Below are 72,089 nucleotides of genomic sequence, written 5' to 3'. Positions count from 1 at the left end.
TGGTTTCTCGACATGGGGAGACAGGCCGCCTACTTGCGGAACGTTTCAAAGAACACCTCTGGGACACCCGCAGCAACCAACCCAACCATCCCGTGGCTCAACACTTCAACTCCCCCTCACTTTCCACCAAGGACATGCAGGTCCTTAGACTCCTCCAGCGCCAGACCATAGCAACACGACAGCTGGAGGAAGAGCGACTCATCTTCCACCTATGAACCCTCCAACCATAAGGGATGAACTCAGATTTCTCCAGTTTCCTCATTTCCCCTCCCCCCACCTTGTCTCAGTCCCAATCCTCGAACTCAGCACCACCTTCCTAACCTGCAATCTTCTTTCTGACCTCTCCGTCCCCATCCCCACTCCGGCCTATCACCCTCACCTTAACCTCCTTCCGCCTACCACATTTCCAATGCCCCTCCCCCAAGTCCCTCCTCCCTACCTTTTATCTTAGCCTGCTTTGCATACTCTCCTCATTCCTGAAGAAGGGCTCATGCCCGAAACATCGATTCTCCTGCTCTTTGGATGCTGCCTGACTTGCTGCGCCTTTCCAGCAACACATTTTCAGTTCTCGACATGCTGGTCAAGGAAACCATGCCTTGTACATTCCAGGAAATCCTCCATTGCAATGCTATCAGTTTGGTTAGTCCAATGAAGTGGATGCTAGGTCAGCATTCTCATTAAATATAGCCTAACGAGTGACACCCAGTTTGCGATCTTACCCAACCAAACTCCTTCCCATCTGTATCTCAACATTTAATTACTTGAGCACTATTACCAAATTCGACCCTATACATTGGTAAGCTGCTTCTGGGGGTGTGGAATATCATTTCCTGACTAAAAGGGATTTCCTTCAGTTCCTTCTTCATGCTTGACCCTCTGTCCCTCAGCATTTCATAGAACATAGAACATAGAAAAATATCCATTTAAATAAGGTTTGAAGCCCAGTTTCTAACAATCATTGTGTGCCCTGATTTTTGGCATTGCTGGAAGCAGTCTATAAGGTATGTGTTTGAATCTGAACCATACTTAAGCTCGAACACAAAGTCAATATATTTTTGTAATTTTACACAGAGCTGGTTTAACTTCAATTTGAAAAGTATGATAACATTGCCAATATCATAGATCGAGGAAATTGGTGTATCTGTGTTGCTGGTACTTTGTAACATTGATACTGATGACAAAGTGAGCACTGCTCTTCAAACTGTTTGAGCATTTCCTGAGCTGAGCCTATGAGCCATTGCTGGAGTTCATCATGGGGTCATCTGGCAATTGCATCAAAAGGAACACAGGAAATAGTTGAACAAGTAAATATTTAACAATGTAATCTGGCAGATATGAAGTGTATTGCCTGTTAATTTGTTAGACACTGTACAAGCAGCATCTGTGACATGTGAATATACAAATAGAAGACATGAAAGTTAAACTAGATTCCCTACAGTGTGGAAACAGGCCCTTCAGCCCAAATTGACCCCTCCGAAGAGTAACCCACCTAGACCCATTTCCCTCTGACTAATGCACCTAGCACTATGGGCTATTAAACATGGCCAATTCACCTGGCCTGCACATCTTTGGACTGTGGCAGGAAACCGGAGCAAACCCGCACAGACATGGAGAGAATGTGCAAATTCCACACAGATAGTCACCCAAGGCTGGAATTGAACCTGGGACACTGGTGCTGTAAGGCAGCAGTGCTAACCACCAAGCCACCATGCCACCCTAAAGTAAATAAGGCACCTTCTGCTTAATTGTATTCTCTGAGTACAAGGTAACGCAGTCTATGGATATAATGGTTCAGAAAATCATTGCTGGAGGCTGCCAATAAATCTTAAGATTTTTTAAAAATATTTGCCTGAGTGGGGAGATGAAAGTGCAGGAATTCTCCTCCTCGATCTGCCCAGTGTTGAAGACCATTGATAGCCCAATGTTCTGTTGGTGCCATCCAATTTCAAGACCAGTATCTTTAAGTTACATTTAAAAAAAATACTTTTTAGGTTAAATTCAATCTTCAACAACTTGTAACTAACCCTGCTGAATATGTACAGTACATATTAGAGTACAGTACATACATTCTGCTCCTTGGATGCTGCCTGACCTGCTGTGCTTTTCCAGCACCACACTCTCAATGAAGTACATATTAGAAGTAATATTGTCAGAAATAGTTAACCAACTCAGCATCCTATTCCTGATTTCTCATCACAACCTCTGATACTTTAGCCAGAAAAACTAATTACCAAAAAAAGACTGTACTGTTTGAACTTTCAGTGTCATTTCTTATTTTCTACTTAAAACTAAGGTCTGCAATATGTAACTTGTAACCTTACTTATGTTTTATGCTACACTATAATTGCTGCAATGTTTAACTTTTGACTTTGTTCTTTCTTTCTACCTTGCTCTTAAGATTCCGTACCTTGGTATGTATACCCAAGATGGTGAGTTGTCTGGCGACATTATACACTTTTCACTGTACTCCTGTACAGTGGGAAGTATGGGATGAAGGGTGATTTAGTGGTTTGGATCAGAAATTGGCTGGCTGAAAGAAGACAAAGGGTGGTGGTCGATGAGAAATGTTCATCCTGGAGTTCAGTTACTCATGGTGTACTGCAAGAATCTGTTTTAGGGCCACTGCTGTTTTGACATTTTTATAAATGACCTAGATGAGGGCGTAGATGGATGGGTTATAAGTTTGTGGATGACACTAAAGTCGGTGGAGTTGTGCACAGTGCTAAAAGATGTTGCAGGCTATAGACGGACATAGATACGTTGCAGAGCTGGGCTAAGAGGTTGCAAATGGAGTTTAATGTGGAAAAGTGTGAAGTCATTCACCTTGGAAGGAGTAACAGGAATATGGAGTACTGGGCTAATGGTAAGATCCTTGGCTGTGTGGAAGAGCAGAGATTTCGGTGTCCAAGTGCATAGTTGCCACCGGAGTTGTTAAGAAGACATACGATGTGTCAGCTTTTATTAGTAGATTCATTGAGTTTCAGAGCCATTTGGTCATGGTGCAGCTTCACAAAGCTCTGATGCGGGTGCACTTGGTGTATTGCATACATTTCTGGTTGTCGTATTATAGGAAGGATGTGGAAGCATTGGAAAGGGTATGGAGGACGTTTATCAGGATGTTGTCTGTTATGAAGGGGAAGTCTTATGAGGAAAGGCTGAGAGACTTTAGGTTGTTTTCATTAGAGAGGAGAAGGTTGAGAGATGACTTAATAGAGACATCTAAGATGATGAGAGGATTAGATAGGATGGACAGTGAGAGCCTTTTTCCTTGGATGGTGATGGCTAGAACAAAGGGCCATAGCTTTAAATTGAGGAGTGATAGATATAGGACAGATATCAGCGTATTTCTATATTCAGAGAGTAGTATGGGCGTGGAATGCATTGCCTGCAACTGTAGCAGGCTCGCAAACTTTAAGGGCCTTTAAATGGTCATTGGATAGACATATGGATAATAATGGAATAGTGTAAGTTAGATCGACTTCAGATTGGTTTCACAGGTCAGTGCAACATTCAGGGCCGAAGGGCCTGCACTGCACTGTAATGTTCTGTGTTCTTTGTACTTGAGTACCAGTGACAATAAAATCAAAATCAAAACAGATTCTAACTCCTGCTTGAAAATAATCAATATTTTGACTTCAACCTCAGTTTGTGGCAGAGAATTCCATAGGCTTACTGCAGTCTTTGTCAAGAAATTTCTCCTTGTCTGTCTCAAATGCCTACTCTATATCCTTAGACTGTGACCATTATTTCTGGTCTCCCAGGCATCGGAAAGATCCTGCTTGCATTTAACCTGTCTAACCCTGTTAAAATTTCATTAGCTTCTAAGATCATCCTCATCAACTTATTTTTCTAAACTCTAGTTAAAACTGTCCTAACCAATCCAATCTTCATACAACAGTTCTCCCATCTCAGGCATCAGTCGGATAATTTTTATTGCACTCCTTTCAAAGCCATGACACCCCATTTCAGTTAAGGAGAGCAAAATTTCATACTTCTTCAGTTGTAGTCTTATCAAAGCCAATGCAGCAAGACATCCCTACTCCGTACTTGAATCTCCTCACTATGAAGGGCAACTTTTTTCTATATCTGATTCACCATCACTGTATCTGCACGCTTACTTTCAGTAACTGGTTTCTAAGGACACCCAAGTGTTGCTGTACCTTCCCCTTTCCCAATTTATCACCATTCAGATAATTTGACTTCCTGTTTTTTGCTACTGAAGTGGATGATGTCATATTTCTCCACATTATACTTCTTCAGCCATGCATTCCCCCATTCATTCAAATTATTCAAATCACACTGAGACACCCCTGCATCCTCCGCTCAGCTCACTCTCCCATGCAGGTTTTGTGTAATTTGTAAACTTGGAGATATTACCTTTAGTTCTCTCAACTAAATCATTAAGCATTGATTGCCCTGGGTATCCAACTATTCACTGTAATGCTGCCTGAGCTGCTGTGCTTTTCCAGCACCACTCTAATCCAACTATTCATTGCCTACCAGTTGGAGAAAAAACAAAGTTTACTTCTATGCTGTTTTCTATCTAACAATCAGCTGTCTATACGTTTCAGTGCACGACCCCTCCAATCCCATGCATTTTACATTTACATACTAATTTCTGATGTGAGATGATTGAAAGTCTTCTGCAAGTTAAAGTAAACTACATCACTGGCTTTTCCTTATCAACTCTGCTAGTTACATCTTCAGAATTCCAGATGGTTTGTCGAGCACGATTTCCCCTTCTCAATTCAAACATATTACATCCTTTGTTTCCATCTGTGTCAGATAGTTCCCTAACTTGGATAAATTTCCAGTGAATCGTTACCAATTTAAAAATGCATCAAATAACTCCACATTTGTTCAGATAATCAATGATCATTTTGTATTGTAACTCATCTATGATGTCATGTTGACTGAGGAGGCATTTTATTTTACTGTACTAATGCACTTCTCTGGGATGGATGCTGCTGTTCTGTCAATGTTAACCATTTTAAATTTGTTACTAAACAGATTTCTTTGGTAGCAAGTAATAGGTTTCTAAGTGATGGCATGCAAATGAATGATGATTGGTGGTGTTGGATATTATTTATTGCGTACATCTGACACTACTTGGGCAGTGTTTTAACAGGCAAAGAGGAGCAGGCTTGGGTGTGCGTGAGTCATTAAATGTCTGAAAAATGGCAATATGCCGCAAATCCAAAATCATCATGCCCACTTCTAAGTAGAATTGGGATGAGTGAAACAAACCTTCATAGACATGTCCATTCAGCTATGTAAATACAAAAACAATCAATTAATTGTGACTTTCAAACAAGACTCTGGCTTTAATAGATGATACTTTTTTTTTTCTTGTTCATTCACAGGATGAGAGCTGGGTCACTAGCTGGGTCAGTATTTATTGCCCATCTTGAATAGCGCAGAAAACAGTTAAGAGTCAACCACATTGCTATGGATCTGGAGTCACATGTTGGCTAGGCCAGGTAAGTGTGGATGCTTCTTTCTCTAAAGGACATTAGTCAATGGGTTTTTCTGACAATTGACAATGAATTTGTGGTCATCATTAAAACTTTAATTCCAGATTGTCATTGAATTCAAATTATCTACTGTGGTGGGATTTCAACCCAGGATCCCAGAACATTATCTGGGTTGCTGGGTTAACATCCCAACGTTAACACCATTCGGCCATTACTTAACTCACTTTCTTGCCTCAGGGAAATTCACTTTGACTATGAACATCATCATTCTGGTAAGTGGAGGGAACATCTATAGGAAGTGGGAAGACTTCTGAATCTAGGATCCCCATGCTATTTTGGGTAAGATACAGCGTCTCAATAATTCCATAAAAATCTGAGTGAGAATGGAATTGTCATGGGTGATAAGGAAATGGCAAGGATAGTAAATAAGTGTTTTGAAGCTGAATTCATAGTAAAAGTCTAAAGTGTATACCACAAAGAGTGTGATCAGGAGGTTACTATGAGTGAAAAGCAGTTTAATTTATATAAGCAGAGGAAAAAGTATTACACAAGGTTAGTGGATTAACAGTTGATAATCAGGATCTGATTACCTCCATCCTAAAATTAGATTAGATTAGATTCCCTACAGTGTGGAAACAGGCCCTTCGACCCATCCATTCTATACCGATCCTCTGAAGAGTAACCCACCCAGACCCATTTCCCTCTGACTGATGCACCTAACACTATGGGCAATTTACCATGGCCAATTCACCTGACCTGCGCATCTTTGGACTGTCGGAGGAAATCCATGCAGACACAGGGAGAATGTGCAAACTCCACACAGTCACCCGAGGTTGCTGGATTCTAAAACCTTTAGCAATCTCTTGTAATATACTTATTCTCAAGCATGACAGTGCACTTCTGGAGTAGACCAAGACTTGAGCCACATCCTCCTGGCTCAAAGATAGGGACACTTCCTCCACTCTACAAGAGGCATCTGCAATTCTTGAATGCAATGGTAAGGAGTGAATTGCCCGTGACTTTCAAAAATTTATAGTTCAAGAGTTATCCAATAGATTGGAAATTAATAACTCAAAGAATTGTTTTCAGGGAAGAAGGGAGAAAAAACAGAATTCTTAACTGGCCAGAAATCAGTCATTGGGAAAATTTTGGAATCAATTGTTAAGAAAGTCATAACAAAACACTTAACAAGTGATAGTTTGATCATATAAAGTCATTATGGATTTTTAAAAGGAAAATCATGTTTGACAAATTTATTCGTGTCTTAGAGGATTTAATGAGAAGTATTGATTTTATTTAGAAGCTGTCAGATGTAATACGCTTAGTGTTTCAAAAAGCATAACATAAAGTGCCATACAAAAGAGCTCATAGAGTTGGCATAATATAATTAACATGGATAGAAGATAGATTGGAATCCAAGGGCAAGGTTTACTAGAGCATTTCAAATTGTCAGGCTGTCAATGATGAAAAGGCCATGTCTATTGATCCAAATATGTCAGTGATACAAAGCCAGGTCAGAACCTAAGCTATGAAAAGAACATCAAGAAGTGTAAAGACATTTAGATTGATTATGCAAGTGGACAACAGGCAGTAGCTAGCAATTGAAAAAGCAAATTACTACTTGCATTTTGTCACAAGAAGATCCAAGCACAGGAACAAAGAGATCCTGCTACAATTGTCTAGGGGTTTGTTGAGATTATGCCTGTATCAATATGCTCAGTATTGGTTTTAATATTTAAGGAGGGATATACTCACCTTGGAGATGATACAACAACTGTTCAATAATTTGTATCCTGGGATAAGAGGACATTCCTATAATGGAACGTGATTTCAACTGTGCCTGTACTCTTTGTAGTTTTGAAAAATGGAAGGTGATCACAATAAAGCTACAAGGTTCTGACAGGGCTTGGCATTGAAAAGTTATTTCTGCTGACTATGGTATCCAGAAAACCTGGGAAATCTAGTAGAGTTTCAGAATTAGAAGTGAATTATTTAGGACTGATATGAGGAGACGTTTCTTTACTCAGGGTGGAAATCTTTGGAATTCTCTACCCTAGAGGGGTGCACATGGAACAACATTTTGTCTATTTAGGGCAGAGACAGATATTTCTGGTCTTCTAGAAAATGAAGAAATGTGTGAAGGGTGTAGGAAGTTGGTATTCAGTCAAAAGGCTGACTGTGATCGTATTGAATGGCAGAGCAGCAACAATGGGTCACGTCTTTCCTCTTGCTTGTATTTCTTGTGACTTCCTGACTCATGTGAAGGGTTCTATCACTCTTGCAGAGAATAGGTTGAGCAATTATCACATGATGATGAGAACAATCATTGCCTAAGTCATTGGGCTGAAAATGGAGTGGTCTGTTGTACATTCCACAACATGTTGTCTTAAGCATATGCCTGGGGTATTGACAGAAGGTAGTCTATTTCCATAATAGTATGAGAGAAACAAGGCTTCAGGGAAGATGTGTAAGGTTAAAAAGTTGTACAGAAGTGACCAAATCATATTTGATTATCACACTAATCCTGTAATCACTGTTATAGAAATTTTGTCAGAATAGAAAAAAGTGGAGAGATCTGAAGCCAATGTAAATGGGTGTCTTGTTGCCTGTAAAAACTTTTTACTCTGCAATAATGACAGCTTGGCCTCATTTCACTGTTACAGAGAAAGGTTTTCCGCTGTTTGCCAGCTGTAATGGGGCTTTTCTTACGTTGTGAAGCCTCACTGAGACTTGCACTGTGTTCTCCTTATCACCTGGAAAAGAAATTCTGTGAGAACAAAATTACATGCTTTGAATTGTCCAACACCTACCTGCTTTGTGTCTCAGTTAGCAATTTTTCTGGCTCTCTGCTCCTGGAATATGTGAGAATTCTCTCGTGGCTGTCGTAGTTTAGTACTTTTCTCAGCCCTGCCTCATCAGTATCTTTGTGCAAAGTTGATGCCCGATTGGAGCTGCAAATTGCTTTTAAATTACTGTCTTTTCAGCCTGAATTACTGAATCTTTTATCGCTTACCCATTCATGCAAGAATTTTGACTTTAACCCATGCAAACCTCAATGTCTGGACTGCTCACTGGCTCAACTCAGATTCTGTTTCCATAAACTACTGCTTCACACTGCAGCCAATATATTTATCTTGGGATTGCACATTCCTCATGTTCCTGTTCATTTCCAAATTTGAAATGCTTTCTGTGACATTTTTTTCTGAAGTGATATTCGCTGTTGAACGTCACAACAAGGTTTATGGACATGGTCGACATCCGCAGTATCTATTTACCCTTGAAGTCCTCTCAGTCAGCAGTAAGTTTTGTTTCTTCTTCTTTTCTTCAAGGCCTGAAATCTAACTTCTCTTGGTTAGGACCAGTCAAAAATAATGCTTATCATTGCTTTCCATTGCATTGTGACAGAAGTCCATTGTTGTCACCGCTGTTTCCCATGTATTGTGTGGGTTTGCTCAAGCTCAATGTGGTACAGCATGGATGGGAATGACCACCATTCAGGTCTAATTATAAAATGCTTTGTGAATAAACAAAAGAAGTTTATTATATTAATGCATCTATTTTTCATTACAATAATATTATCTACTTCTGTACCAAGATTGTTAGGAACACTCAATTCTTAGGCCTCTCCTACGAGTTCATTCTCGACCCTGACCGTATCTTCATTATATCATCAAAGTGGGTGCTGTTTACTCACTCAATTAGATATTAATCCTTTTTGATTTTTCAGTCTATATACAACAAAAACAAGTTCCCAAATGAAACAGCACCAGATAAGTATCGATGGACCAATGAGCTTTGAGTTTCTAAAATGTAACTGAGCATCCAGCAAAGGTCAAACTCTGACAAAAAAAACCATGAAAACCCAAATATGAAACTTCTCATGAAACAGTACATTCAAGCACTATAATACATTGCGATTAATTTTCGATTTGGATCGCGATTAGTGGGACATAAAGGAGTCAGGATGGGATAACAAAAAAGCTTTTAAAAGAAAAGAACCCTTTCAGAGTTTGGTTGAAGACCACACAGTAAGTAGGTTTTACACTTATGAGAGCTTTTAAAACTGTAGGCAGTAAATAATTCACACCACAGGATTTGAACCAATCCTTAATACTTAAATGTTAAACTGATAGCATGAGGGAAGTGAGATCAGACAAGACTCCAATGAAACGTAAGTATTTTGGTTCAATACACTGGGTTGAATGGTTTATTTCTGTCCTATACATTCTGTGCAGTTGATGAATTTGGCCTCAGCAGAGCAATCTTGTGCCTTCAACTGATTGTTGGTCACGGCATGTCAGATAAATACTGCTGGACTCCTGTGACAAGTGTCTGTGCAGCTGAGAAACTGGGTGCACTTCAATGGACCACCCATGAACAGGCACAATGGACTTGACATAAAATAGTCTTTTCTGGCCGGGGATATGGTTGGTTTTGTTGGTAGGACTGAACTGGATAAAGACTTTAACATACATTCTTAAAAGATCACAGTGTAGATATGTATCATGCATATCAGGATGAATCTCAATCATGTCTAAATGTCATGATCTTTTGTGCTATTGACCTAAATTTTGGTTCTGCCACATTAGTCTGTAATCTAGATTTAATTCATGCAGAAACCTCAGGCCATAAAGGCAAAAATAACAACTGAAACTTTTTTGCACGCTATTTTTCAGTCTGTTGTAGAAAGCTTTGACAGAAATTGATTGCTGTGGTAAATCAATAGTTCTATTCAGATAGATAATAAACTGCTGAGTAATTCCAGCATTTTGTGCACTTATTGTATCATGTGTTTACTAGATTGTTAAAAGTTGAACTAATTCAATCCAGACCTTTTCTTGCTGAGCAATTTCTATTTCCCTATGACACCAGGCATACTGCTGGTTATACCAGTGTGATGACGGGTTGGTTGGTTTTGGTCATTGTTTGCACACTTTTCACAGCTAACCTGCTGTTAAATCATTAATTTCCCAAGGAAATTTCCCAAACAGAGCTGGACTCTTATTCTGCTTGTTCTTTTTCATTATTTCTCACTTTTCCTTTCTGTTTCATTTTTTGCTGTCTTTTGCCCTGTTTACTGCTAATTCCGTATCTACATTTTGTTTGACGTCAATTCACCTTATTTCCGTTTTCACTTTTTCCTCTTCGGCTTTCTTGATGCTTTTGGTTCATTGGGCAAAATAGTATGCTTGAGTTCTCAGACGTGATAATGACATCAAATTAATGTCCAGCAGTTTGGCAATGCAAATATAATCGCCTGAATTTCACACTCAGGGGATAAGGGACTTTGCTCGCTGCTCACAGTTCTGACAGCTGCCAATAGAATTTTCATTTATTTTTGAGCAGAGATTAGCAGCTAACATGTGTCTGATCCAACACTGTGTCATTTACTAAAATCTTTGGCACCTGTGAGTAGAATCAATCAGAGGATCCTCACTGAGACCTGTAGACTATAAATTAGACTTAACCCATTCTCAGAAAGCAAAGAAATAAAGATATGATCAATGACAGAGATGAAGGAGACCCCAAAAAATTATTTAAAGCATTATAAAATCTCCACCTCTTACTAAATTCTGAATGAATGATGGATTACACTTGTAAGAATAAATGTTCAATGTTAGAGGCATTGCTTGGCAATAATTATCACTTATCAAATGTCTTTAGATTCCATTCATATTGTATCATTTGAACTATGGTCTCATGCTTTCTTTATTATTCTTCAGCAGAAGATGACAAGGTTGTGCTATTAGAAGGCTGGGTGTCCCAATTTTCATTCAACATGTGAAAGGTATATTATTTAGGATCACTATGACATAGCTATTTTTGTTAGTGCTTCCAAATAAACCTGTTAGACTGTAATCTGGTGTTGTGTGATTTTTAACTTTGTACACCCCAGTCCAACATCGACAGTTCCAAATCATGATTTATTAAAAAACATATGAAGCTATCTAAATAAACAAATATTAATTGTTATAAAAACTAGAAAATGCTGGAGAAATCAGCAGGTGGAGAAAAAGCAAAGTTGACATTTCTAGTCTAATGACCCTCCTTCAAAATGCAAGTACTAATGTTTCCTGTTTTTCTTTTAAAGATGAACTCTTTTTGGAAAGCTTGTATACTAGTAAAAATTCTCAAGTCATGTTTTCTGGTGAGCAGGATTATGTCCACTCCAGTCCAGCACTGACACCTCCACATTATTGGTCAAGACGTTGCCCTGACAAATGAATCAGAGAAAGGATGTCACCTGTTGTGGTGAGTTAAAAGGTGTTCCATAAATGATGTTTTACGACCTCTCTGCTGCTTTGAGCCATTGAGTTATAGAGTTGCAGCAAACTACCTAGCAATCAGGAGAACAGCGACCACTAGACCACACACCACTGCCACGACAAACTCTCCAAGACGTATTAAATCATTGACACAAATACTACCATCACATGTGGGAACACCCAGCACCATGTAAATGATACATACTCATGTGACTCGGCCAACATTGTCTATCTTATACGCTGCAGGAAAGGGTGCCCCAAGACATGGTATAGTAGTGAGACCATGCAGATGCTACGGCAACGGATGAATGGACACCACGCAACAATCATCATACAGGAATGTTCCCTCTCAGTTGGGGAACACTTCAGCGGTCAAGAACGTCCAGCCTCTGATCTGCAGATAAGTGTCCCCCAATGCAACCTTTGAGATACACAACAACACAGAATCATTGAGCAGGAACTGATAGCCAAGTTCCATACGCATGAAAATGACCTCAACCATGATCTTGGATTTGTGCTGTGCTACAGGTAATCCCACCACACTGTTCTGTGTTTATAAAATCTTCCTGACTGTTTGATTTTGACATTATTACCTTGGTAACTTGTTATTATTTCGCTACCTTAAGTAGTTTGTATAGTTTTGGATTATTTGTTACTTTGATTAGATCCTTGTCAAGCGACTCTGATATGTACTCATGTTATTCCAGCCATTTGGTTTGTCTGTAGCCCCACCTTATTTTTGAATTATTATAATTATCTCTCTGCCTTCATTAATTGGTTCATATATCATGCCTTCACTTGTTAGTCAACTGTTGACACTTTTATCACACCGCTTGACACCTACAGTCTTGTTATTCAGCCTGTCAACACTTCACTCACTCTATTTGCACTTATCTGTTGACACTCTTTATTACCTGGAAATATCTTACCATTATGTCTTCAGCTATATATTCTGTGCTTGCCACTTCTGTCCACTTGGAAAAGCAGCATTCTGCCATCTTGTGATTACAAATAAACCCGTGGATAATAACCTGGTGTTGTGTGACTTCTAACTTTGACCAATAGAGTCAAGCAGCCTGGTTAAAACTTTAAATCAATTTTAAAAGTTGACTGTCAATCACTATTGATTGGTGCATTCTCCAAGGCGGCTCTTCTACCAATCAGAATCTGTTTGGTAGCCAATCAGGACTCATATATAGTACAAATAGTACTTACTCTTTACTTTGATATTTTTGCAAATAGCCCTGATGAATGGAAGACAAAACCTGTTTGTTTCAGAAATACTGACCTTCTGTGCTACCAAATGACTGTGAATGTCACATAGTGAGACATTCCATGGGATTGTTGCTGCTTGTTAACAATGAAGCATGTACCAATGATAAAGGTACAATTAACATCAGATGGAATGCAACAGCGTCATGGGTCTTTGAATCCTCTTCCTGAAAAGCGGGAGGTGCATTGTCTTTGAAGTTTTTAAAGCAAAGGGAGATAGACTGCTTTAAAGCAAGGAGTGAAACGTTAACAGGGTCTGTAGGAATATGGATTTGAAGTGACAATCCGATCAGCTTCAACCTTATTGAATAGCAGATCAGACTCAAGGGGCTGAATGGCCAACTCCTGCTCCTGATCCATAGGTTCACATGTAGCAGATGTTGTTGAACAAAATCAAGCTCAATTATTTTTTTTTCAGGGATTCACTCCTAGCTGTCAAGTTCTAAATCAATATTCTATAATTTTTAATTTCTACCTATTTCTCTTGATATCAAACAATGTCATAAAATTTCTCACATTATCGCTTTTTCCGAACTAATATATTAAGTATATTTACACATATTGTTTATGCACTGTTTCTGATATTGTTGCCTAAACTATGTCTGCTCAGGTATAATGAACCCTTATTATTAACATATTTACATGTTTGGCATTGAGAGGAGTCAAAGAAGTGTTTGGACATTACACATCGCTGAGTACACTATCATCTTATCCAGTGACTGTAATGCCTCACACATACGACAAGGACATGAGGATATTTTGTGGATTAGAAAACATTAACATTTTCCTATTTTTACAGTCACTGTCAAATCAGACTTCCAAGAGTATTTGCTGAGTGCTTATTTCAGAGATGGGAAGTTGTTATGACTCTCGTCCAACGTATTGCTTTGGATCTGGAGTCACATGTAGGCCATGAGTTTTTCTTAATTCTCTCATGGCACATGAGCTTCACTGGCTGGGCAGCTTTATTGCCTCTCACTAGATGCCCTTGAGAAGCTGTTGATGAGCTACTTTTTGGAACCACTGCAGTCCACATGCTGTAGGTTGACCTACAATGTACTGAGGAAGGGAATTCCAGGATTTTGAACAAGCAACAGTGAAGGAGCAATGATATATTTCCAAGTCAGGATGATGTGTGGCTTTGACAGGAACTTGCAGGTGGTGTTCCCATGTATCTACTGTCATTGTCCTTCTAGATGGAACTGGTTGTGAGTTTGGAAGATGTTGTCTAGAATCTTTAATGAATTTCTGTAGTGCAGCTTGTTGACAGTACACACCACTGCTATTGAGTGTCAGTGGTGGAGGGAATGTTTGTTAAGGGGCTTGGTGCCAATCATGCTGGCTGCTTTGTCCTAGATGATGTGAAGCTTCTTGAGTGTTGTTGATGTTTTGCTCATCCAGACAAAGAGCGAGTATTCTATCACATTCCTGACTTGTGCCTTGTAAATAATGGGCAAGTTCTGGGGAGTCAGGAGGTGAGTTACTCACCACAGTATTTCTAGCCTCTGAATTGCTGTTGTAGCCACCGTGTTTATGTGGTGAGTCCAGTTGGGTTTCTGTTCAAGGGTTACCCCAGTGATGTTGATAGTGGGGATTTCAGTGATGGTAACACCATTGAATGTCATGGGGTGGTGATTCGATTGTTTCTTTTTGGAGATGGTCATTGTCTGCATTTTTGTGGCACAAATGCTCCTTGCCACTTGTCAACCCAAAACCAATTAGTGTTCAGTTAAAAGGTGATGGTGACGTCTGATAAGCTGAGGTGTTTATTAAGTGAGCATTTTCATCCAACTTTGCATCATTTTGTTTATGTATTCATGGATATTTGGAAAGTCACAAATTCCAGTTCACTATCATCCACACAACTGCTAACTGTGATCTCTTGTTTATTTTCCCCCACAGATATACTTGACCTGTGAGGGAAGGTGATCAGTATACTATTATATTGCTGTCTTTCTCTTTGCCACTAACAGTCTGACCCAAGCATATAAATCCTTTCTGAGCAGGGAAGTATTAATGGACCATGGAATCAATGAAATTGCAACTTTGACAAAATATCTTCTCTTCACGATTTAAACATTGTTGCATTATAATGACTGGATATCTGTTTTAGTTTTCATTTTTGACATTTTTTTAAAAGGTTGCTCTAACTTTAGGGCATTTGATTCTTAATTGCCAGATTAAAGTTTGAATGTCAGCTTTATCCTCAGGAGTAGCCTCTCCAGTTTCAGCCAGACTCATTCAATGGGTAAAAATATCCAAGTGATGAGTGTGGGGGAATATTGGCTGAGATCTGTTCTGTACACTTCTCTGTAGCTTAAGGAAATGGCGTTAATGCTGGTCTGTCAACCATTAGCAATACTTCTCCATCAAATTTGCAGTTTCAAAAATCAGTGTTATTAACTTGTGGAAAAAAATTGAAGGGTTGAATGAAACAGGTCCTTTCTGAAACATGATTTATATTAGAAGCAAGTTTTTGAACTTAACCCAGTCAAATAGCTACTCTGATGACTGAGTAAAAAGGCACATCTCGTGGAGTTTGTGAGAAGTCGATGATGTTGTTGGATGCCAATCATCACAGCCCCAGGACATTACTGCAGGAGTTCCTTAAGGCAATGCCTTAGGCCTAAACACGTGCTTCATCAATTGTGTTTCCTGTATGATTAGGTCAAAAATGGAGATGTTTACTGAATGCTACGCAGTTTCATATAAATTCCTTCAACACCAAAGCAGTCAATGCTCCAATGCTGAGCAAACTGGATAACATTCAGGCTTGAGCTGATAATTAACAAATGATATTCATGTTCCCAATGTCAGGCAATAACCTTTTTATTCAGGAGAGAAGCTAACTGTCTCCCCTATCGTTTCATAGTATTACCATTGCTGACCCCTGCACCGTCAATATTATGATCATTATCATTGTTTAGAAACATAAACTGGTCAACCATGTACACACTGTGGCTCATACATTAGAACAGAAACTGGGACCTCCGTAAGTAAGTAACTTACCTCTTGACACAAAGCCTGTTCACCATCTGCAACATCGAAGTCAAGATTGTACTGGAATACACTCCACTAGCCTGGATGAATACAGCTCCAACAACATTCAAAAGCTTGTCATCATCATCTGATAGTATCATCCCATCACATTAAACATTTTCTCCCACTATCACTGAGAATCGGTTTAGTTCAGTTGGCTGGTTTGCTGGTTTACAGAGCAGTGTGATGCCAACAGTGTGGGTTCTATTCCCATCACCGGTTTGAGGTTATCATGAAGGACTCCCTTCTCAACCTCTTCCCTTGCCTGAGAACTATTGGCCCTCTGGTTAAATCATCACCAGTCAATTTCCAGTAATAAGAGAGCAGCCTGTATGGTTTGGTAAGACTGGTGACACACACACTGTCTAGCACCAGTACACGGTTGCAACAATGTATGCTAAATGCAGGATGGATTGCAGCAACTCACCAAGCCTCCTATGGCAGTGTATTCCAAGTTAAGGTTTCTATCACCTGGAAGGATTCAGGTGGCAGAAACATGAAACTCCATCACCTGCATGAACACTTCCAAGTCATGCACCCACCCAAACTTGAAACTGTATGGATATTCCTTCACTGTTGCTGGGTGAAATCCTGGCATCCATTCCAAATAGTACTGAAAGTTCATACCCCATAAGGACTGCAGTGTTTAAAGGCTTCCAATTTTTTTCCAAGAGCAACTGGGATTAGGCAATTAAGACTAGCATGACTGACTCTGCTCATGTCCCTAAAGGGTACATAAAAAAGATACCACTGAGGCCTCTGGAGGAAACATTACAATTCTTCAGATTAAGGTTGGTGGACGACCCAGCTCAAACTGAAGAAGGTGACACAATCTCTGAGTCTTATTCTTTCTATGGACAGAACTTTACACTTGTTCAGGTGTTCATAAACTTTTCAATAATATCACTATTGGGCCTTTGAAGTATTTGGAGAGGAACTCACTTTTTACATTTGTGTCAATTTTTGCTGTATATGGTATGTGGTTAAGAGAATCAAATCCCCTGCCTGTAAATTACCGAACCCAATAGTTTCTGTTCATTATTAAAGTTTTTCCACAGGTAGTCTGGACCATGTAGTTAATAAGCTTTTATGTCAGCCTGTTCTGTGAGAAATTTTCAAAATGGGGATTTTAATCCTCAGTTGAAATATTTAAAGTTACAATGTTATGTATGAGACTCTCACTGAATATGAAAGAACTTGTAGAATTTAGTTATGTGGAAGTACATGAGAGCTAGGCTACCACACCTTTCAAATCAAGACTGGGATTACATATCCGGTAACTGACCTAACATGAGAATCAGAGGAAAATTCATTATGCTTATCTTTGAAGTAAGGTTATGTTTCCATGGAAACCATGGAATAAAATACACATACTATTCTGAAAAAAATGGAAACCACTACAGGATCTAAATGAGCCTGATTTTGACCAGTAAATTAGTTCTTACTCTGGGGATAATTGTTAAATTGATATCATACATCAAAGAATTATATTTAGCAGACAATATGTAATAAACAAATCAAAGCAGCATGAGACAATATAGGTTCAGTGAAATGACAAGTTTTATGGTAAATGAATAAATGTACCTGAATCAACATTTTTTAAGTTATGAAAGATTATATCACTAGGAAAATTGAATGATAAAATAGCATATTTTAAATTCAGAAGGTATTTTGCATTTTACATATTATCTACTACGTACACAGCCTATACAGTTCAATTGGTCTACACCTGTGCTTAAGTAAGGGCCAATCCTAAACTGAATTCAAGAAATGGAATAAGTGAAATTATTCTGCTACTAAAAGTAGACAATCTGAGGACACACTCTTTAAAGTGAAGAATTTTGTAACTATAATGTTATAATAATTGATTTGCCTGTCATCTACTTAAGATATAATTACCTGTCAACACACTCTCCTCACCCTGCAAACATTAGTTTCCCTTAAAGCAATGTACTTGACCTAAGACCTTTTGTATGTCTGTTTTGATTGCTTCATATATCTTATGTAGACCTGAAGGATCGTGAAGATACCTTGATATCTTTTTCATTGGGTTAGTGAAAAGATACATTTTTCTAACACGACATTTCACGGAAACCACATAGAATCGGATACTTGTTGGTCTTAATTGCTTCGAATCACTTCAGAGAAAACACCTGACTGTTTATAAGACTGGGTTTAATGGTTATTCTGTTTGAACAGTGCTTTCCATGCTTGGTAGTAGTTTTGCATTAATTGTTGAGGGAAAGTCTCTTTAGAGAATGAATTGCTCAGCTTATGTTTTATAAGGGTGGTTTTGGTGAATTCAATGGGAAATCTGATTGTTCTGGCAGAGTGATTGGAAGATTTCTCAATACTGAACAAGCTGTACCTGCCAAAATCCCAGAGATAACCACCTATGGTTGGTGACACCCATCAACATATTGTAGAATGTCCAACTGACAGCTATCTGAACATTTCATATTCCAGTCTTTTTGCCTTCAGACTTAAGAAATTTGTTTTCTTTCTCTCGAGGTGAATCTCTGCACAGAGAAATCTGTTTTATTTCGTGTGTGTGTGTGTGTTGGGTTAAATAGAGGGGTAAACATTTATATTTTTGACTTACAGATTAATAGTGTTAACCTGTTTTGCATCTTCATTGTTTTATTCAATAATTCAATCATTACGTGTTTATTAAAAAAAAGTCTAATTTAAATTTTTTTTAACTTTAATTCTTTCATAGAGAAAGGATACAATTGGCCGGATGTAGAATCAGGTAAAATAGTTAACTTTATGTAAAGCTTAAAAGTAAGATACATTTTATGGAAGCTTTTATCTTGCACTTATTAGGACATTTTGCAAAAATATCAATTGAAGCAGAAAACCAATATTTGTACTGTGTAACCATAGAGATTCATTGTGAACTGTGATTGATAGAGGCTTTGCTATTAAGGCTGATTAACAATTAACTGACAGACTCTCTTTAAAGGTTGACTCTGATCCTAAGAAATGAACCTTCACACGACTGTCATCTATTATGTTAACAATTACAGTGTGCATACATGTACTTTTCTGTCTGTAAAGAAAAAGACCCTATGTATTAATCAATGCAGTGTCCACTACATGCAAGTGTTCCAAATTTACCAAAGCTAAATTGGTTGTCAGTGTAATTCTTTTCACACAGTATTATTTAGTAAATGCTGTCAGATTACAGAATCATATCTAATGTTGGAGACTGCATGGCATGTTTGCAAGTGTTGACTGATAGAGCAGGCTCAATACCTTGCTTATTTCTGTTACTTTTATAAATTCTTATGTATCTTTTTAACTTTCATAATTTTTTTTCACTCTTAGTTCTTTATTTCCCATCCCTTCTAGTTCTGGTGTGTTTGTAACTTATAACTTTCCTTTCCTGTCTTGCCTTCTACTCTTTGAATTACCATGTTAAAAATCACACAACATCAGGTTATAGTCCAACAGGTTTAATTGGAAGCACTAGCTTTCAGAGTGCTGCTCCTTCATCAGGTGGTTGTAAGACACAGAATTTATAGCAAAAGTTTACAGTGTGCTCTAACTGAAATTATACATTTAAAAACACCTTAATTGTTTGTTGAGTCTTTCATCTGAAAGAATGACCATGATAGGTTCACTTCTTTTATAGGTAAATCACAAAACTTCTTTTAAAAAAGTTACATTCTCAGGTTAACTGTAACAATTGATGTCAGCCAGATAATATGTTGAAGGTGTTTGCCCCCTGTGTTCTCTATCTGTGCCATAATGTTTAGACTGATTCTAATCTAAAAAGTGAGTTGACAGAGTCTTACATGGATTCATGCAGTTTTTGAGTAAAGTACAATGTAACTCTGCAAGTACAAATTCACCCCACAAACTTTGTACACTCCAGTCCAACACTGGCTTCTCCAAATCATTGAATTACCACATCTTCCTAAATTCAATTCTTTGTGCCTACTACAGTATTTGTTTTAAAACTCATTCCCAAGTTAAGTGGTCCATAAGAAAACCAGCTCTGGCATGGTTTAGCTGTAGAACATCATCAGGTTTTTAATTCATATACACAATGACTCCTCATAGTAGAACGTACACCCTTCCACAAAAAGGAATGAACATAGAAAAGGTATTGCCAGATAAAAAGAAATTTGTTTTGGTACATATTATATAGAATCTCCATCAATGCCTGACATGTAACTTCTCAAATGGAGCATGTCATCAAGCTAAAAATAGGGCAAAAAATTAGACTGCTGTGTATCACAATTGTAACTAATTTATATGTAATTGATATTGTCATCCAATAATAACTGTCTGCTCCCAAGTAATTTTGAAAAGACGCAGGCTGAGAATGATAGCACTTGCATCTCAAGATAGCGGTGAAAAACCAATGAGATACCAAAAATCATCATTTTCCAAATGAAGCACCACCTTGCTATATTTTGCTAAGTGATTCAACTGCAGTATTAAAATGTTCTCATTTATTGACTCCAGAGGAAGTATTCAGCAAAGTGGAAGTCCTTACCTTAAAACTTCAAAAAAATTACTCCTGTTTAGAATACCATTCAATGCGACTGTCATTTAAGTTATTACTGTAATAGCTAAGTAATGTATTGTTACCGGCATGGTGGTAATCAAAGTTTCATCACCAAGATAAGCTAACAATGATTATTTTAAAGATGTCCTTTTTAAAATAATGCTGCAGATTGTGGTTTCCATTTGTCAAGCTTTTGGCCCGATGCCAAAGGCTGAAAAACAAGGTTGCGCAATTCCCTTTTGACATCATGTTCCCAGAACACTTCAGTGAATAAGTAATGTTTTATTTTCAGTGTACATCTAAAAAGCATCATGATCAACTAATACTTTGTGAGCTCAATGTTGTTGTAAAATGTAATGGAAAATCTGAAATATGGCATTTCTCCGACAACCAAGGATCTCTTCACCTTGGGAGTATTGGCGAACCTCAACAGGGGCTGGAAACTAATGGAAGTGGATCAAATACTCTTTTGAGTTGTGAGCAGAAATGCACAGAGTGATTTACGGTTCAGCTCATCAGCTCCTGCTAGTCTCCCACTCTGAATGAATTTGAAAATTACTCTCGATAATTGGCTGATCCCAATCCCACAAATTGCCAATAATCATTAAATTAGCAGCAGTTCAAGAAAAATGACATCTCCATGGATTAGGGTGATAGTTTACATTTTCCCCACATTCTTGGGGAAGTGGAACGCTATTCTCGCAACAATAAAGCCACTATTTTGTTAGGGGTATGTTCACTTACTTCAGACTAAAGAAAACATTGAAATTTATTTTTTCTCCAATTCTATTGTTTATTTTATCTTCAACATTAAACATCTGTAGTTCTTGAGTTTGATATGGGCAGCTATAGACCTGAAATGTAATGATGTAACAAAAGAAACACTCCTGGGTGAATTATTTTGTCTGCATTTTCCTAAAGTTGACTGCTTCTGGACACGGGTGATATTCACCCTGGGAAGCATCACACAAAATGAACAACAGGAAATCAGGAGATATCTTTTCTTATCTGGTGGAAAATAAAACAGAGTAAAGATTCAATTTATGTTATGGCACAAGATGACTTTCACCTGCAAACTCTTTTGGATGACTTTAAAGCTTCATCTTATTTTCTGAATTTTTTTTATCGCGAGGCTGCATAGTGTAATGTCATCAGTAAACTGTGTTAGATTATAAATACCATCCTTCATGAATAGTTCATGAATAGTAAGCAGTCTTTCACATTATTGGAATTACTTGGCAGATGCACTTGTAACAACTTTACAATTCCACTCATTTTAACTGCATTATCAAGTTGCTATGAAAATAAAGATAAAATGATATTTTATCAAGTGATTATAACACTAAGTCTCCGCATCACTTTAGATTTGCTAATTATGGGTATTCAGCAGTGCACAGAAGGCCAACACAGTTGGTTGGTATCCTGTTGCACATAATGGAAAGAGCAACATCCTCCCTCAGATTTCACAAATGCTCAATTCGTTTTGCAGATTAGCCTGATATGCTCGTTTCAATGAATTGAGCAGGGTAGGAAAATGTTCTAAGGCAGGCTTATGTAAATTATGCCTCACTTACGTAAGCCCAGTCAATAACAGCTTTATTTCTGAGATTTTCCACAGAGAAAATCTATGGGTATCTTTTATTCAATACACTATTGCATTGACAATATAGGAACTAGGAGAGTGCACAGGAAATAATGATTTTTGCTGCCCTTTGTGTGTTCTCTGATTTTCTAGTGCCTTAAACCTAATTATTTCTGAGATTAAATAGAATGCTCATAACCAAAACTGTGTAACAGTTGATGAGGTATTTTTGAATGTGGGGAAGTGTAGTACCTAATTTTCAAAGATGTCCATACATAGTCTGTTTTCGTGATAATAATTTGTGAATACGTGTTGACCCTATCACCTAAATGCTTTACTTTGAATAATTCCACAGATCATTTCCATCCAACAGCAAGGGGAGATTCGAGCTGGATTTCGTAGGGAACAATATTCCCCATCCATCCATCCTGATTATGAAATACCCAGCCAAAATGAGCTGCCCTGCAGCCTTTCCACTCACCTGATAGTTAACTGGCTCATGATAAGACTCTCACTCCATTCTTCGGCCAAAGTCCTTTCTTCGAGAACTGCAGGTTAATTCAATTGGCTGGAAACTCTGTAATCACAACAGAACCAGGCTTGAGTGATAGTTACTGTGAGAGTATATGCAGCCCAAGGTAAAAAAGACTATGAAAGCTGAAGTTCAGGTAAGTTTATGGTATTAGCAGCACCTCAGTGAGGGGTGGTCTGAGTTAAAGGGGGAGGGATGTGATATTTGGGAGACTGTCTGCAATGAACACATGGAACCCCCAAAGCAGATCCACCCCTGCTCTTGCCCAAAAGAAGCCAACAGGCTACCATATCAGGGCTTTCCCCTACCGTAGTGTTATGGCCAGACCAAACCATCTCAATATACATGAAGAAGATAGCATAAAGCTGAAAATGTATTGCTGGAAAAGTGCAGCAAGTCAGGCAGCATCCAAGGAGCAGGAGAATTGACGTTTCGGGCATGAGCCCTTCTTCAGGAAAGAATTTCAGGACTCCGGACTACGTTCAGACCAACTCTCCTAGAAGATAACATAGACCCTAACTGCTTCTTATTTTAAAGGTAGGTGTAAGACATTGTGTTTAAGATGCAATTTGATTGGTCAAACTACTGGAAGTTAAAGAAATAACACTACTTTTATACTAAAGTTAAAATACAGACAAAATAAAAAGCAAAAAAAGGCTTAACTGTAACTCTATTGTAACAAAATTACAAATGTATTAACTACTACTAATTAGCTGTTTCCATTGACACACCCTTGGCAAAGGCAAATTCAGTAAAATAGACGGTCTCACATGCAATTCTAGCAGCAGGAAGAGAACCCCAGCTGTTAGCTGCAACAGAGAGAGGAATAAGAACTTCAACATCCAGTTTCAAGACCTCAGCAACTGCCTAAAGCTAAAACCAAACATCTGGGTTCTGTGGGAGCTTGACCCAACCCATTCAGGCTGTTTCTATTGTTCCAACTTTAAAAAGAAACAAGACCTCACAAGCTATTAAGTCTATTTGCTTTGAGCAGACTTCTCTCTGCCTCTGTCTCAACTTCTCTTCATTAAAAAGAAAGGACAAAGTACATCTCTTAAAGCCATGGTATTGTCATAAAAATAATGGTGGAAGCAATATGATGTACTTCAGCCAATAATTGCGTAAGGAGTGTGTGGCGGTGATAAAATCCAGTTCAACGTCTCCACTGAGGAATAACAATTCTGGCGAACTGCCTCAGTCCTGCATTGAAGTGTCAGATTACAATTTTTTGCAATTTAAATTTAACAGAGTTTAAATTTATGACCTTCTGACACTGGGGAAAATGTGGAAAATCGAGCCAGTTTTCTAAACACACATTTCTGATTTAACGAAGAAAAATATTCCCCTTCTGTTAAGATGCAAGGGCAATATTGTGTCAGCAATATTGTCAATAATAGATGTGGCCATTAATTAATCTTGTATTAGCCAATATTTAGTCCTCTTCAACAAATCTGAACGTGACAAGTTGATGCAAGATTTATAGGTGGCTGACATGAATTAATGGATCTCAATTCCCAGGTTTATTTGGCTCTGTTTATTAGATAACAAAGGGTATAGTTAAAATGTTGTGCATAAATTCAGTTCCAAGTGCTCAAAAATGAGCCAAAAAAGGGTAATGAATACTCATAGAATTCCTGCTAAATTTCACAGATGGCAGATGATGACCACACTTGGAAGGTCTGAGAATACTTAGGTCTGTGTTGTATCCTGTATTACATGACAACACTGCATGGCATTACAGTTGGCTTATGAAAAAGCAACAATGACGGACAGATGGTGGAAGCTGGCAAACACTACAGTGCAGAGAGAAAAAAAACAGGTTTATGCAGCTGCCAAGGGCTCACATATTGCCATCATCCATAATTACTTTCGAAAGGGTGATTGGACACAACTGTCACAATGCTTGCACACAATATTTTGCGATGCATAAAGGGGATGCGTGCATGAACTCATTTTTCTGTAGCTTCAAGGGTGTAAAGCTTATCAGTGAGCATATGTCACCTTGAAAAAGAAAACCACACGGAGACTGACCACGGCGAAAACTGTTTCATAATAACTTGTTTCAAAAGTGATGAACAAATGTGCTACAGAATTGAGAAAAGCAAATTTTTCTTAACTGAACGACAGGCTAGCCTTTTTGTCATTTGTTATTTATTTCACACAAGTACGTCAATTAAATAACCTGTGACTTCAGAAATATATCTTGGCCAAAATACTTTCACAAAATATTTAGGTATAAGGATTTCAAAATTAAATCACTAATTTTTATGTGGTGTGATATTTAGTTGTCTCCAATTTCTTGGGCATAAGGTACCATCAGCTCCTTCATCTAGACTCAAAATATTACCTTGCTTTCTCTCCATGGACACCGCCTGACCCGCTGTGATCTCCAGCAATTTTTCTCTTCAGTACAGGTTCTAGCATCTGCAGTAATTGCTCCTGGGAACGATAGCAATGTTATTCTCACTGTTTTATTGTTTTTACTTTTAACTGTCCTCTCAAAAGCATGGTCAACCATTCAGTCCAAGGACAGCTGGGAACAGGCAAAAACTGTTATCTTGCCAGTGATAACTGCACTCCATGAAAGAATAACTTTTTAAATATTGCAATTATAACACTTTTAAACAGTACTGCATTGGCTTTGAATACTTTGAGAAAGTTGAATTCAACAAATACATTCAGTAAATTGAGTAGCTTGCCTCATTTTCTAATAGTTTCTAATAGTCAGAAAGTAGACTGTCATATTCTCAGTTGCCAATGTATGGTATTCTGCTTTGAATAGTTCATTGTAACCAATCGTTTTGTCTTTATACAGAGTCCAGGGCTTGTCTAATCGTCAAGTATCAAGGATAAAGCAGTCGTGAGTCTAAACAAAGAAGTTACTTTACTTAACAAGATATGTTTGTGATAGGTACAGTTTGCATACTGGCTGGGCGTAATTACTAAAGAGTCCCTGAAGCTGTACAGAATAGATCTGCTCCCTTCAGTTACCACTGCAGAATTTAAATGTCTGCTTAGTCTCTGCAACATCATCAGATTGGGTGCAGTTCTACGTAATATGAATATTAACCCCTTCTGAATCATTATCCTACATAACATGAATAGATACTTAGTTTAGTATTATTCTATCTCATAGTTAGCAATTGTGATATTATGTAATGTTTAATATACAGAAATATCAGACTTTCAAACTGTAACAATTTCCACAATTTTCAGCATCAACAATTGTTAACTTCAGATTGAGAAATAATATTGCAGCTGATGTCAGGAATAAAAATGTCACAATAATTCAGTGGAGGTGTTCTGTTTTGGGGTCATTGGAAATTGTTAGGACATAATAGAAGATTTTCTCTGAATTTTGCCTGTTCTGTGCCTCACCTCACAATGCTTTATGCTAAAAGAGAGCTAAAACAAACATAAACAGAAATTGCTGGAGAAACTCAGCAGGTCTAACAGCACCTGTGAAGAGAAAACAGAGTTGGTGTTTTGAGTCCAGTGACCCTTCTTCAGAAGTCTGAGCTCTTCGAGCAGTTTCCATTTTGGCTTTATCTAGAAACTCTGCACAGAATCTTACTTTCTTTGACTGTATCTGAATTGAAAGCTTTTCTTGGGATGATTTGTCGCTGCAAGGCTGAGAGAGTTCTCTTGCTGTATCTTAGCAACCTCATCATACTGAATTGCATACTGCAACCCTCATGTCTGATTTCCATCTCAACTGACCATCTGCTGTTTTGGGAACAGAGTATTTTTCTGCTGAAAGACCACCATTCACTGCACCCATGCCATCTCTAAACATCTATTGTGACCCCAGACCAGCACCCTCAGCCAGAAGGTGCCCTACATTGTTGCTGACATTAGCCCTGAACATGGCAGGGGAGATTAGCAGCCCATCTTGTGGGTTGGATCTGGACGTCTAGCTGCATAAGGTATTGCTAATGTGGAATTTCCTCATGCTATAAGACCAGCCAGTCAAGGCCACAACTCTAGATCACACCAGCCTGATCAATGACTGCCACACAGGTTAAAACAATCTCAGCCATCTGGAGGAATGTATAACACTGTGGTAAGAAGGTCCAATGGCCTTCACTCTGCCAGGAAAGTACAACCATCTTCTCTCTGATATCTCACACTTACTCTATCTCTGGTATTGTACCCACCTTCCTTCAGAGCTTATGTTTTCAGTGTCATATGCAAGATTTTCCCTCATTTACTGTCATCTATCTCAATGCCCAATATCACTGACGGTCCATGCCAGCTGCACTGTTTACTCACTCACAGGACAACTCCCCACTTGCAACAATAGTAATAGTTGCACCACCTACTTTTATCTCCCATAACTCCATCTCTCTTGTTCCAGGAGGGGAAAAAATGCACAATACGGCAAAATATCATGGGACCAGTAATCCCGAGCATGAGGTTAATATGCTGGGTCATGGGTCCGAATCCCATTTATCAGGTGTTAATATCCCAGGAATGTGCTCTGAAATATCAGTGCCCATTTCCAAAATGGAGGTCACTTGGAGGAAGTGGAGAGTTGAATCTGCTAAGTCTTCCCTCTGGTTTTCCTGAAGAGATTTTCTGACATTGAGCTTACTTGACAAGATTGGTAAAATGTAATGAGACAATTTAGGCTTTTAACAAGCGATAGTCACCCTCAACTGGCAATTCACCGCTGCCCAGTTAAATTCTTGCCATGCAGCTTGTGATAAGATGGTATGAGTTGCTCCTGAGATCAAATGGGATTTTCCACACTTGTCACCAATTTCTACCAGACATCAACCACAGCCCATATCACACAGGCCCCTATAAAATTTCACACATTATTTTGGAAGTTTCAAGATGACCACAATCATTCCAGTTATACATCCCAAATCTTTAACTCTGTGGTTTCTGTGAATGCCATTTTAGCACCAAACAATGCTGAATTAAAAGCAATTTTCTCCATGGATATATTTCTATTGGGAAGTGATAGAGATTGTATTAATTTACTTCATTGAGGAGTTTTTAATGCAGTTATGTGTGTTGTGCTCTAGGCTAACACTGCAGATAAAAGGAAAGCATTCAAACTCAATACACTCAGCATTCTTTCCAAATTCTGCACTTGACAATTCTCACAATTAGTGAGTTTTGAGAAGATTTGTAGCTCAGGTTGAGGTTCGGGAGGTAGGTTTGCTCGCTGAGCTGAAAGGTTCATTTTCATGAAAATGAAGCTTCCAGCTCAGCGAGCAAACCTACATCCAGAATTCTTGCAATCCTTTCAATTGTCTGACTATCTGCTCATTTGCAATCATCATAGAATAAAAAAATACAGTACAGAAGGAGGCCAATTGACCCATTATGTTTGTACCAGCACTTAAAGGATCTACCCAGCTAGTCCCACTCTCCAGCCCTGTCTCTGAAGCCCTGTAAATTCATCACTTTCAAACTTCAATTAAATCCACTGTCACCACTCTCCCAGGCAATGCATTCCAATTCCTTACATCTTTGTGAATAGTTTCTTCTCACCTCACTCCTAGTTTTCTTTCTGACAAGCTTGAAATTGTGATCCCTAGTTAATGACAGACCAACTGGAGGAAACAGATTGTCCTTTTTTACCCTGTCAAAATTATTCATAATTTTGAACACCACAATAAGGTCACCTCTTAGTCTTCCCTACTCCAAGGAGAATAAGCCCAATCTCTCTAACCTTTCCTCGAAACTACATCATACATCTCCTTTGAATTCTTTCCAGAGCTTTAACTTCCTTTCTTATATAAGGTACTCAAAACTGAACACATGCTGCAAATGTGGTCTGACCAATGACTTGCTTTAATAATATTATGATTTTGATATTTTCAAGATTTGTAACAATGAGTCTTACAAGTAACGTGTATTAGGTTTGTAGAATTCACAGTATTATGCATAAAACTGCATTAGATTTCTAACAATAATAGCTACACAGATACAATACAGATTCGCAGGCATGAAATTGGGTTCAGTTGTTTGAATGTTTTGATCATTCTTCAATGTCAGAACTGGAGTTTACTGCATGTGTGCACACTTGTGGGATAACTTGAGCTGAACACCACCTGAGTGAGGGTGTAACTATATACACCCACCTGATGTATATTGTTACAAACATGTGGGGAGAGGAAATTGGCTCCATTTTAACTCCATCTCTATCATCCACAAAGAATACTTTTATTTCTTTTTTAACATGATGCTGTCACATTTCAATTAAAAGGTAATTTATTACATCAAAGTAAAGTAGCCAATTAATTACAAGCCTTCTTGAATGAAATAAAGAGAAAGATTATTACCTCCAACCCTGAGAAAAATAATTAAGACAAAACATTAACCACACAGACTAATACAGGCAATAAACATAAAAAGGAAGGGGCACGCGTGGTGAATACAAATGGGAAGATAAAGGGAGTTGCTGTTAAGAGTTCTTTGAAACCTTGAAATTGTGAGAATACCTAACTGTGATTTGTTTAGCTGTCATCTTGTTCCTTCAGCAGTGGTAATGTTTACAGATCTTGAGCTCTAAGTGAATGATAGTTGTTTCAAGTTGCTCTTTCACTGGTCACTGACTATTGACGAGAGACAGGGACTAAGTGTGTGTCTCCGTTTTTCCTTACAAATTCACTTTTCATTGTTGCTCCACACAGCTGTTGATACGCACCCATTTGTATATTCCTGCGTCCTAGCATTATTTGCACAACCTGGTTCATTGGCAGGTGAACATTTAATCTCCTCATACGTGAACTTATCACACAGGTGTGAATTAAACAGGAAGCACATTTCATGTTGCTGACTCAATTGTCTGTTTTCATGATCCTTGGATGAAATGGAAATTTCAAAGCCAACCTTTTCTGACTATCTCACACCAATTTCACAAAGCGAGTTTCAATCTGTAGTCAAGCAATCACAACAGCCATTTTGAGTCAGCATTTGTCCTTTTTAAAAACTCCTTTTAGTCCGTGCAAGTTTCAGGTATTAAAATCAGATGGTGGGACTTAAATATTGATAGGCTAGTTTTAATAAGACCGTAAAAATGTTTGTCTGTTAACCAACAGGAAGGACACTTTACCAACAAACTTGTTTAAAGGGACCAAGAAGTAGTTATTGATTACTAGTTGGTTTACTTCCTTTGGCTGTTACTGCAACTGCTTGCTGATTCGGGTAGTTAGTTCAATTTGCAAAAATGAGTGGTGGACTGGAGCTTTGAACTGCTTTTGCTGACTTCAGTGCTGTGATCCAAATCTGTTAATCCCAGACTCTGGCTGCACTAGCTGCTGCAGTCACATCTACAACCTCAGATCAGAGGAAGGTTGGTACCTTTGAAGGTGATCTTACTATAGAGATTTTATGAGTCTCACTCTTCCCAGGATGAAGTTGGACAAAAGTATATTTTACAAGTTGCAATCACTGCAATGTTTAGGAAAGGTCACTAAGGCATTAATGATATTGTATTCTGCCTTTATGGAGAATAACCTAGAACAGGCATGCGCAACTGCTAGGTTTTGGTTAGAATCTGAATGTGCACCAGTTTTGATGCAAGAGAGTTGAAAGTGTGTCAGTGGCCATTGGATAAACTGTGGTGTGACTGCCAGTGTGTGCAAGCTGTGAGACTTGGGGATTGTGACAGTGTTAAATGAGTGAGAGTGCAGCAGAGCTTATGCATGATAGATTTGTATTTTGGTTGATAATTACAATGAGGAGATGAGTGATGGAAGGCTGGAGATGGCTGTGTTAATCAGTGCAATACTAGAGCATTTTTCTGTGCATGCTTGTACTCAATCTTTGCTTGAACCACTGGTGAGATGGCTGCTTACAGTGAAAGCCTCACTGCTGAAGAATATTTATAAATGATTGAACTTTATTCCAAACAAAATTGAACAAGTTGGCTTAATACAAACTAACAATAATGCACACGCCATAACTTGTAAGTTCTGCTATTCAGGTCACATATCATTTCTCATATGTTTCCTTGAAAACATGTTTCTGATGATTCAATGACTGAATATATAATGCGGAAGAGCTTTCCAAATTCTAATGATTGCTGAATTAATTGTAATATGTTTTTGTAAAAATTAATAGAAAAGAATATTGAATAAAATACTCACTTCTTCCTGTTGACAGGAGAAACAGGAATAAGACCCAAGTGTAAAGTCTGGATTTTAAAAATAACACTGACAAACATATTGCTGAAACTACTGGTTCCAAAAAATGAAAGGTGTGTAACTATACAATACATAAAGTGTGGGAACAGGCCATTCAGCCCAACAAGTTCACACCAATTCTCTGAAGAGAATGCCACCCACACTCATCCTCTATGGCTAACACATATATCCTTGAACACTATGGGCAATCTACCTAGTGTGTATATCTTTTGACTGTAGAAGGAACCAGAGCACCCTGTGAAACTCACACAAACACAGGGAGAATGTGCAAACTCCACACAGACAGCTGCCTGAGGGTCAAATTGAACCCAGGGTCACTAGTGCTGTAACCATTGAGCCACTGTGCTGCACCTAACACTACGCTGTACACTGACTAACCTAGACTAGGTTTCAATAACCATTTTTAAATCAGGCATGTTACCCGATGAGGTAGATTAAGAGGACAAGAGTCAGTGGAAGTTCCAATACAATTTTACTGAGCACTTTATCAAGAAACAATAATTTTGCCCAGAATCTTCAATTGTACTTCAACTAAATTCTATCAATTTCTTCTTAGGACTCTTCAGTCAACATCTTAAATCTCTAAGTAAGCAGCCTCAAGTCTACACTAGCTACCTACTTCTGCCACATGCTTCCAAACATTTGCTACAATCTCTACCCAGATTTCTATCTCTGTATGTGAACTGTTTGACTAAAATGACTGGTAATACTCCTTCAATTATGCTGTATCAGGCTGTTCTTCAGTCTTCGAGGGTTGGTTGACTTGGACTTGCCCTCTCATCTAGGGCTGGTTCTGGGCTTCGAGTCACCTCACTGAGGTGGTCTCTCTGGGTCTGGTCAGTCTGATAAATCTCACAATGAGATACAAGTAGCAGGAGATGCTGGGCAGCTTGGCCATCAATCGTAAGTGCTCTCTGGAGATACTGTTGAAGATGGTGCAAAAAACAGATTGAGCCTGTCTTTACACCTTTCTCGAAGATTATGTAGCTTGTGTACAATACTGACATCAGGTGGGGGCAGGAAGATCCAATGAGGTGACTATTTTCCACATGTAAAGATCATAGTACATGGTTTTGAAACTTCAACTGTCAAGTGCTGTCCTTGTCACTTCTCTGGCCTCCTACTGAGCTGGGTGCCAATAAGTCTGTGTACCATTCTTCTCACAAATCAGGTTCACTAGACGTATAAGCCGTGGCTCATTCTGAAACAACGTGGTCATTCACTGCTGGCCAGGCAGTTCTAGGCCTAAATGGGTTTGGTTATCCAAGGTCTGGCTGCCTGAATACTAGCAGGAGACTGGAAGAACACAGCATGCCAGCAGCATCAGGAGATGGAGAAGTCAATGTTTCGGGTATAAACCTCCTGGAAATGTTGACTTCTCCACCTCCTGATAAGGTCTGGCTTGCTGCATTCTTCCAGCCTCCTGTTTGTCAACTTTGGATTCAAGCATCTGCAGTTTTTTTTTGTCTCTGGCTTCCTGAATACTGTCTACTCTAGCCCTGCAGTTTGCAAATGGCAGGTTTAAACTTGGCTTCCATATTTTGAGTTTTTGTCCATGCTCATGAAAAAGTATCATAATTTCTGTATAAATCTTGGAAGTCACGGGTCACCTAACCACAGTGAGTTCCCAACACACAGCTGGCCTCTCATATTGTAAGTGGGCCTGACATTTAAAATTCAGCCCTAAAATATGGGCTCCACCGTGCACCACGAGAATCCTACCATTTCCTCGTTAGCATACCTGAAATAATAGCATAAAAACCCATTGATAGAGTCAAGGAACTGAAATAGGGAAAATGTAAAGAAAACATTATGATCCATTTTTGAAAAGTTATGAAATAATTCAATCAAGGCTGTAAAAATCTAGCTCAGGGTAAAGGTAATTGAAGGGTTTTAATTATTAAATTAATGACTTTAGGCAATTTTTAATGAATCTAAAATAATACCTGCTCTTCATTGATGAGAAAGAAGCTGCTAATAACCAATACAACCAGATAAATCTTGCCAGTGAATTATTGCTTATTGTAGGGCATCATGACTTTAAAGGTTAAAGCAATAGTTTGCTAACTTTCAAGCTAATAATAACTATTTAGCTGAGAGATGGTGCAGTGAAACAGTTCAGGAGAAGGTATAAGTGACTCCCTGAAGTTTTAGGTGAAGGAGCAATTCAAAAATAGACGCAAACTACAAGGAAAGTAATTATTATGTTTTCCTTTATTACAAAATTGTAGTTATGTTACAATAACACAGCATATTTGGTAAAACCACAGCATGGAGTATTATGTAAATGTTTTTGGCTTCATTGTCTAAACATGCACTGGTTTTATGTCGAAACATAGACTATAGGAACAGGATTGAACTATTCAGCCCTTAAAGACTCCTCTGCCACTTTAATATGATTATAACTGATCATTCAACTCTGTACCCTATCCCTGATTTCTCCCCATATCCTTTGATCCTTTTAATCCTAAGAACTGTTTCTCTTGAAAGTCTGAATCTTAATCAAGAATTCTATCCTCCTATGGTCACTTTTCCCTAAGGACCCAAGCACAACTAGATTGTCAATTATTCTTCCCTTATTACATAAAACCTAATCAAAGATGGCCTTTTCTCTAGTTGGTTTCTTAATTCATAAAACTAACCCATATACACTCCAGAATTTCTCCTCTATGTTATTGCTACTGACTTAATTTTCCCCAATCTATATGGAGATTGAAGTTACCAATATATGCAGCCTTTCCTTCTTCACTTGCACCATTAATTTCCTTTTTAATGTCTTCCCCGATATTACTACAACAGTTTGGGGGTTTATATGCAACCCTCATCTTCTGCCCCTTGGTGCTTCTAACTCAACCCATACAAATTCCGCTTCACTAGAAAGAATATCCTTCCCCACAATTCATTTTTTTAAACCAACAGCGCTACCCCACTACTTTATTCTTTTAGTTTGTCCTTTCTAAAAACTGAAAATGCTTAGATTTTAATTTCCAATTCCTGCTCACCCTGCAGCCCAATTTTATCATATCCATTTACATCTATGTATGCAACTAATTCACCATTTTGTTGCAATTACACCACACATTAAGGCAAGAGGCTTGAAGGTTTACTTTTTAGCATTCTTAGTCCTGTTCACTGTGACCCTGCTAGATTCTCGCTCTTGAATTCTCTACCTCTCACCTTTTCATTTTCAATTATGTCTTTTGTTTTAGTCCTTGTTTCCCTGATATCTAACTCCCTGTATAGGTTTCCATCTTTCTACCATTTTAGTTTAAACCATCCCTGACCCCACTTGCAAATACATCCCTGAGGCCATCAGTTCCAATCCTGCGCAGTTGCAACCAATCTGTACTGGTGCTACCTCCCCTATAACTGGTCTCAATTCCTCAGGAATCTAAAACCAACCCCCCCCCCCCCCCCTCCCTCCTACACCCCACCCCCTTTCATCATCTCTCTAGATATGTATTCATCCAATTTCTTCTGCTATTTCAATTCTAAAGCTCTTGGAGACAGTGCAATGGTTGTTCACTCAATTAGTTGGCATGAGAGTGTTGTCCCATGAGGAGAGAAAGGGTAGGATGAACACTCACCAACTGAGCCCGCAAGAGTAAGAGCTGTGTGAAATGGTTTGTTGGGGTAGGTATGAGAGGCTGTGCTCAGCAACTGGAGAATTTCAATTGACCCTAAACTTATAAAATTGGATTTTCATGGCCTCAGTGCAACTCCAGACTCTATAGAAATGCAGTGGCACCTCGCTGTGCATGTCTCATTCCATTTCCCATCAAAACTATTTTGGTTTGGTAGTGAGGGAAAAGAGTTTAGGTGTGAATTATGAAGGTGGAAAATCTGGTCTCAACAGAGCCAATTACAATTAGTGTTGAGTCTTACCATGCCCTGCTTCATTTTTCCTCTTCCATGACCCTTAACCCATGTGTGAGATGAGCAAATTTATTGAGGCAGCAAAACACTTGAGAAAGATGGATGACATCTATGCAAATGCCATTGTCTGAAATAATTTAAATTCTCCAAAATATGAAGTGGCTGCTTTCAATTTGCAATAAAAGAAGACAAGCAATGACTGATGTTGTATATTGATTGATAGGCCATCTCTTGCTGCTTAGAAAACATAGCATGAGTTGTATGTTCCTATCGTTTTAATAAGGTTCATTGTTAATACTTTCCAAAGGTTGTTACTTGATCTGAACCCAGTATTAATGCTTGGACAAGTTTCCATGTTCAGTTAAGTGAGTTATCTGAGTTCACACTGTGATTGACATATTTAAGAGATTATTAAAGGATTGCGTATCAAGGTTAGTGAATTGATGATTATTTGTTTTTGATGTGAAGGTGCCAATGTTAGACAAAGTCAGAAATCACATGACACCAGGTTACAGTCCAACAGATTTATTTGAAATTGCAAGCTCTTGGAGCACTGTTCCTTTCTTAGGTGAAGTATTTGGTTTTGCAACATCTAGATCACAAAGCAAGTTGTCAGGGATTTTTATAATGGGTTTCATGATTGAGTGTTCTTTTCATTGCCAAATGTGATGAAAGCAAGCTCTCTTAGATTGAAGCTGAAAATGTGTTGCTGGAAAAGCGCAGCAGATCAGGCAGCATCCAAAGAACAGGAGAATCGACGTCACCTGCTCTTTGGATGCTGCCTGACCTGCTGCGCTTTTCCAGCACCACATTTTCAGCTCTGATCTCCAGCATCTGCAGTCCTCACTTTCTCCTCTCTTAGATTGAAGGAAGTCTTCATCTACACTAGGTTTATGACATCTGCCTGTAGTCGATATGGGCATTATAAGATGACAAAGATTGTATGGGCACAAGGATTGAATTGAGTATTTGATGTGAAAGCCATTGCACCTCTGGGATGAAACATTAGAGAACCAAAGCAATCCTTCTGTCTTGAGCACCTTCTTGCGCTCCTCCAAATTATCTTCAGAAGTATTGACCCAGACTATATCACCTCCCACCTGCTTGAAATGAAAATATTATTGCCAAGGGCCTCTTTCAAGGGGATGAGTCTGCCCCAGTCAGAATCTTCCCAACTTGAATTTTCCACCCCACTGGCAAAAATCTAATCATAATCAAAATGGAACCAGTCATTTCAGAATGAAGTGTAGAGAAATTTCTGCATTTTAAAGATTAGAATTCTTCAAAATGTTTTACTGCAGAGGACTGCAGATGATCAGTCAATTAATGCGTTCTAAATTGATGGTGGTAAATAGTTAACACTATGACAATAGAGCAGGAAATTGGAAGTGATCTCAAATGTAGAAATGAATCCATCAAATGCTGAAACAGATCTGATGGGCTGTAGGGCCTACTCCTGTGTCTATTCTGTTCACATTCTAATAAAGAGAGTACTAATAATCTTCAAAAATAGGTATTTAAGTTAGTTGGAAGCAAAAACATTAAAATTTACAAGCTGGTACACTCCACTTTGATCACACCCACTTTTAGGTTTAAGCAGAGTAGTGGAGGAGTACACAATCAATCGACTATCAACACAGTGTGCCTCCAATTTCACAATCTGTCAAATTTAGATTAGCTGGATTTTATTAGCCTTTGGAAATCAGGTAGATAAATTGAGCCAGGGCTGGATCTGTAGGGTAGTTGCTTTTGAACACTGCCTGCAGCTCTTGAGAAACAGAAAAGTCTCCTCTAGGCTTGTCATACATACCTGTAAATGACACCACCATCCGGCTCAATCAACTAATCCACCTCCATGACCTCGAACCTTCCAATCTCTCCTAGCTCCCCACACTCAGAGACTGCAACCCCTACAAAACTGAGGCTACTGCAAGCATTGAAAATTCTCGGTGAATAAAGCTCAAGGAACTGTACTGCTGCATATGCCATTAAAACATGAATGTGTTTTCTTCTCCCTTTGGTGGTGCCAATGCCTGAAGGTAAATATAGATCAAAGGGTGTGGTGTTGGAAAAGCATAGCCGGTCAGACAGCATCCAAAGAGCTGGAGAGTCAATAATTTGAGCATAAGCCCTTAATCAGGAATGAGGGAATAGCCAAAGGGGGCTGAGAGATCAACGGGAAGGGGTTGGGGTCGGGAGGAAGATAGCTGAGAGTGCTTTAAGTAGATGAAGGTGGGGTGAAGGTGATAGGTCAGAGAAGAGGGTGGAGAGGATGGGTGGAGAGGAAGATGGAGAGGTCGCACAGTTCAAGAGGGTATTGCTGAGTTGGAGGGTTGGATCTGGGATAAGATCAGGGGAGGGAGATGGGGAAATTGGTGAAATCCATATTGATCCTATATGGTTGCAGGGTCCCAAGGTGTAAGATAAGGCATTCTTCCTCTAAGCGCGGGATGGTTAAGGTTTGGCGGTGGAGGAGGCCCATGACTTTCATGTCCTTGGCAGAGTGGGAGGGGAAGTTAAAATATTCAGCCACAGAGCAGTGGGATTATTTAGTGCGTGTGTCCTAGAGATGTTTGCTGAAACAATCTGCAAGTTGGCATCCTGTCTCCTTGATGGAGATAAGATCACATCCAGAGCAACTAACACAGTAGATGACATGTGTGGAAGTACAGGTAAATCTCTGTCAAATGCGAAAGAACCCTTTGTGGCCTCAGATGGAAGTGAGGGGAGGAGGTGTATGTGCAGGTTTTGCACTTCTCGCAGTGGCAGAGGAAGGTGCTGGGAGTTGAGAGTGGGTTGAGGGAGGTCGTGGACCTAACAAGGGAGTCGTGGAGGGAATGATCTCCCTAGAACGCAGATAGTGGTGGGTAGGGAAATATATCCCTAATGGTGGGGTCTGCTTGTAGGTACACCAGCCTCACCCACTCCCATTTATCTCTCAACCCCCTTTGGCTACTCCTTCAATCCCGATTAAGAGCTTATGCTTGAAATGTCGATTCTCCTGCTCCTCAGATGCTGCCTGACTGGCTGTGCTTTTCCAGCACCACACACACTTCGACTCTGATCTCCAGTGTCTTCAGTCTTCACTTTCTCCTTAAGGTAAATATGGTGACCTTAAATGAACAAAGTGAATAATGTATTTTTAATAAAACACATCCCTTCATTTCTTGGTAGAGAAATTGTGTGTTTCAACAGTTTTCTTCCAAAAGTAAAAAATAATGTAAACACTAAATTTAGCCATTATTTGAGTGTTTATCTTTATCATTAATCCATATGTAGACCTGTACATTAATTTAACAATGCATTCAGTCATGAACAATGAGATGAAAGTTCTGTTCAGGAACAGAATAGTGTTTACTTCGTAAAATCATTTAAGTATGAGGCACATTTTTCATCAGAAGCAGGATATCGTCAGATATCAAGTCAAATCTCATGTAACCATTGCTTAGTCTGTGATACAAATAATAGAATCAGATTCAATCCTTGCATATGGAGTTTTCAATGTATTTCGTGTGATGATTTGTAAATCAAAGAACAGCGAAGTGTCTTGGATGCTTATATGCCAACATTACTATCACGTTTCATAAGCACTCCCACTGTAACTTAACTTTATTGTTTAGCTCTGCATTTACTTTCAATCAATTTTTCTGTCCTTGATCATGTTGAGGTATGTGTTGATTGTTACGTTCACAAAGTAGCTCCTGAGGAAGTGTGTGTGAATGATGTGTCAAGATGAGTGCAGCTGGATTCTTTCCAGTAGTCATGCAAGGCACAAGTCAGCAGTGTGATGGAACACTTCCCATTTGCCTGGATGGCTGCAGTCCAATAACACGCCATCAGCTTGACATCTTACAGGACAAAGCAGCCCGCTTGATTGGCACTACATCCACAAACATGCAATCCCTCCGTCAATGCAGAAATTCATCAAATATCTTGAGACAGCACCTTCCAAGTCCATTCTGAAGGACACATCAAGAAACATATGGGAATACAACCACCTGGAAGTATTCCAACCCCTCACTGTCCTGCCTCTTATTCACCCCTCTCTTTCTAACCCTCTGTGTCACCCACTTTGTGTGCCTCTGTTTCTCCCCCTCTGTTTTTGCCCCTATGTTTGTCTAATTTTCTGTCTCCCTCTCAATCACTAGATCCAAATCCTGGAATTCCCTCCTTCAGGGAATGTTTAGTCCATCTGTAGCACAGAGGTTCAAGAAGGCAACTCACCATAATCTTCTCAAAGGCAACTGGGGATGGGCAATAAATGCTGGCCAGCCAGCGATATCCTCATCCCACTATACATACAAAAAAAAGAGTTGAATGAGAAGTTTCTCTACAGTTACACCGGCAGCTGTGTGTATCACTCTTTGCAAGGCATGCTAGCATTTCTTGGCTTCTCCATTATCTCGTGACCAATGAGGAGTGATTTTTCAAACATGTGTTTTGCCTAGAACACATTGTCACAATGATTACAAAATGTAATATATTAAAGTAGATCAGATTTGGTCACAACATTGAACTAAATTCCAATACTATGAACACCTTGTAAAGTGGGAGCGATATCTCCACTGTGTCCTTTCAGTTTTGTGATCCGTCTGCTGTCATAGATAACTGTCATACCTCAACTTATTTTGAAGCCACTTTGATGTCAGTTGACTTTGGCAGTGCATTTAATCATGAAAACTAAAGATATTGTTTGCATCATTTTTTGGCTATTGGCAATGTATAGATCAGAGTGGTGCTGGAAAAGCATAGCAGATCAGGCAGCATTTGAGGAATAGGAAAATCGACATTTCGGGCAAAAGCCCTTCATCAGGACCATTTCTGATGAAGGGCTTTTGCCTGGAACGTCAATTTTCCTGCTCCTGGGAAGCTGCCTGACCTGCTGTGTTTTTCCAGCACCACTCTGATCTAAACTCTGGTTTTCAGCATCTGCAGTCCTCACTGTTGGCAATGTATGCATAAAAGACACCTCACGCAAGCAATTATGCCTGATTGACACTCAATATTAAACTCAGATTTTAGTGTGAGGCATCCAATGAGGGATTTGTGCAGATGGAATACTGTGTGAATTGTTGAGCTAGAGTATTGATGGTCTATCAATTTCAACCCCATTCCATTCAAATAGAGATGAAAATGTAAAATGTCTTATAAGTAAGAATTCATCTCTCCTGGTATTTGCAAATAACTTTGGTCTTTGAGTATTAGCAATCTGCTTTCCATGACAATGATTGATGATTTTCCAGCCTTGTCTTTCTGCGTGAGAATTATAAGCCAACTTGGCTTACATTTATGACTACCTGATTGATTTTCTCAAGGTCAAAACAAGGACTTGTGCAAACCATCCTTGTATGATTTGCTATATAGAATCAAAGAGTCATAGAGATGTACAGAAAGGAAGTAGACCATTCAGTCCAACTCATCTATCCTAACCTCTTCTTACCCCATTTGCTTGCACTTGGCCTATATAACTCTAAACCTCTCCTATTCATATATCCATCCAGATGCATTTTAAATATTGTAATTGTACCAGCCTCCACCACTTACTCCATACACGCATCACCCTCTACTTGAAAATGTTGCCTCTTAGGTCCCTTTTAAATGTTTCCCCTCTCATCCTAAACCTATGTCCCCTAATTCTGGATCTGTCATGATGGACTGAAAATGTGTTGCTGGAAAAGCGCAGCAGGTCAGGCAGCATCCAAGGAACAGGAAATTTGATGTTTCGGGCATAAGCCCTTCATCCTGATGAAGGGTTTATGCCCGAAACGTCGAATTTCCTGTTCCTTGGATGATGCCTGACCTGCTGCGCTTTTCCAGCAACACATTTTCAGCTCTGATCTCCAGCATCTGCAGACCTCACTTTCTCCTCTGTCATGATGGACTCCAATCTGAAATTGGTGGTCTCTTTTGTCAGATTACATTGGGTGGAGAGGATATGGGATGCAAGCAACATAGCAAGATTAGGGCTGAAATGATTACTGTGTACAATGGATTCGGCAGACTTCCTGCACATTTGCTTAAATGTATTTGCATGTATTCTGTTCCTTTTAGGGTTGAAGTAGATTGTTACTGCGTAACTTATGGAGTGACAGTCTTTTTCTTATGACTGCAATTGTTTCAAATATATTTTTGTAGTGAAGTAAGGTCTTCTTTCTTTTGCTATTGCACCTTTGAAACACTGTCCAACAATTTTGCTGACATGAGAATTGGAGCATGATGGAGCACAAGATGCAAATTCCTGTGGTTTTTGCCATCGGGAGACCTGGCTTCATTCTCTACCATCATTCCAAGCACCTCCATTGTGGTCATACCCTCCTGCTTATGCATCATTTTGGATCCCACAACAGAAACACCCAATGCTGGTTGATGGGGTTGTGGTCACCCAGTGACAATGCTCCTGCTATTTCCTGTTCCATACCAGAAACTGAATCTTTCTCTTTGGCGCATTTATTCTGCGAACTCAGCAATTATTCAACCAGACGGCAGAACACCCTGATGTCTGTAAATCAGAGGATGGCATGCTGCATTGTGCTGGCATCTGGGGCTGGCCCATAGAAGAGGCACCAAGGCCCATGACTTGTCTCCCTGGGTCGGTACTGGGAGACAGATGTTGGCTTGTCACACACATTAAAATGCGATAGTCCTAGATGGGCAAAGTTACCTTGATCAGCAGTACAGCAATATCATATGATCAGATAACAATGATCTGAAATTACATTGCTTTCAAAGAACAACTACACCATATGGAACCCTTTTCTTCTGAATGCCTAGTTACTTTTGTAAGATTAATGTGTGTATATAGCACAATCCTCACGACTGTAGATATGGAGCTGGGGTGTCTCATATCAGTGGTGTTTAATTACCATTAAACCCATCTCAAATTATTATGTAGAAATGCTGTCTGGTAGGAAGCAGACAATCACATTCTATCATCATTGCCGATGTAAAGTTCTAGGGTAAGAAGCATTCAGAAATACAATTGCTGCACATGCTGTTGAAACGATGAATGTCATTGTTTCCTCTCCAGACTCCCTTCAATGGTATATACATGCAGCACAGTTGTTCGCACTGCTACCGCATAGCACCAGGGACTCAGGTTCAATTCCAGCTTCAGGCAACTGTCTGTGTGGAGTTTGTATGCTCTCTCCGTGTCTATGTGGGTTTCCTCAGGATGCTCCAGTTTCCTCCCACGGTCCAAAGTTGTGCAAGCTAGGTGGATTGGCCATGTTAATTTGCCCATAATTTTCAGGGATGAATAGGTTAGTTGCTTAGCCATGGAAAATGCAGGATTACAAGGAATCCCTGCAGTGTGGAAATAGGCCATTTGGCCCAACCAGTCCATACCAGCCCCCCAAAGAGAATCCCACCCAAACCTATTCCCCTACTCTATTATTCTACATTTCCCCTGACTAATGTACTTAACCTACACATTCCTGAACACTATGGGCAATTTAGCATGGCCAATCCACACTAACCTACACATCTTTGGATTGTGGGAGGAAACCAGAACACCTGGAGGAAATGCACGCAGACATAGAGAGATTGTGCAAACTGCACACAGACAGTCACCTAAGGCTGGAAATGGACTCTGGCCCCTGGCACTGTGAGGCAGCAGCACTAACCACTGAGCCACCATGCCACCCAATCAGAGCAGAGCTCTTCCTTCCTGATGGGAAGTTGAACCCAGGCCGCAGCAATGACAGTGCTGAATCCTAACCACTAGACTATCACAGACTTGTTGAGTCGAATTGCCTATTTCCACACTGTGGGCATTCGACATAGATATCTGCATATGTTAATTGTAGCTACAGAACATGTTCTTTGTCAATCAGATCTGTGCCAACCTATCTACACTAATCCCACTTTCCAACACTTGGCCCATAGCCTTAGACAATAGACAATAGACAATAGGTGCAGGAGTAGGCCATTCAGCCCTTCGAGCTTGCACCACCATTCAATATGTTCATGGCTGATCATTCCTAATCAGTATCCGCTTCCTGCCTTATCTCCATAACCCTTGATTCCACTATCTTTGAGAGCTCTATCCAACTCTTTCTTAAATGAATCCAGAGACTGGGCCTCCACTGCCCTCTGGGCCAGAGCATTCCACACAGCCACCACTCTCTGGGTGAAGAAGTTTCTCCTCATCTCTGTCCTAAATGGTCTACCCCATATTTTTAAGCTGTGTCCTCTGGTTCGACACTCACCCATCAGCGGAAACATGTTTCCTGCTGCCAGAGTGTCTAATCTTTTCATAATCTTATGTGTCTCAATCAGATCCCCTCTCAGTCTTCTAAACTCAAGGGTATACAAGCCCAGTCGCTTCAGTCTTTCAGTGTAAGGTAATCCCTCCATTCCAGAAATTGACCTCGTGAACCTACGCTGCACTTCCTCAATAGCCAGGGATGAATAGCCTTGTGACATTTCAACTGTTCATCTAAAATTTGTGAGGTTTCTGCAGCTAATACTTTCCAAATAGTGCACTCCAGATTTCTGTCACCCATTGGGTCAAAAAAGAATTGCTCAAATCTCCTCTCGACCTCCTGTCCTTCACCTTAAACTTATGCCCCCTTGATTTTTACTCTTCAGTGAAGGGGAATAGCCACTAGGCAAAAATGAGGATTGCAGATGCTGGAAACCAGAGTTTAGATTAGAGTGTTGCTGGAAATGCACAGCAGGTCAGGCAGCTTCCAAGGAGCAGAAGGGAATAGCTACTGCCTATCCATCCTCTCAGTGCCCTCATAATCTATGTCCTCACTTAGGTTCCCCCTCAGTCTTCGCTGTTCTAACTAACACAACCTGAGCCTATCCAGTCTCTCTTAGCTAAAATGCTCCAACCTAGGCATCGTCATGGTGAATCTCCTCTGCACCCTTTCCACTGAAACCTCATTCTTCCTATGGTATAGTGAACAGAATTGTACACAGTATATTATCTGTGGCCTCATCAAAGATTTGTACAGGTCCAGTGTAACCTCTCTGTTCTTATAGTTTATGCTATGCCATAAAGGGAAAAGTGCTTTCTTAACCTCCCTATTAACCTGTCCTGCTACCTTCAGGGACTTATGATTAAACACGTAAGATGCCTCTGTTTTAGTGTCTTTTCGTACATTTGTGTACTCTGTTTTCTTGTTACCTCTTCCAGGCTAGAAATTTCATCTGGCATTGATCTGCCCATCTGATCACCGTGACTATAACATCCTGTAGCATCAGTCCTTCTTCCTCACAGTCAATTACCCAGCCAATTATTACCTTACTGATCACATTTCTCTTTCAACCAAACATCAGAGTGCAAAATGTTATGACATGTGGTTCGATTGTCTCTTTTGGAAATCATCATTGCCTGTCATTTGTATGACACGAATGTTACTTACTACTTGTCAGACCAAGCCCTGGATATTGACCAGAACTTGTCATATTTGAACATTGCTGAAAATGTGTTGCTGGAAAAGCACAGCAGGTCAGGTAGCATCCAAGGAACAGGAGATTCGACATTTCGAGCATAAGCCCTTCTTCAGGAATGAGGAAAGTGTGTCCAGCAGGCTAAGATAAAAGGTAGGGAGGAGGGATTTGGGGGAGGGGCGTTGGAGATGCGATAGGTGGAAGGAGGTCAAGGTGAGGGTGATAGGCCGGAGTGGGGTGGGGGTGGAGAGGTCAGGAAGAAGATTGCAGGTTAGGAAGGCGGTACTGAGTTCAAGGGATTTGACTGAGACAAGGTGGGGGGAGGGGAAATGAGGAAACTGGAGAATTCTGAGTTCATCCATTGTGGTTGGAGGGTTCCTAGGCGGAAGATGAGGTGCTCTTCCTCCAACAGTCGTGTTGTTATGGTCTGGCAGTGGAGGAGTCCAAGGATATGCATGTCCTTGGTGGAGTGGGAGGGGGAGTTGAATTGTTGAGCCACGGGGTGGTTGGGTTGGTTGGTCCGGGTGTCCCAGAGGTGTTCTCTGAAATGTTCCGCAAGTAGGCGGCCTGTCTCCCCAATATAGAGGAGGCTACATCGGGTGCAGCGGATGCAATAGATGATGTGTGTGGAGGTGCAGGTGAATTTGTAGCGGATATGGAAGGATCCCTTGGGGCCTTGGAGGGAAGTAAGGGGGGAGGTGTGGGCGCAAGTTTTGCATTTCTTGCAGTTGCAGGGGAAAGTGCCGGGAGTGAAGGTTGGGTTGGTGGGGGGTGTGGACCTGACGAGGGAGTCACGGAGGGAGTGGTCTTTTCGGAATGCTGATAGGGGAGGGGAGGGAAATATATCCCTGGTGTTGGGGTCCGTTTGGAGGTGGCGGAAATGATGGCGGATGATACGCTGTATATGGAGGTTGGTGGGGTGGTAGGTGAGAACCAGTGGGGCTCTGTCCTGATGGCGGTTGGAGGAGCGGGGCTCAAGGGCGGAGGAGCGGGAAGTGAAGGAGATGCGGTGGAGGGCATCGTCGATCACATCTGGGGGGAGTCTGCGGTCTTTGAAGAAGGAGGCCATCTAGGCTGTACGGTATTGGAACTGGTCCTCCTGGGAGCAGATGCAGTAGAGACGAAGGAATTGGGAATATGGGATGGCGTTTTTACAGGGGGCAGGGTGGGAGGAGGTGTAGTCTTGGTAGTTGTGGGAGTCAGTCGGTTTATAGTAGATGTCCGTGTTGATTTGGTCGCCCGAGATAGAAATGGAAAGGTCTAGGAAGGGGAGGGAGGAGTCTGAGACAGTTCAAGTAAATTTGAGGTCAGGGTGGAAGGTGTTGGTAAAGTGGATGAACTGTTCAACCTCCTCATGGGAGCACGAGGCAGCGCCGATACAGACATCGATGTAGCCGAGGAAAAGGTGGGGGGTGGTGCCAGTGTAGTTGTGGAAGATGGACTGTTCAACATATCTTACGAAGAGGCAGGCATAGCTGGGGCCCATACGGGTGCCCATGGCAACTCCTTTGGTTTGGAGGAATTGGGAGGATTGTAAAGAGAAGTTGTTCAGGGTGAGGACCAGTTCGGTCAGTCGAAGGAGAGTGTCAGTGGAAGGGTACTGGTTGGTACGGCGGGAAAGGAAGAAGTGGAGGGCTTTGAGTCCTTCGTGATGGGGGATGGAGGTGTACAGGGACTGGATGTCCATGGTGAAGATAAGGCATTGGGGACCGGGGAAGTGAAAATCATGGAGAAGGTGGGGGGCGTGGGTGGTGTCCCAAACGTAGGTGGGGAGTTCTTGGATTAAGGGGGACAGGACTGTGTCGAGGTATGCGGAGATGAGTTCGGTGGGGCAGGAGCAGGCTGAGACAATGGGTCGGCCAGGACAGTCAGGTTTGTGGATTTTGGGCAGGAGGTAGAAACGGGCGGTGCGGGGTTGTGGGACTATGAGGTTGGAGGCGGTGGATGGGAGATCCCCTGAGGTGATGAGGTTATGGATGGTCTGGGAGACTATGGTTTGAACATTGCCTGCTTTAGTATCTGAGAAGTCACAAATGGTGCTGAACATTGGCAAACATACCCTTTTCTAATCTTATGATGGAGGGAAGGTCATTGATCAAACAGCTGAAGAAAGTTGGGTATAGTCTACTAACCTGAGGAACTCCAGCTTGAGGCCTTGGAGTCTATATCTACATTCCCCTACTCCATGACGCCATATGTCCTTCTTATATCAGCATGCCTTGGGAACAACCAATTGTTTATTTCTTTATCACTGCAGTTTTGTAATTGGTTTATAATGCGTAAGTTTAGAGGTTTACCAATGGATCTAATGTATAACCCATTATTTGTGAGCAATTCAAGTTTCTGGAAATTGACGACAAATTGCATATCTCTCAACACCAAATCCCTGCTACTGTTTCAAAATATATAATCCTAGAAATATGGAAAATCTGGAGGGAGACAGCTGATAAAATAGATATAATTCTTGCCAGTTGCTCACCCAGGAAATTGATTTTAGCTTTGAGAGAAGCAATTTTAAAATTTCAGATTCAGTAATCCTTATAAACCTATCCTGGTACATTGTGACTTGAATATAACAATGTTTGTCTGAACAAGGGGAAAAACGCACCCTGAACTTTTAATATTGATATTAAATTTCAGTGATTCAGTGAATTTCAATGAATTTATAGTTTTATGTGTGTATAGTTAATATTTTTTGCAAGGTGCTTAAAACAACAGTCCAATAAATATAAACAATTTTGAGCTCAAGCAAGATTTTATTTTTGAAGTTTTCAGAATTTGCTTTGAAATTAACAGTAGCTGTAAGGTTAAACATAAAGATCTGAAAGTTGCTGTTCATAACCTGCAAGAAATTAGCTTCTGCTTCTCTGGATTCGCTTTAGCTTCTGACATTGTATGATAGACAAGGACAGGAACAATACAGAGTGTGTGGGTTTGCACATTTCATTTTAACTGCAATTTTTATTGGTGTGATTAGTCTTAATTGCCAGCACACAACCTCTCTAGCACTGAAAATTAAGTTTTATGAGTGTGTCACATTCCTTCAGATTTGAATTGTTAATTCTATCCCATTATCATTAAATTATCAGCTTCAAATCACATGCATTTTAATTGAGCTGTTTATATCTGTGTTCCGATGCCGCAATGACCTGTACATTATTTCCCTTTAATTCGCCCTAAATAACTGATTTTTTTTCCTCTAAGTGCAGGGTTTTTTGAAATATTTGTTTTGCAGGGAAAGAAAATTGAGGAAATATTGCTTTATATAGTTTGTTTTTTTAATGTGGGGGCTGATGAGGTAAACGGTGAATAAACAGGCTGAACATGGTAAAGGACCCAACGCATTACTGTGTCAGGAATAGTCTCCTGGAAATGAAAAAGTATGGAAATAATTGTTTGGAATGAAGTATTATCCACATAGATGCAAATCTGATGTAGAAACTAATAGTATGGAATAGATCTTTTCAGGAAAATGGGTGTGAGGAAACGTAGTTAATGTAACTGTATAAATCAGTGGGTTTACAGCTGATGGCCTACCTGGCAGAAATAGAGAAAGAGAACTCAAGAAAGGGAAGAGAAATGTCCTCGGCTTCAAACCAACCAGGTTTCACATTCAGCAGATCATTGTCTGCCATTTCTACACCACAAGACACATTTTCACCTGCTCTTCCCTTTCAGCTTTCCAAAGGGACAACTCCCTTGGTTACATTTGTCAGTCACCTCCAAAATCCTGCTCATGGCACCTTGTTGTGCAAGCACATTTGACACTTTGACCTTTGACACTACTTCACTTCCCTTTGCTATTTTGCAGTTTACCTTTTTGCAATTTATGTACATTTACTACATTTTCTCCTCATAACATGGTCAACTACGTTGAGGAAACCAATGGCAGACTCCATGCACCACACAATTCTCTGTCCATTCCATTCTAATTTCCCTGTTTCAGCCTCCCATGCATTCCACAAAACTCAACGTATACTCCAGGACCAACGCCCCACCTTTGGATTCAACACATCAGTCTTCTGGACTTAACACTGAGTTCAACAATTTCAGCTTGTAATGTTGCCTACATTTTTTTGAATGAGAGCCGTTGGTGATGATTCTGCTATTTCTGCCTTTTCTGGAGCCATCAGTTGGTTCTTACTTCGCCCATTCCTGTTTTCTTTTGACGTTTGTCATTGTCCTTTTGGCATTTTGACTTTTATCCTATCCTTGAAGTTCCCTCTTGCTCCTTCCTCTCTTTGCTTTCTCTGTCTCTGTTGAAAAGCTGCAATATCTCTAACTATTTCCAGTTATGATGACATCTCATTGATCGGAAACTAAGTCGGTTTCTCTCTTCTACAGATGCTGCCTGACCTGAGTGTTTCTAGCACTTTCTGTTTTTATTTGAATCACCTATTTAGTTTCAGTCACCACTTCATTTTTTTGTGTATTCCTCTAAATTTGAATAGTGATAAACATACATTTTTGAAGGATATCTGTAATTGCTTCCCTTGTGGATAGATACAGCAATTAATTTGATCAGAGTAAATTGAATAACTGAGAGACAAAAAGATAAGAAAGAGAACAACTGAAAATTATGGTAAATTAGGGTAAACTGGCACAGAAACAATGGAAACAATGTTATTTTGTGTGACTCTAAATTTCGAAGAAGTGCCTGCTGAATAATTTATGTCTGACATTTAAGGAGATGCATCCTCTTCTGTGAAGTATTAGCATTACCAACTCATGTTCACACAGCAATGAGTTACAAATTCTTCACACATCCTGTAATGCGTTTTCACTTTTAAGAGTTTGGTGATCTAAAATATATGGAAAATCATACAATAGGTCAACATAATTTCTAATATTTGAGATCTTTTACTTAAGAATATCACCGTAAAAAGCAAAAGGAAGAAAGGTGAATGCTAATTTATGCAGACAATTTTTCATTTCACATCCATCAGTTGGAAGACTTGCTGTTCAGTCACTTGACCAAATATCTATAAAATAGACAATGGGAGAGCTGGCAACAGAAACTCTTAGGCTTTGTCCCACGAGAGTCATGACATGATTAATGATTTCTTCCTGCAGCACACTTTGTTTATTCATTGTGTGTAGCACTTGAGGAGAGACAATGCATCATTTGTTTTCCACTGTGCTGAAAAATACTTGCCATTGTGGGCGCACAGTGGCTCAGTGGTTAGCACTGCTGCCTCACAGCACCAGGGTCCTGCGTTCGATTCCTGCCTATCTGTGTGGAGTTTGCACATTCTCCCCATGTCAGCATGGGTTTCCTTCGGGTGCTCCGGTTTCCTCCCACAGTCCAAAGATGTGCAGGCCAGGTGAATTGGCCATGCTAAATTGCCCATAGTGTTGGGTGTGTTAGCCAGGGGTAAATATAGGGTAGGGGAATGAGTTTGGGTAAGGTTTCTCTTTGGAGGGGCAGTGTGGACTTGTTGGGCCGAAGGGCCTGTTTCCGTACTGTAGAGAATCTAATCTAATCAAATATTTGCAAGAATACTTCTAGAAGCAGACAATAAAAAAAGTGATCAAAATTACAAAAAAAAAGATTTCTAAGTTCCTTAACAGACATTTGATGAACTGCAAGTGTATGGAGAAGAAATGGGACCCAGGAAGTGATGAAAGCACAATACTTGACTCACGAGTAAAATGAAAATTTGGTTATTCCAAGCTATTGCTGATCCTCACTGGATGGTTCTCATCTCTGTTCGGCTCAGACAATAGGTAATGTGTTAAGAGCAATGTACATCATAAGGTTGAAATCATATTTTGAATTAAGGAGGGAAGACATGGTGTGGTTTATTTTTTAGTATTCTGGGCTTGTACTGAAAAATCAAGAAATCAGCTTTGTTTATCTACAATTTAATTTGGTTTGAGCCCTTCAGTTGAAAGGTTCAGTGCATTTGAAAAATGGTTGAGGAGAAAAATGTGCTGTTCTTATCAACAGGGATCCATTGACATACAGAAAAAAAACGGAACAACCCAGCATGTCAGTGAGCCAAATTGTATATTTACCATGTTGAGTTTTTTGAACGGATTCTCACTATGAGGTGCAGAGACATTTCTCATCATTTCTTATCAAATGTGCCTCATTAATTCTCTACCCATTGGTTATGACTGATACAACATGCCATTCCCAGAACAATGTGCCACTGACCAGATAGCCACTGAAAGATTGACCTCCCTGGCACTTGCACCACAATTAAAAGGGCAATTGGCACCTGGACAAACATTGGCAATCAGTTATTGCCCCTCACTGGCAATGTAATGGCACAACAACCACGAAACCAAGTGGTTTAGGGCATTTAGCCAAGATGGTTAACATTGCCTCACACATTTAACCTCAGTCTCTCACCCTAGTCACTGTTTAACCACAAGGCCACACAGTTTACCCATCATAGTTACATCCCATTCAAATACCCTCTCTACATTATAAATTCTCTGCCCCCACCACCCACTGATTACTCCTAGCTTGTCACCTTTTTTCAGAGAAACATCACATAGAGGCAAGCAATCCTAAAATTCTAACCATTTTTAATTTATAGGCTCCAAAAGGAAGCACAAACCAAACAAATAGAGGCTGCAGGTCACCATTACAATGCAAACCAAATACTGGGACCAAAACCAATGACTATTTAACATTTCATGATGGTTTGTTGCATCCAGCTCTTATTTACAGGAAACAGATATCAGTCAGGTCTTTTTTGTAGCTCCTGATGCAATTGAACTTTGTCATAGAAGACTGTTTCTGTGCCCCCAGTTCCTCAGCATCCAGCACAGCACCCTTTACTCTGCTCAAACTATGCAGATCATAGCATGCTAATGCCAGCTGCTGGGAATCCTGCAGTGCGAGTCTCTGTTTTATAATTGGCCCGCAAGTGGATCAATGAGGTGCCATGACTGTCGTGTGGCATTGGCAAGTGCCAGATACCAATGTTCATTTACAAGAGGTGCATGTTGCTGGTGCCAGTGGATTATGCCTGAGATACTGTTTGATGCTGAATAATATGGAGGCTCCTTGCAGTCAGCAGTGAGCAGATACCTGCTCAGATTTCCACTTCCAGTTCCCAACATCTAGCTTGTATGGCGCAATTGATGAGAAAAGAAACTGAATATTAATTAGGAAAGTTGCAACATTATATAGTCATTTAACATATGAGACCCCTCAATCGGCAACTCACTGCCCAGTAGGAAACTTACCTCACCAATTGCAAAAGTGTAAGTTGCAGCAAGATCGTGTGTGTCATCGTGCAGCAGTTATTTGACAATAACTTGTTCATAATTTCATCAAGAAGAAGTCACACCTGACAATCTGTTAGAATTCTTTGGGAAGATAATGGGCAGTTTAGGCAAAGGAGGGCCAGTGGATGGGAGCTAATTGGATTTCCGAGAAGGCCTTAGACAAGGTGCCACACAGGAGGCTGCTAAGTAAGACAAGAGCCCATAGCCATTAGGGGCACGTTACTGGCATGGATAGAGGGTTGGTTTACTGCCGGAAGACAGCGAGTGAGGAGAAAGGGTCTTTTAATGGTAGTAGCCAGTGCCAGTGGATTTCCACAAGAGTCCATGTTTGGACCACAATTATTCACATCATCCATTAACAACCTGGATGAAGAAACTGAGGGCATTATTATTAAGTTTGCAGATGACACAACAATAGGTGGAAGGACAGGTAGTGTTGAGCAAGTAGGATAGCTACAAAAGGACTTGAACAGACTAGGAGAATGGGCAAAGAAGTGGTACATGGAATACAATGTGGGAAAGTGTGAGGTTATGCACCTTAACAGGAAGAATAGAGAAATAGACCGCATCTCTCCACCCTTCAGGCTCTCTGCCTGTATTCCTGATGAAGGGCTTTTGCCCGAAACGTTGATTTTACTGCTCCTCGGATGCTGCCTGAACTGCTGTGCTTTTCCAGAACTACTAATCCAGAATCCGTTTTCTCAATGTGGAAATACAAAGTACAAAAGGACTTAAGAGCTCTAATTCATGATTCTCTTAAGATATTAGATTAGATTAGATTACTTACAGTGTGGAAACAGGCCCTTCAGCCCAACAAGTCCACACCGACCCGCCGAAGCGAAACCCACCCATACCCCTACATTTACCCCTTACCTAACACTACGGGCAATTTAGCATGGCCAATTCACCTAACCTGCACATCTTTGGACTGTGGGAGGAAACCGGAGCATCTGGAGGAAACCCATGCAGACATGGGGAGAATGTGCAAACCCCACACAGTCAGTCGCCTGAGTCGGGAATTGAACCTGGGTCTCAGACGCTGTGAGGCAGTGGTGCTAACCACTGTGCCACCGTGCCGCCCACAAAGCTCTGTTGGCAATTAGAAGACAAACACAGTGTTAGCATTCATTTTGAGATAAATTGAATACAAGAGCAGAGATGTACTACTGAAGATGTATAAGGTTCTGGTTTGACAATATTTTGAATACTGTGAGCTGTTTTAGACCCCATATCTTAAGAAGGATGCATTGGCCTCAGAGGGAGTCCAAAAAAGATCCTGTGAATGAAGCACTTGTCATATGAGGGGTGATTGAAGACTCTGGGTCTGTACTTGACAGAGTTTAGAAGGATGGGGGTGATCTCATTAAAACTTACAGAATGCTGACAGACCTCAGTAAAGTGGACTTGGAGGCGATGCTTCCACTAGTAGAAGAAACTAGGACCTGAGGGCACAGCCTCAGAGTGACGATTCAAACTGAGGTGAGGATAATTTCCTCAGCCAGAGGAAACAAAACCCATTGCTGCAGAGGCAAGTCATTGAGTGTCTTTAAGACAGAGATAGATGGGTTCTTTATTCCTGATTGCATCAAAGTCTGTGAGGAGGTTCTGTTTCTTGAAGGTTGCCTTGGAGGATACTTACCTGAGCATCAGAGGCTGAGTGTCCATAACTGCTGAAGTGTTCCCTGTCTGGGAGAGAATATTGCTGTCTGAAATTGTTATACGGTGTCCATTCACTGTCATAGTGTCTACATTTTCCGGTTGCGTGGCGGTTGACCCATGGTTGCTGTTGTTTCCCCATTGGGCAGAGTTTTCGGTTTGCTTATAGTTGGAGCTGGGTCTGGGCAAGTACCAAGTCACGTTCAATTCTGATTGGGAGTGCCAGCATGGATTTTGTGTTCAGGGTTTCAGAGGACATTCCGATCCGTAGCAACTATTTGGAGAGTTCACTGTGACCCCTCGCTACACTGAGGATCAACCGGTCGCAGTGAGCAATCCTCACATCGAGTTAGTGGCTGCTCTTCACTGCAACATATTTAAAACTAGATCACAAAACCCAGACGGATAATCCTGCTGTGCAGTGCTGAGAGAGTGCTGCATATTCAGAGGGTCAGTACTGAGGGACTGCGGCACTGTCAGAGGGTCAGTACTGAGGGAGTGCCGCACTGTCAAAGGGTCAGTACCGAGGGAGTGCCGCACTGTCAGAGGGTCAGTACTGAGGGAGTGTTGCACTGTCAGAGGGTCAGTACCGAGGGAATGCTGCACTATCAGGGGGTCAATACTGAGGGAGTGCTGCATATTCAGAGGGTCAGTACTGAGGAACTGCGGCACTGTCAGAGAGTCAGTACTGGTAGAGTGCTGCACTATCAGAGGGTCAGTACTGAGGGAGTGCGGCACTGTCATAGGGTGAGTACTGAAGGAGTGCTGCACTGTCAGAGGATCAGTATTGAGGGAGTGCTGCACTGTCATAGGGTCAGTACTGAGGGAGTGCTGCATATTCAGAGAGTCAGTACTGAGGGAGTGCTGCACTGTCAGAGGGTCAGTACTGAGGCAGTGCTGAATATTCAGAGAGTCAATACCGAGGGAATGCTGCACTGTCAGATGGTCAATACTGAGGGAGTGCTGCATATTCAGAGAATCAGTAATGATGGAATGCTGCACTATCTAAGGGTCAGTACTGAGGGAAGTGCTACACTGTCAGAGGTTTAGTATTGAGGGAGTGCTGCATATTCAGAGGGTCAGTACTGAGGAAGTGCTGTACTGTCAGAAGATCAGTACTGAGGCAGTGCTGAATACTCAGAGAGTCAGTACCGAGGGAATGCTGCACTGTCAGAGGGTCAGTACTGATGGAGTGATGCACTACCAGAGAGTTAGTACTGAGGGAGTGCTGCACTGTCAGAAGGTCAGTACTGAAAGAGTGCTCCACTGTCAGAGGGTCAGTACTGAGAGAATGCTGCACTGTCAGAGGGGCTGTATTGAAGGAGTGCTGCATAATCAGAGTGTCAGTACTGAGGGAATGCCGCACTGTCAGAGGGTCAGTATTGAGGGAGTGCTGCATATTCGAAGGATTAGTACTGAGGGAATGCTGTGCTGTCAGATGGTCGCAGAGTCTTTTTCCGAGGATGATGATTGCTAGCACAAGGGGACATAGCTTCACATTGAGGGATGTTAGAAATAGGACATTTATGATGTCAGAGGTCATTTATTTACTCAGAGAGTAGTAGGGATGTGGAACATGCTGCCTGCAACAGCTGTAGACTCACCGACTTTTCAGGATTTAAATGATCATTGGATAAGCATATGGACGAGAATGGATTAGAGTAGGTTAGATGGGCTTCAGATTGATTTCACAGGGCGGCGCAACATTGAGGACCGTACTGCGCTTATGTTGTATGTCCTATGTTCTATGGTCTCACCAATATACCATGCCATGGGACATCCTTGCCTGCAGTATATCTGGCAGATGAATGTTGTTTGTGATTATTTATACTTAGATATATACAGAAATGTTTGAAGGCCTCTCAGGTAATTTAATTGGAAGTTTCAAACTTGGCTAAAGAAAAATAAGAAAATGAGGATCCCAATTTCTCACAAATTGAAATTCTTCACGTTTGATATGAGCAGCTTGAACATCACTGAAGAACATGATGTCATCCAAGACAAAGCAATCCACTTAACTGACATCTCATATAATGTGTTCAACATTCACTCTCTCCATCACAGGACGTGCAGTAGTAGCAAGATGCACCAGCTACAAGATACAGTGCAACAACTCACCAAGACTTCTTAAACAGTATCTTCCAAACCCATGATCTCTATCACCTAGAAGACTAAGAATAGCTGGTACATTGAAACACTTTTACCCACAGGTGTGCACCTGTGTAAGCTGCACACTAACTTGACTTGAAACTACATCACCATTTTTTCACTGCCTAACTACTGGACCTCATTTAGTCACAGCGCTGTGGGTGTACTTAGATGAAAAGGATTGCAACTGTTGAAGAAAGCAGTTCACTATCACTTTCTCAAAAGCAGTTATGGATGAGCTATAAATGTTGGGTAAGCCAACAACATCCACATCCCGTGAATGAATAAAAAATTCCACTGATAAATTGCAATTTGCAATGAGCTTGATTAAGACATGCTATCTTCATTAAAAAAAAATCCCATTAGGTCTTAGACACCACAAAATTAAAACAGATTTTGAGATCCCAATTGATATGACTCTCCTCAACCTGAACCTTTATCTACTGTATGAGATTAATATTCCTCCCATTCCTTAGCATCTGTTAGATTTGACCTCATTGGTTTGTTGCAATGCCGGTGAAAATCTTCCTTGTCGGTTAGAGCAAAAAGTGAATTCCAAACAAGTTAGATTGGAATTATGGAAGCTGGTTTAGCTTTCCCACAGCTAAAACACGCAAAACATTTCAAATGAATGTCCATGGTTACTGGACTGTTTTGGAACTGAGCCTTGTTCCATCCAGAGTAGTTGATAGGCTGTCCTGAATTTTGATAAAAACATTTTGTCCCTTGTTTTCCAGAGAACATGATCTCCACAGAGTACCATACCTGTTTGATTTCTTTATAAACATTTAGTGAACAAAATGCATCGTTTTCAATGACAACAATTGGAGGTACAACTCAATATAAATGTGAGAAAGCATAGCTAATTCCATTTATAACCACAAATTCTGCTCTTTCCAGCAAATGACAACGTCCTATCTATATCTGAAGTCTTGTAACATTTGCCAACAATTATTCAAAAGAGTTAAGAGTTAAAAACAGTTTAATTGGTAAGTGACAGAACAATAGTTTAAGTAAATCAGAATCAAAATGAGCAGATGTACAATGTGTATAAGGTGAGAATAGTTTATCAATTCCAATCAGCTAGATGAGATGATGTAGTTTGATCTATGAGATTTAGCAATATCTTCTGTTTTACCTCTTTCGAGTGAGGTGAGAGTGTTAAATGAAAGTTAATCATCCATGTTGAGAAGCTTTCTTCCTTTTCACTACGTTTTTCCTTTCTCAGCCATCATTTATAGCTATTTTGATCAACCTGTTTGGACATAGAATGACACATATGTCAGGTGGGATATGAATCTGAACCATCTAGCTTAGATTTAGGGACACTGCCCTAAAGGTAAATCAGGTATCAGTTGTTTACCATGTCACCAACAATTTATGCTAATGTCTCTGCCGAGTTTCAAACCACGGCCCATTCACATGTGAAGTGAATGTGACAACTATAACATCACAGAAACAGATCTTTCCCTTTATGTTCAGTATTTTTACAGTCTGGTAGACACCTTGTATCAGTTATGCATTCAATTATGCCTTCCCTATTCAAATGTCCCATTCTAAAGGACAGGAACAAGAAGCAAATATAACTTATTGAACACTCTAACTTACATTTGAGTCCAGATATGCTTACACACAGTCATTGGTCACATTTTAGACTGATAGAGTCATAGAGTCATAGACATGTACAGCATGGAAACAGACCCTTCTGTCCAATCCATCCATCCCAACCAGATATCCCAACCCAATCTAGCCCCACCTGCCAGCAACTGGCCCATATCCCTCCAAACCCTTCCTATTCATATACCTATCCAAATGTCTCTTAAATGTTGCAATTGTATCAGCCTCCACCACTTCCTCTGGCAGCTCATTCCATACACATACCACCCTCTGCATGAAAAAGTTGCCCCTTAGATCTCTTTTATATCTTTTCCCTCTCACCGTAAACCTATGCCCTCTATTTCTGAACTCTACAACCCTATTTACCCTATCCATGCCCCTCATAATTTTGTAAACCTCTATAAGGTCACCCTCTCGGAATCTGACTCTCCAGAGAAAACAAACCCAGGCTGTTCACCCTCTCCCTATAGCTCAAATCCTCCAACCCTGGCAACATCCTTGTAAATCTTTTCTGAACCCTGTCAAGTTTAGGAAGGAGACCAGAATTGCACGCAATATTCCATTAGTGGCTGAACCAATGTCCTGTACAGCCGCAACATGACCTCCCAACCCCTGTACTCAATACTCTGACCAATAAAGGAAAGCATACCAAACGCCTTCTTCACTATCCTATCTACCTGCGACTCCACTTTCAAGGAGCAATGAACCTGAACTCCAAGGATTCTTTGTTCAGCAATACTCCCTACGACCTTACCATTAAGTGTATAAGTCCTGCTAAGATTTGCTTTCCCAAAATGCAGCACCCCGCGTTTATCTGAATTAAACTCCATCTGCCACTTCTCAGCCCATTGGCCCACCTGGTCAAGATCCTGTTGTAATCTGAGGTAACCCTCTTCGCTGTCCACTACACCTCCAATTTTGGTGTCATCGACAAACTTACTAACTGTACTCAAGACTTCTTTCATGTCAGAAGAAATAGTAATCTAAGAACCAGAACAGAGAAGGAAAACACCTTTCTATAGTATTCAAATAATGTCTTAAGATTATAACGTCACAAATCAGCCATTACTTACATTAACAAATGCTGTTCTAATCTTAAAGGCCAATATCAGTGTACCTCTCAACTCTTCTGCTTTCTGTAGAAAGGAGTCCTGTCCTACTCAATATTTCCTGAAAGCTATCACCTATCATTTCTAATATATTTCAAGAAAATAAATTTGCATAGTGCCTCTCAATGAATATTGAAACCATGTACAGTATTTCAAGTATTGTCAAATCAAGGTTCTACAGTACATGGAATGTAGAACATAGAACATTACAGCGCAGTACAGGCCCTTCGGCCCTCGATGTTGCACTGACCTGTCATACCAATTTGAAGCCCATCTAACCTATACTCTTCCATGTACATCCATATGCTTGTCCAATGACGATTTAAATAGAACATAGAACATAAAACAAAGAACAGGACAGCACAGAACAGGCCCTTCACCCCACAATGTTGTGCCGACCATTGATCCTCATGTAAGGTAAACCTAATGTATGAACCCTCAAATTTCTGTGACCATATACATGGCCAGCAGTCTCTTAAATATCCCCAATGACCTCGCTTCCACAACTGCTGCTGGCAACGCATTCCATGCTCTCACAACTCTCTGCATAAAGAACCCGCCTCTGACATCCCCTCGATACTTTCCGCCAAACAGCTTAAAACTATGAACCTCATGTTAGCCATTTCTGCCCTGGGAAAAAGTCTCTGGCTATCAACTGTATCTATGCCTCTCATTATCTTGTACACCTCAATTAGGTGCCCTCTCTTCCTTCTTAATTCCAATGAAAAACATCCGAGCTCAGTCAACCTCTCTTCATAAGATAAGCTCTCCATTCCAGGCAGCATCCTTGTAAACCTCCTCTGAACCCTTTCCAAAGCATCCACATCTTTCCTATAATAGGTGATCAGAACTGGACACAGTATTCCAAGTGCGGTTTAACCAAAGTTTTATAGAGTTGCAACAAGATCTCATGGCGCTTAAACTCAATCCCCCTGTTAATGAAAGCCAAAACACCATATGCTTTCTTAACAACCCTGTCCACTTGGTGGCAATTTTAAGGGATCGATGTACCTGCACACCAAGATCCCGCTGTTCCTCCACACTGCCAAGACTCCTGTCTTTAATCCTGTACTCAACTTTCAATTTCAACCTTCCAAAATGCATCACTTCACATTTATCCAGGTTGAACTCCATCTGTCACCTCTCAGCCCATCTCTGCATCCTGTCAATGTCACGCTGCAGCCTACAACAGTCCTCTATGCTGTCAACGACACCTCCAACCTTTGTGTCGTCTGCAAACTTGCTAATCCATCCTTCAATCTCTTCATCCAAGTCATTAATAAAAATTACAAAGAGTAGAGGCCCAAGAACAGAGCCCTGTGGAACACCACTCACCACTGACTTCCAGATAGAATGCTTTCCTTCCACTACCACTCGTTGTCTTCTGTCGACCAGCCATTTCTGTATCTAGACAGCTAAATTTCCCTGTATCCCATTCCTCCTGACCTTCTGAATGACCCTACCATGGGGAACCTTGTTAAATGTACTTAAAGTTGGTGAATCTACCACCGTTGCAGGCAAAGCATTCCTTACCCTTACTACTCTCTGTGTAAAGAAACTACCTCTGACATCTGTCCTAGATCTATCACCCCTCAATTTAAAGCTATGCCCCCTCGTGTTCACCGTCACCATACTTGGAAAAAAACTTTCCCTGTCCACCCTATCTAACTCTCTGATTATCTTATATGTCTCTATTAAGTCACCTCTCAACCTTCTTCTCTCCAATGAAAACAGCCTCAAGTCCCTCAGCCTTTCCTCATAAGACCTTCCCTCCATACCAGGCAATATCCTAGTAAATCTCCTCTGCACCCTTTCCAAAGCTTCCACATCCTTCTTATAATGTGGTGATCAAAACTGTACACAATACCCCAAGTGTGGCCACACCAGAATTTTGTACAGCTGTAGCATAACGTCATGGTTCCGGAACTCAATCCCTCTATTAATAAAAGCTAAAACACTGTATGCCTTCTTAACAACCCTGTCAACCTGGGTGGCAACTTTCAAGGATCTGTGTACCTGGACACCGAGATCTCTCTGCTCATCTACACTACCAAGAATCTTACCATTAGCTCAGTACTTTGCATTCCTTACTCCAACCAAAGTGAATCACCTCACACTTGTCAGCATTAAAATTAATTTGCCACTTCTCAGCCCAGCTCTGCAGCTTATCTATGTCTCTCTGTAACCTACAACATCCTTCATCACTATCCACAACTCCATCGACCTTAGTGTCATGTGCAAATTTACTAACCCATTCTTCTACGCCCTCATCCAGGTCTTTTATAAAAATGAAGAACAGCAGTAGACCCAACACTGACCCTTGCGGTACACCACTAGTAACTGGACTCCAGGATGAACATTTCCCATCAACCACCACCCTCTGTCTTCTTTCAGCAAGCCAATTACTGATCCAAACTGCTATATCTCCCACAATCCCATTCCTCCGCATTTTGTACAATAGCCTACTGTGGGAAATCTTATCGAACACCTTGCTGAAATCCATATACACCACATCAACCGGGTTACTCTCATCTACCTGTTTGGTCACCTTCTCAAAGAACTCAATAAGGTTTGTAAGGCACGACCTACCCTTCACAAAACCGTGCTGACTGTCCCTAATCAAACTATTCTTTTCTAGATGATTATAAATCCTATCTCTTACAACCTTTTCCAACACTGTACCAACTACTGAAGTAAGGCTCACTGGTCTATAATTACCTGGGTTGTCTGTACTCCCCTTCTTGAACAGAGGAACCACATTTGCTCTCGTCTTCTGGCACCATTCCTGTAGACAATGACGATTTAAAGATCAATGCCAAAGGCTAGGCAATCTCCTCCCTGGCTTCCCAGAGGATCCTAGGATAAATCCCATCTGGTCCCAGGGACTTACCTATTTTCACACTCTGCAGTATTTCTAATACGTCTTCCTTGTGAACCTCAATCCCACCTGAACTAGTAGCCTGTATCTCAGTATTCTCCTCGACAACATGGTCATTTTCTAGAGTGAATACTGTCGAAAGATATTCATTTAGTGCTTCTCCTATCTCCTCTGACTCCACATACAACTTCCTACTACTATCCTTGATTGGCCGTAATCTTACTCTCGTCATTCTTTTATTCCTTAAATACCTATAGAAAGCCTTAGGGTTTAACCTGAGCCTATCCGCCAACAACTTCTCATTTCTCCTCCTGGCTCTTCTGAGCTCTCTCTTTAGGTCTTTCCTGGCTACCTTGTAACCCTCAAGCGCCCTAACTGAGCCTTCACACCTCATCCTAACATAAGCCTTCTTCTTCCTATTGACCAGAGATTCCACTTCCTTCGTAAACCCCGGCTCCCGTGCTCTACAGCTTCCTTCCTGCCTGACAGGTACATTCTTATTGAGGACACTCAGGAGCTTTTCGTTGAATAAGCTCCACAAATCTAATGTGCCCACCCCTAGCAGTTTCCTTCCCCATCCTATGCTTCCTAAATCTTGCCTAATCGCATCATAATTGCTTTCCCCCAGCTGTAACTCTTGCCCAGTGGTATACACCCATATCTTTCTATCACTAAAGTAAACATAACAGAATTGTGATCGCTATCACCAAAGTGCTCACCTACTTCCAAGTGTAACACCTGGCTGGGCTCATTACCCTGTACCAAATCTAATGTGGCTTCTCCCCTTGTTGGCCTGTCTATACTGTGTTAGGAAGCCATACTGCACACACTGGACAAAACTGACCCATCAATAGTACTCGTACTATAGAGTTCTCAGTCAATATTTGGAAAGTTGAAGTCCCCCATCACAACTACCCTGTCTCTCTCACTCCTATCCAGAATCATCTTTGCTATCCTTTCCTCTACATTCAGAGGCCTGTAGTAAACTCCCAACAGGGTAACCTCTCCTTTCCTGTTTCTAACCTCAGCCCATACTACCTCAGTTGACGAGTCCCCAAACATCCTTTCTGCCACTGTAATACCGTCCTTGACCAACAATGCCACACCTCCCCCTCTTTTACCATCTTCTCTGTTCTTACTGAAGCATCTAAAGCCTGGAATCTGCAACAGCCATTCCTGTCCTTGCTCTATCCATGTCTCCGAAATGGCCACAACATCGAAGTCCCAGGTACCAATCCATGCTGCAAGTTCACCCATCTTATTCCAGTATATAAGTTTAATGTTATTTAGCTGATTTTCAATTCCATTTCTTGAGAAAGAGCATTTGTGTTCTGATAGTTATTTTTAATGACCTTATTGAGTTGTTGCCTCACTAGTCTGGTGAAATGGACAGAAACAGGCAGATGCAATTCGGTGCAGAGAAATGCAAGTGATGCATTTTTTTGGTAAAATGAATGAAGGAAAGCAACATAAGGGGACTAGTTGAATTTTAAAAAAGGATATGAGGGGTTTACATAAACAGAAAGATCAGTTTGTGCACAAACATTTAATGTGATAGATAAAGTTTACTTGTCGTTAAAGGCATATTGTGAACTTAACTGAACAGAAAAGCAGAGAAGTTTTTTTAAACCTTACACATTAAGCTGGAATACAGTATTGTGACCAGTTCTGTCCACCACACTTTAGGAAGCTTCAGAGGGTGGAAAGAGATTTATAATAATCAAGGTTGAGTGACTTCAGGTATGCGAAGAGGCTATAAAATTAGTTAGCTCCCCTTTGAGCAAAAATGCTGCAACATTCATCCTTTAGATATCAAAGTGCAATCACACAACAGGATTGGTGAAGCAATAAAGCGGAATTTTACTTGAAGATAGGCCTATACACAGGAAGTACTTGTTGAGAACTTTGTACTTCTGATTTTTATCATTGTTCCAAAAGACTGCCTTACAATTCAGATGTTAAAGTACATAGTGATTGTCAGAAGTTTAAGTTTCACATCCTTAAAGGTGTATGCAGACCACACCACAATATCCTGTTTATTTTCTAGCTGAGAGGTTACCCTTAAAGAATCAAGCTATTTACAATACTGCAAGAGGACATAATATTTGACTGAATTTATTTGAGCACATAGTGCTGAATGTACAAATTTCTGAAATATACTGGCCAATTATCTCCAGCTATATTTATGCTGTTCTTTGCTAGAGGCTGCTGTAAATGTTTTGTTTCTCGTTTGGAGCACTTTGCTTTTGTTGTATTTTTGACCATGTTCTAGTTGCATTAGGATTACTCAATGTCTCCGATTTTGGTACTGCTTTAATTTGGCATCTGTTTAATCATAGAGTCATGCCATTCCTGACCTTGTTTCTTAGCATTTGCTGACGATTTCTGCTCAATTACAGGTACCAAAAGTTGGGTGTCGCATCCAAGCTTTCTATCCGATTTTCAGGTTGGGTAGGGCATTGCCTGCACACTAGGAATGGGGCATTTCTCAGCTCCTCCCATTTTTTAATCAAAGACATTGTGTGCTTCTGAAAGTGTGATTTTCTGCTAAATAACAATTTCTCATTGATGTGGCGGTATGGATGAAGTGTACACATTCAGTTAAAACAATGTCATGTAGCTAGTAGGCTGATGATCTGCGTTGCAGAGTTAAGTTATCTACTCTATCTACTTAGAGTAAGCAGAAAATGTCTTACAATCTGGTCATTCTCATCATAAGGTGACTGAACATGTAATGAATCGGCTCTTTAAGTTGTTTATCATGCTCTTTCGGTTGGTTGGAATGTTTTTCGGGTCTGGCTTTTGCATGCAGTTTCTCATGACATTACAATGCATGCAGTTTCTCATGACATTAATTTGGCCTTTGGAAACACTGCCGAAATCAATGTCTCCTGTCACCATAAGCATTGCATATGTCTTTGAAAGCTGACTGAGCAATTTCAGACTGCAAACATGAAGCCACACTGTTAACTAGACTTGCCTTTATTGGTTTTGTGCCAATTGTGGGTGAACTGCTCAGACCAATAGTCTCTGTCTGTCCATTAGTATGGATTTGCACTTCTGAATGCTTTGTAGTGCCTCCATGGTGCAACTTTATGGGTGGTCCATGAGATTGTTCTGGAACACTTCCACTGGGGGAGGCACTATCTCAGTTATTCTGTTGGCCAGCTTAGCTGTCGAGCAGTCACAATCATGTCTTGGTTTTTACAGCTTCTTATAATTTGGCTGGTTATTACCTGAAAGGTATGAATTTCCACACAAGGATGAGCTTCACTGACAATTGATCTTTGAATGTACAAAGATTCAGAGGTACAGATTCCGAAGTACAAATTCTTCAGGAAAAAAATGATAAAATAAGGAAATAAAAATTCCAGCATTATAGACCATAGAAATAAATTAGAAAATTAAAAAGTTCAGAGGCTGGGAGACTGCTCTGGAATCATCTCGAGGCCTGAAGTCTATGGTGAGGCCACTAAGGGGCTGCCACCCCAAGCCAAGAGATTGCCATGCTGGGTCCATGCTGAGGTTGGGAGTTCGAGGCCAGGAGTTCAGGACATTCACTGAGAAGAAAGATGAAAGAAAAAGTCACAGAAAAGTGAATTAAAAGGAGAAATAAAGAAAAGAACTGGTCAGAGCGGTCGAGCTCCGGCAGCAGAATCACGATCTTGGAACTCACACAACACCAGGTTATAGTCCAACAGGTTTATTTGGAAGTACAAGCTTTCGGAGCGCTGCTCCTTCATCATGTTGTTAGTGACTAAAACCTAGTGTTGTGAGATTTTTAACTTTATCCACCCAAATCCAATACCAGCACTTCCATATCATGACCATCTTGGAAGAGATCTTTTCCAATAATTGAATGTGTTACGAAGTCGAAAGAGTGTATGGTCACTTTAAGAGAGTGGTGCCTTTTCTGAGTTGAAAGATTGTGACAGCACATGTGCCTGTGACTAGCTGACAGGTGCAGAGAGCGCTGAGAATTGATAATATGTAACAAGCAGCTTGGGATTGTGTTTTGATGTTAAGGCAATCAGATTTGAATTTAACTAATTAAATTAAATTTTGCCCAGGATACCAAAAACCAAATGAATTTGAATTTGATTATATTGACAACATTGGTCCAATGAGAGGAGATAAGTCTTGGGGTTATAAAAAGGAAAATTAGTCAGAGCTAACTGCCCATCAAACATGAGAGCATATGTCATCTGAAAAGGAGTGTCACCTCTCTCAAAGAAGTCTCTCAGAAGGCCCCATATATTAGAGGTACCAAGGAATTTATACAAAGACACACACAGTTAAAAAAAACATAAAAGATGGCCGAGGCAGAAAACAAAAGAATTGGAAGGGCTGAAGAAAATAGCAAATTTGGAAGAAAGCAGCAGATTCAGAAGACAGCATTAGACTGTATGGGATTTGAGAGATTTAGTTAATTTAATGTTTAGTAATGCATTATTAAAGCAGCATTTTTATAGAGTTAGGGTCAGATAGTGATTAGTTAAAAAAAAGGGGGCTGGAGCTTGTTAATAGTTTTTGTTTAATATTCACTGTTAGAATTAGGAAAATAAATTGATTTTTTTTCTTTATAAAGTAGAAATCAGGGGTTTTCTTTCACTCACTCAGACTTTTAGCAGATTACAAAGTTAGGTGAGCTCTTCTGGTGTGTTAGTTTTAATTAGCAGAGGGGTTCAACCTCCACGGCATAACATATAAATGAAATTTCATAGTTACTTTTTTTGAGTTTTAGAGGATTTTAATGCTAACTGGAGCTTATGGCTGCAATTCAAATTTTCTCCAGAGTTTCAAGAGTTAATTCAGGTTGGATTTGCAGTAGCCTAGCGATTACATGTGCCTTTTTTTATTCACTGGTGAGGTATGGGTGTCGCTGGCTGAGCAAGCATTTATTCCTCCTCCCTGATTGTCCTTGAGAAGGTAGTAATGAGCTGCCTTCTTGAACCACTGCAGTCCATGTGCTATCGCTAGATCACCAATACACTTTTGGAGGGAATTCAAGGATGCTGACCAAGGAACAGTGAAGGAACAACGATATAATTCCAAGTCAGGATGGTGAGTGGCTTGTAGGTGGTGGTGTTCCTATATATCTGCTGCACTTGCAGTTCTGGATGGAAGTGCTTGTGGGTTTGGAAAGTGCTGTCTGAGGATCTTTGGTGAATTTTTGCAGTGCATCTTAGTAGATATGCTCAGTAGCAGCGCTGTGCATGCATTGGTGGACGAAGTAGATGCTTGTGGACTTGATGCCTATCAAATAGGTTGCTTTTTCTGGATGGTGTAAAACTTTTAGAGTATTGTTGGAGCTGCACCCATCCAGGCAAGTATTCCAACATGTTCCTGACGTGTACCTTGTAGACAAGCAAAGTGAGTTACTTACTGTATTATTCCTAGATTTTTACCTGCTCATGTAGTCACTGTGTTTATGTGGTGAGTCCAGTTGAATTCTGGTCAACAGCAATCCCCGGGAGACATTGTTAGAACATAGAACTGTACAACACAGGAACAGTCTCTTCGGCCCTTGTGCCAAACATGACACCAAATTAAACTAATCCTTTCTGCTTGCCCATGTTCAATATCCCTCCATTCTTGGAAATTCATATGCTTATCTAAAGGTCCCTTAAACACCTTTATCTTATCTGCCTCCACCACACCTCTGGCAGCATGTACCAGATTCTTACCACTCTCTGTGTAAACAATTTGCCCCTCACTTCTCTTTTGAAGTTTCCCCTTCTCACCATAAATGCATACCCCTTAGTTTGAGATATTTAAATTCTGGGAAAAATATTCAGATGCTCAGTAGTTAGCACTGCTGCCTCACAGCGCCAGGGACCCGGGTTCAATTTCTGCCTCGAGCAACTGTCTGTGTGGAGTTTGCATGTTCTCCCTGTGTCTGCATGGGTTTCCTCTGGGTGCTCTGGTTTCCTCCCACAATCCAAAGGTGTGCAGGTCAGGTCAATTAGCTATGCTAAATTGCCCACAGTGTTAGATGCATAAGTTAGGGGAATGGATCTGGGTGGGTTACTCTTCGGAGAGTCTGTGTAGACTTGTTGGGCCAAAGGGCCTGTTTCCATACTGTAGAGAATTTAATTTGATCTTAAACCCTATCTATGCATCTCCTAATTTCATAGACTTCTAACAAGTTTCCCCTAAACTTCAGTCACTACAGAGCAAGTAACCTGAGCTTTTCTTGACTCTTCTTATAGCTCATACCCTCTAATCCATGTAGCATCCTGATAAATCTCTTCTGCACCCTTTCCAAAGTATTAATATCTTTCCTGCAATATGGCTCCCAGAATTGAATGCAATACTCTAAGTGTGGCTTAACAAAAGTCTTATAAAGCCGCAAAAAGACATTCTAACTCTTGTACTCAAGTCCCTGACCCATAAAAGCAAGCATGCCTCAGACTTTCTTTCCCAGCCTAACAACGGGGAACGACAGACTTGAATCATAAGATCTCTCTGTACATCAACACTGTTCAGGGTCCTGCCATTAACTCCGTATTCTTTCTTAACATTTGATCTCCTAAAGTGCAGCACCTCATACTTACCCTGATTAACCTCCATATTCCATTTCTGTGCCCATTTCAGCAACTGATCTATATCTCGCTGTTTCTATTTGACAACCTTCTGCACTATCCACAATTCCACTGATCTTTGTATCATCTGCAAACTTACTAACCTGCCAATCTACATTTACATCCAAGCCATTTATGTATATCACAAACATCAGAGGTCACAACACAGATGTTTGTGGAACACCAATAGTCACAGACCTCCAGCTGGAAATTCAACCATTCACCACTACCCTCTGCTTTCAATGGAAAGCCAATTCTGAATCCACCTGACCATGTCACCATGGATCCCATGCATCTTAATCTTCTGGATAAGTCTACCATGAGGTTTTGATGGCATGAACCAAAATTCATGTAAACAACATCCATTACTCTACCCTCATTAATCACCTTTGTTACCTCCTCAAAAAATTCAATTAATTTAGTAAAACACGACCTCCCCCTCACAAAGGCACTCTGACTGTCCCAATTAGGGCATGTTTTTTCAAATGTGCGTAAATCCTATCTATAAGAATTTTCTCCATTAACTTCCCAAACACTGATGTGAGACTCACCGATCTACAGTTCCCCGGATTATCCCTATTTCAATTCTTGAACACAGCAACAACATTAGCTACTTGCCAGTCCTCTGGGATCTCTCCAGTGGCTAGTGAGGAGACACAGATCTTGGCAAGGCCCCAGCAATCTTCTCTCTTGCATCTCTCAATAACCTGGGGTAGATACCATCGAGCCTTGTGGATTCGTCCACCTTAACGCTGTTCAAAAGACCCAACACCATTTATTTTTGATCTCAAAGTACCCTAGCCTATTACCATGCTCCACACAAATCTCACCATCTTCCATATCCTTCTCCTGGGTGAATACTGTTGCAAAGTACTCATTTAAGATCTCATCATCATTCCTCTGCCTCCAAGCACAAGTTCCATCCTATATCCTTGAGTGGTCCTACCTTCTCCCTAGTTATCTTTTAGTTTTTTATGTATGTATAGAATGCCTTGCGATTCTCTTTAATCCCATTTGACAGGGGGATTTCATGGCCTCTTCTTGCTCTCCTAATTCCCGGCTTGAGTTATTTAGTAAGGCATTCAGTGATGTTAACACCACTGAATGTCATTGATTGAAATCATGGTAGTGTTGAGGTCTTTCTATTCTTTCCCAGTTTTAACTCCAACCTTTGCCTACAAATTAATTTTCTTAGGCAGAAAAGATGCTTACAGACTTCTATAAATTTAAATTGTGAAAAATATTCATCATTTTATTGGCTTCTTCAGGTTGCTATGGTTGTTACATCTTGTTGCAGAGCTGAAAATGTGTTGCTGGAAAAGTACAGCAGGTCAAGCAGCATCCAAGGAGCAGGAGAATCGACGTTTGGGGCATGAGCCCTTGTTCAGGAATGAGGAAAGTGTGCCAAGCAGGCGATGATAAAAGGTAGGGAGGAGAGACTTGGGGGAGGGGCGTTGGAAATGCGATAGGTGGAAGGAGGTTAAGGTGAGGGTGATAGGCCGAAGTGGGGGTGGGGGCGGAGAGGTCAGGAAGAAGATTGCAGGTTAGGAAAGTGGTGCTGAGTTCGAGGGATTGACTGAGACAAGGTGGGGGGAGGGGAAATGAGGAAACTGGAGAAATCTGAGTTCATCCCTTGTGGTTGGAGGACTCCTAGGCAGAAGATGAGGCACCCTTCCTCCAGATGTCACGTTGCTATGGTCTGGCGATGGAGGAGTCCAAGGACCTGCATGTCATTGGTGGAGTGGGAGGGGGAGTTGAGGTGTTGAGCCATGGGGTGGTTGTGTTGGTTGGTGCGGGTGTCCCAGAGGTGTTCTCTGAAACGTTCCGCAAGTAGGCGGCCTATCTCCCCAATATAGAGGAGGCCACATCAGGTGCAGTGGATGCAGTAAATGATGTGTGTAGAGGTGCAGGTGAATTTGTGGTGGATGTGGAAGAATCCCTTGGGGCCTTGGAGGGAAGTAAGGGGGGAGGTGTGGGCGCAAGTTTTGCATTTCTTGCGGTTGCAGGGGAAGGTGCCAGGAGTGGAGGTTGGGTTGGTGGGGGGTGTGGACCTGACGAGGGAGTCATGGAGGGAGTGGTCTTTTTGGAACACTAATAGGGTAGGGGAGGGAAATATATCCTTGGTGGTGGGGTCCGTTTGGAGGTGGCGGAAATGACGACGGATGATACGATGTATATCGAGGCTGGTGGGGTGGTAGGTGAGGACCAGTGGGGTTCTGTCCTGGTGGCGATTGGAGGGGAGACGCTTAAGGCCGGTGGAGTGGGAAGTGGAGGAGATGCGGTGGAGGGCATCATCGATCACGTCTGGGGGAAATTGCAGTCTTTGAAGAAGGAGGCCATCTGGGTTGTACGGTATTGGAACTGGTCCTCCTGGGAGCAGATATGGTGGAGACGAAGGAATTGGGAATATGAGATGGCGTTTTTACAGGGGACAGGGTGGGAGGAGGTGTCGCCTAGGTAGCTGTGGGAGTCGGTCCATTTATAGTAATAGTCCGTGTTGATTTGGTCACCCGAGATAGAAATGGAGAGGTCTAGGAAGGGGAGAGAGGAGTCTGAGACAGTCCAGGTAAATTTGAGGTCGGGGTGGAAGGTGTTAGTAAAGTGGATGAACTGTTGAACCTCCTCGTGGGAGCACGAGGCAGCGCCGATACAGTCATCGATGTAGTGGAGGAAAAGGTGGGGGGTGGTGCCAGTGTAGCTGTGGCAGATGGACTGTTCCACATATCCTACGAAGAGGCAGGCATAGCTGGGGCCCATGTGGGTGCCCATGGCTACTCCTTTGGTTTGAAGGAAGTGGGAGGATTGGAAAGAGAAGTTGTTCAGAGTGAGGCTCAGTTCAGTCAGTCGAAGGAGAGTGTCAGTGGAAGGGTACTGGTTGGTACGGCGGGAAAGGAAGAAGCGGAGGGCTTTGAGTCCTCCATGATGGGGGATGGAGGTGTACAGGGACTGGATGTCCATGGTGAAGATAAGGCGTTGGGGACCGGGGAAGCGAAAATCATGGAGGAGGTGGAAGGCGTGGGTGGTGTCCCAAACATAGGTGGGGAGTTCTTGGACTAAGAGGGACAGGACCATGTCGAGGTATGCAGAGATGAGTTCGGTGAGGCAGGAGCAGGCTGAGACAATGGGTTGGCCGGGGCAGTCAGGTTTGTGAATTTTGGGCAGGAGGTAGAAACGGGTGGTGCGGGGTTGTGGGACTATGAGGTTGGAGGCGGTGGATGGGAGATCCCCTGAGGCGATGAGGTTATGGATGGTCTGGGAGACTATGGTTTGGTGGTAGGACGTGGGGTCATGGTCAAAGGGGCAGTGGGAGGATGTGTCTGCGAGCTGGTGTTTAGCCTCAGCGGTGCTAAGGTCGGTGCGCCCAACTTCTACAGCGCCTCCCTTGTCTGCCGGTTTGATAGTGAGGTTGGGGTTGGAACGGAGGGAGTGGAGGGCTGCACGTTCTGAGGGTGAGAGGTTGGAGTGGGTGAGAGGGGTGGAGAGGTTGCAGCGGTTAATGTCGCGGCGGCAGTTGGCTATGAAGAGATCGAGGGCGGGTAAGAGGCCAGCACGGGGTGTCCAGGTGGATGGGGTGTGTTGGAGGCGGGAGAAGGGGTCGTCAGAGGGTGGGCGAGAATCCTGGTTGAAGAAGTAGGCGCGGAGACGAAGGCGGCGGAAGAATTGTTTGATGTCTCGCCGCGTGTTGAACTCGTAAATCCTGGAGCGTAGGGGAATGAAGGTGAAGCCTCTGCCGAGGACTGATCTTTCATCCTCAGAGAGGGGTAGTTCTGGAGGGTTGGTGAAAACACGGCAGGGCTGGGAGCTAGGACCTGGTGTGGGGCTGGAGCTGGGAGTGGGGGCGGGGTTAGATGTGAGGGGGGTATCAGGGCGGGGACGGAGATTCGGGCGGGGGTGGGGTTCGACGTGGGGATGGAGATCGGCCTGGGGGTGGTGTGTTCCAGCCGAGAATGCAGGATTTTAGCTTTAGTTCACAATAATTAATTCTCCTGTCTGTGAAGTTACACTTAAAATGAAATTATACGTGGGGTTTGCTGTTTTTGCATGTCTGTGCATGCAGAAACTTTACATGTTATACTCTTCAGATTTGAACATTCTTTACCAGGACACAATGCCTGCTGACTGTGATCCCAGAAAAGAAAAAATACAGTAGGTATTGTTCATAACAAACCTACAAAATCCTGACATATGTGAGGGATGCATTTTTTTTATTATCACACCCACTTTCCTGTTGGATGTCAGGGAATTAAGTCTTATACTCTGCTTAATCAAATCTTCAAAATCATGCTGCTACATTGTCATGGCTAGTATATTTAAAAACAAACACCTTTAGAAGCAAAAAAGCTGATATCATTTAAGTTTCTTTGTTTCAGACATTTACACAATAAAATACTAATCACAGACCAGAATTGTTGAAACAAATATAGTTCTTTAAATAACTCTATAGGGATATCATTCAGTCGGTGTGGTACATGTAATTCAATCTGAATTCTAAAGGTGTGAATGCATCATGTTACAACAATGATCAAGTAAACATTTAACAGAAGTAATCAAATTATGCATAAGTAAGGATGATCTGTTTCCACCATCAGGAAGTCAGTAACAAGAGAACATAGAATTAATGTAATTGCCAAAGGAATTGATCTTAATGGTGGAAGTAGGTTCAATAATAGCTTACAATAGGAAATCAGATAAATACTTAAAGGGCAAGAGAAAAGCAAGATTGTGAGG

This window comes from Hemiscyllium ocellatum, chromosome 4 (genome assembly GCF_020745735.1).
Source record: "Hemiscyllium ocellatum isolate sHemOce1 chromosome 4, sHemOce1.pat.X.cur, whole genome shotgun sequence".
Lineage (NCBI taxonomy): Eukaryota > Metazoa > Chordata > Chondrichthyes > Orectolobiformes > Hemiscylliidae > Hemiscyllium > Hemiscyllium ocellatum.
The sequence above is the reverse complement of the archived record's forward strand: the minus strand, read 5'-3'. Positions refer to the sequence as shown.